Genomic DNA, 60,948 nt, shown 5'->3' with positions numbered 1-60,948 from the left:
ACTTTGTAGAAAAAAATGATAAGGGCTGGGGCTACAGCTGAATAGCAGTTCTGACCTAGACACAAAGGCCTTGTGTGTAGTTTCCAACACCACAAAATGATAACCAACTAATAATTACTGTTATTATGAACGCCACAGTGAGTTTGAGGTCAGAGGACATTCCTGTGAGCTAGTTCTTTCTTCCTGTGAGTCTCTCAGACAGAGCCCAGGCTGTCAGGCGTGTGCAGCAGATCCTTACCTGAGGCTCTTTCTTGTGGGCCCAACACACTGCTTCTGAGAAGAAATGCATTCTGTCCTACTTTCCTAGATTGTAAGTCATTTAAGGTGATCTGGGGTTAATTTCCTTTTCTATTTTTCTACTGAGGCAACCACACCTTTTAATGCTAAAAATACTACATGCATGCAGATACTTGCGGCATTTTATTAAGAGACTGTGCTTAGGGATGTTGTTATAGTGGTCATAAAACTTTTGTAATTAAAAAGTCACAGTTATGACTTACAAATATGAGATACTAGCAAGTTCTGAAATTAGTGGGAAGATTAGTGGCCTACTCTGGTGATCAGATGGCTGAATACCCTAACTGTCATCATAGAGCCCTCATCCAGTGACTGATGGAGGCAAATGCAGAGATACACAGCTGGGTGCCAGGCTGAGCTCCAGGAGTCCAACCGATGAGAGAGAGGAGGGATTCTATGAGCAAGGGACATCGAGATCATGACGGGAAAATATACAGAGACGACCAGCCAAACTAGTGGAAACGCATGAACTGTGGACCAATAGCTGAGGAGCCCCCATGGTACTGGACTAGGCCCTCTAGATAGGCGAGACAGTTGTTTAGCTTGAACCTAATGTTTAGGGGGCCCCCAGGCAGTAGGATCGGGACCATCCATGGTGTGTGAACTGGCGTTTTGGAGCCTAGTGTCTATGGTGGGACACTTTTTGCAGCCTTGGTGCAGGGAGGAGGGGCTTGGACCTGCCTCAACTGAATGTACCAGGCTCTGCTGACTCCCTATGGGAGACTTTGCCTTGGAGGAGGTGGGAATGGGGGATGGGTTGAGGGGAATGCTGAGGGGTAGGAGGAGGGAGGAGAGGGGAATCTGTGGTTGGTATGTAAAATGAATAGAAAATCTCTTAATAATTAAAAAAAAACTACAAAAAAGAGACTGTGCTTAGGGATGTTGTTATAGTGGTCATAAAACTTTCGTAATTAAAAAGTCACAGTTATGACTTACAAATACGAGATACTAGCAAGTTCTGAAACTAGTGGGAAGATTTTTTTTTTCCAGTTTTTCGAGACAAGGTTTCTCTGTGTAGCTTTGCGCCTTTCCTGGAACTCACTTGGTAGTCCAGGCTGGCCTCGAACTCACAGAGATCCGCCTGGCTCTGCCTCCCGAGTGCTGGGATTAAAGGCGTGCGCCGCCACCACCGCCCGGCGGGAAGATTTTTTTAAGAAGAAAAGATATTTACATATTAATGAATAAGGCAGAGGGTGATAGAAGAAGATACCCAATGTTCCTTTGGCTGCTAAATGTGCATGGATATGTATTCAAACTCCTCCCACACATAAAACATAGATACACAAGTTGAGGTACTTTTTAACAAAGGGCTATCAAAACTCAAACATAAATTCAGCATTTCATCCTTTTATCTGTCCTCAAGTGGATATAAAGGAACATGAGACTATGTATCAATAACCACAAAGGATGCCTAAGAAACAAGCAAGCAAACTGTAAGATGATCTGAAATAGATGGAACAGAACAGACAGAAATGGACCAGAGGTGTGATCCAAGGGAGATCTTTCCTATGGCATGGCTGACAGGTGGCAAGGTGTGTTAAACAGGGAGTGGGAGAAATGGTTGTGAGGCGACAAATGCTGGAAGCATCAAGGCACCTGAAACATCATTAGTATCATCGTGACCCTCACCTTTCTTGATTCTCCATTTGAGCAGTATTAGAACCAGGAGGTCCCTCTATATCAGGCCAACTCTGTTATACTCTCCCCATTTGCCAATCACTTGTGCCAAAAAAGCAATCTTAACTAGGGCCAGCTTTCCTAGCTAGAGGAACCCGAGGTCTCAGTAGAGTCCTCTTGGGAAAGAGCTGTACTTGCTCTCATACCTGTGCTCTCCTCAGCCTGATTGAAGACGCAGATGTGGCAGATGCTCTGGACCCACTTATTCATGTCGGCCTCTGTCTCAGCCACCAGGGAAAAAGTGCGCTCACTGGTCTTGATATCGAACACAAAACTGTCCTGCAGCTCTTTCTTGTTGAAGGTCAGGCCTGCATCCACCTGCTCACACAAGTTCAGGTTGATGATCCGCAGGGGTTTCTTGGAGTGCTCGTTCTTGTAATATTCCAGAACACCTGGGTCGCCACTCACCCGGCCGCTCCGCAGTATAAACCAGCGTTTCTTCCAGGCCTAAATCATCAGAGACACAGAAAGAAGGAGAAAATGCCATTAGTTATCTTAAAGCTTTTAGCAGGTCCTCACATACCATTGATTGAGGATGGGTATGACAGGGTAGGGCCTGGAGAGAAAGGCTCCGAGATCATCATGTGAGGGACTCATCAGATTGCTCAGTGGATAAAGGTACCTGCCACCACACCTAATGATCTGAGTTCAATCCCTAAAACCCACAAGGTATGAACGTTATCATTTGACCTCCACATATGCATCATAGTATTTGTGCTCCAGCAAATAAACATGTAATTAAATAATTAAGATTATCATATAAAAGAAGCCAGTTGACAAAGGAAGACTGGGAACCTCTGGCCATTGGCTACATGTAATAAAACAAGAGCATTTCCTAACAAGAAAAACAAAAAACAAAAACAAAAAAACAAATGCCTAAAACTCAAGCTCTCTAAATGAGGAAGAAGGAGAGCGTTATATGTTACCTATAAAGAATCCAGACTGTCAAGGCTAGAGGGCCTGGGACCTGTGCCAGCTCTCTAGCTCACTTCATTCTCAGTGTGCCTTTCTTTTCTTAATAAACTGTCTCTATTTCTATCACTATCCTTGTGTCGCTAGTCCAGTTCTTTATTCTGGGACACAAGAGCCTGGAAATCTCAGTTGGTGCCCCCTGGACTCATGCCTATTAACCTAGGGACTGCTGGACCCTTTAGGTACTCATGGCCTACATTTCCCTTTCAGATTCCTCAGCTCAATAATGGAAGATGGTTTTAGAACATGTTAGAACAGGAGTAGTGCAGCTACTCCTTTAGACTAGATACATACTTACAAAACATCAGGCTAGGGAGTACTTGCAAAGCCATAAAAATCTTAGCTTACAGATTAAGGCACTGTGAGTTAAGCAACAATGTTATACCAAGTGTAGCAGAGAAATAAATTTCCTAATTTCCTACAGTATGCCTCTTTAGTTGAAAAATCACTGCTGAGAAATCTTTGTGGGAATTCTCTGAGTATCTACCTTTAGGGCCTTCCCCTCGTCTTCAGTCCTATTTACTGACATAGTTTTCCTAAGACTCATGGTAGTTACTTGCTCATGTCAAGCATTCCATCTATATTACTGAATGAAAAAATGTCATATATTATCCCATATTATGGAATTTAAAACTTGACTACATATGTTCTTATGCTGTCTTCTACACTGTATCTCTTCAAAATGACTGAATAAACTCTGAGCAGAATTGATACACAGTGATAAAAAATAAACCCCTAAACAACCAAAAACTAAATACAGTTACAGAGCTTTGGGTTGAGTCTGAGCTCTACTACAGACTCATTGCATGATTTTTCAACTAAGTTACTTATTTCTTTGGATCTTTCCTTATTTACAGAATGAGAATCATAACCATCACTATCACCATCTACCCTATTTATGAGAGGGCTTTTTAATGCAAATGAACCAGAGTACTATAAATGTCAATAATTTATTATTATTATTATTATTATTATTATTATTATTATTATCATCATCATCACAATTCCTTCAACCTTCAGGGAGCTATATTAATTCTACCAATACTTCACACTCCCCTTTTATCCTTGTCCTCAATCTCTTCAGAAATCAACGCTCTTGATCCCTCCTTATAATTTCTTTGCTTCTTTTTCCATTTCTCTTGTTTACTTGGCAAAACCACAACCTCCAGCTAAGTCTAGTGTTCTGCCTACTCTACCTGTCCTCAAGTGATAATAGCTATGCAAGGTAGAGGGAAAGTAGAATAGCTAGCTGCAGATTGCCTTTCCTGGGCCTTCACACAGGCCACTCACAATGCCCAACCATCTTATTGACCTAGTCCAGGACTTTCTTGTGCTCTTTGTCAACTATCTCTGATCTTCTCTCTTTAAATCTCCAAAACTTCATGAGGAAATACAATCAAAAGAGATCCGGTGCCACATTTACCAATGCACTTGCCTCCACAGCGGCATTCTCTGGTACTGGAGAGTACAGGCAGATCTCTTAATAATTTATAGCAGCCTTCTTCCCTAGGCACACACCCTTTCACCCACCTGGAACATCGCTTCAAAAACCGTGCCCTCTCCAGAGTAGTGGCTTCATCCTTCCCTGCGAGAATCATTTCCACCATCTCAGGAAAAAGGTAGAAGGTGTCATGATTCCATCTTCATCTTTGACTAGGGCTCAGCTTTTCAATTCCTCTTCACTTAAGCTTCAGTTTCTATAGCACTGTGCTTATTGGTTTTGTCTTCTCCCATATGAAAGGTACTTTCATCGGGCTGCTCCTCACTACTTCTGGGATACTGTATCAAAGGCTGTGAAGACTCCAGTGCTGCTAACTAGTTCTTGGGCCTTACTGTGATCTCTCAGGAACATTTTACAGTGGTCTATTATTGGCACACCTTCACTGTGTCACCTTTATTGACACACTTTCTTGATAGGCTTTGGCATCCACTCTCAATTTCCCACTTGGTATTGCTTTTCCAGATGCCATTGCTGTTTTTTTTCCTATTCTCTAAGCCCTAGAATGTTCCAATGCTCAGTTCTCAGATGGACTGTTTCTACACTCACCGTTGGATCAAAGCCATCTACTTGCTGCAATTTCCAAATGTCAGCCCCAGCCTAACCCTATCTGAGGAACCTGAGTCCTATACCCAACTCTCCATTATTAAGCATTTCAAAACTAGTATGTTAAAAATGGAACTTCCACCAGGCATAGTGGCTCACATCTGTCATCTCAGCATTTGTCTAGGACAGGATTGTTGCCAGTTTGACACGGTGACGACCAGGCCAGCCTAGTATACAAGATGAGACTCTGTCTCAACTCTTATCTACCTCCAAAATTTGGCCTTCTAATATCCCTCAGACTAATTTTTTTCCCTATAATCTTTCCCATCTTAATTATGGCTATAACATCCTTCCTATGTCAAAGGCAACTATTCTCATATTCAATATTTAATCTATCAGCAAATTCTGTCAGTGAAAGAGTTCAAAATATCTGTTCCTTATCTTCCCTGGTGTTCTCTAATTTCATTGTGTGTTTATGTGTCTGTATGTATGAACTGTGTGCATGTTACAATGTGTGTGTGTGTGTGTGTGTGTGTGTGTGTGTGTGTGTGCGCGAGCGTGCGAGCGCGCACGTGTGTATGTATGTATATGTCTGAGAACAACTTCTTGCTGGGGTCAATTTTCCCCTTCTACTATGTGCCTATTAAGAATTGACCTCAGGTCACTGGGCTTGGCAGCAAATACACCATCTCACTATCCCATAATTGCATTGATTTTTATACCCTTCATGATTCCATTCAACAATCTATTCATGAAAGTGAGGTCAGAAAGCAGGATAGGATGTAAATCAAGGTAGGCTGTGCTTCTCTGCATGAAATCACTGTCCATCCACTCAGAGTAAAAACCAATTTCCTTTATGATGGCCCTTTAGCCTAAGTTACAATTTGGGTCTTGGATAATTCCAAAGTTTTGGTCTTAGGTTGTGATGCTATTTGGGAGGGTGTAGAATTCTTAAGAAATAAGGCCAAGAGAGAGAACTTAGGTCATTGGTGACGTGACTTTGAAGGGACTATAGGACTCTCTTCTCTGTTTGCTTCCTGGCCAAAGACAGCAGCTTGCTCTAACACGTGTCTCTGTCACAAGGTACTTTCTTACTATAGCTTAAAACAACAGGAGCAACTGAAACCTCTAAACTGTGATCCTACATAAGCCGCTTTTCCCCTCTTGTTTTTTCCCTCTTCATGGTGCTGAGGATTGGACTGAGGGCTGCTGTTCTCTTTTCCCTTCTTCACAAACATAGCCTGCTATGCCTGAACCTCTTGTCATTATCTCATGTCAATCTTGTCCATTTTGTTGTCACACTGGCCTTAAACACTACCAGGCACATACCTGCCTCAGGCTCTTAATTTTAGTTGTTCTTTCTGGACACATGTGCCTTCTCCCAGTGTTCCCATTCCTTATTCTTTATTCAGGTGTGTATCCACACTTCACATTGTTGAGAAGCTGCTCCCCACCCCCTCCCCTAGCAAGCACTCACATTCTTCTTTCTCCTCATCAGGTTTCACTGGTGTCATTGGTCTTATTAGCACTCACACCATTTCTGTGGACTGTCTGCACTCACTTCCCGGAATGGAACCGCCACGAGCACAGGGACCCTTTCATTCTCCTTTGTTTTCCCTTCTGCGGGGTTTTGAATGAGAAGTGTCCCCCATAGGCTCAGAAATGTTAATACTTGGTCCCTAGTTAGTGGTGCTGTCTGGGAGGTTTAGGAGGTGTACCTTTGCTGGGGGAAGTGTGTCACTGGGGGTGGGCTCTGAGAGATTACAGCTTTGCCCCATCCCCAGTCTGATCTCTCTCTTTGTGTCTGAAGAGATAAGCATTCAGCTGTCTGCTCCTGCTACCACACCTGTCACTTGCTGCCATGTTTCCCCCACGATGGACTTTTATCCCTCTTGAATCATAGGCCCAAACAAACTCTTCCATAACTGCCTTGGACAAAGGTGTTTTTATCAGCAATAGAAAAGTAACCAATGCACCTCCTTACTCCCATGCTATAGTCACAGTATTTAGAATACTGCTTAGCACCTAAATAGCAATCAATAAATATGTTCATTACTTGATTGCTTTCTAGCATAAAGTCCTTATGGCACTTAATTGGTCAAGGGGACTCTACATGAGGTCTGATAAGCCTTAGATTAAATTAAAATTGAGGTATTACCATATATAATAAAGTTGAGGAAAAATAAAAATAAAAGGCATTTAATTATAGTCACATAAATCTTGTCCTGGCCATTGTTTGTGAAACTCTGTATACTTGTATAGATGTACCCAGTAGGTGCTGTATACAGCTATATATAGAGTGAGTGTACGTGTGTGTGTGTGTGTGTGTGTGTGTGTGTGTGTGTGTGTGTGTGTACATATATGAATATATGAATACATCAGCATTTTGTAAGCAGCCGTTTATTGGCCTATACTACTCCTTGGAAGGACAACCTGGGAAGCTCTTAAAGTACCCATAGCAAACATCATTTTCTTCTTTTTGAGATGTCTCTGTGTATTTGTTCATACTTGCACCTGAACATCAATGATTTAGGGACAGCCCTTTCCAGAGAGACAGGCACTGGAGGGAATACTTAACTCAAGCAGCAGCTGACCTATTAAACCTCCTTTTCAATGTACCATAGTATTTGTACACTTTATATTATACACTGTATAATATATGCTGTACTATATATATCAGGTTCTCCTTCCAAGGAAGTAGTACAAGCCAATAAACAGCTGCTTACAAAATGCTGGTGTATTCATGACACAGCAGGTAAGGCCGTCTCTAGCTCACATCCCTCTTCTATCATAACTGCTCTCCTCTGTTTCTTGGTGTTCTTACAGACCAGGCAACATTCTAGAGCAGTGGTTCTCAACCTTCCTAAAGCTGCATCCCTTTAATACAGTTCCTCATGTTGTGGTAACCTCCAACCATAAAATTTTTATTATTCTTAAATGTAATTTTGCTACTGTTATGAATTGTAATGTAAATATCTGATATGCAGGATATCTGATATGTGACCCCTGTGAAAGGGTAATTCAAGCCTCAGGTTGAGAACCACTGTTCTTGATGCTAAAGATATAGCAAGAACTTCTGGTCCTAAGCTTTTTTTATGAAAAAGCTATTACTCTTTTTATTATTTTTTGTGTGTTCCTTTTTAAAATTTTTTTTATTCATTTTACATACCAACCACAGATCCCCTTCTCATCCCTTTCCCACTAACCCCCAACCCTCATTCCCTCCTCCAACAGGGTAAGTTCTCCCGTGGGGGGACAGCTAAGCCTGGTACATTCAGTTGAGGCAGGACCAAGCCTCTCCTTGTTTTATCAGGGGTGAACAAGTTGTCTGACCATAGGTAACAGGATCCAGAAAGCCAGCTCATGTACCGGGGATAGATCCTGATCACACTGCCAGGTGCCCCTCAAACAGACCCAGCTACACAACTGTCTCCCATATGCAGAGGGTCTAGTCCAGTCCCATGCAGGTTCCACAGCTGTTGGTCTAAAGTTCCTTTGAGCTTTGTTCAGTTGTCTCTGTAGATTTCCCCATCATGATCTTAACACACACCCTCACCCCACCCCACCCACACCCCTACCCCCCGCTCATGTAATCCCTCTTTCCTCTCTTTGACTGGATTCCCAGAGCTCGTCCTAGTACATGGTTGTGGATCTCTGCATCTGCTTCCATCAGTTACTGGATGAAGGCTCTATGGTGACAGTATTCACCAATCTGATTACTGGGGTAGGCCAGTTCAGGTACCCTCCCCACTGTTGCTAGTAGTCTAATCTGGGGTCATCCTTGTGGATTGCTGGGAACTTTCTTAGCACCAGATTTCTTCCTTACCCCATAGTGTCTCCCTCTATCAAGATATCTCGTTCATTGCTCTCCCACTCCATCCCTCCCCCAGCTCAACGATCCAGTCCCCTCATGTTCTCATCTCCCATCCCCTACCCTCTATTGCTCCCCCATCCCCAGTTTACTCATTGGGATCTCCTCTGTTGCCCCTTCCCAAGGTGATCAATACATCCCTCTTAGGGTCCTCCTTGTTTCCTAGCTTGAAAGACTTGCATACAAGAACTTTAAGTCCTTGAAGAAAGAAATTAAAGAAGATCAGAAAATGGAAAGATCTCCCATGCTCATGGATAGGTAGAACCAACATAATTAAAATGGTAATCTTACCAAAAGCAATCTACAGATTCAATGCAATCCCCATCAAAATCCCAACACAACTCTTCACAGACCTCGAAAGAATAATACTCAACTTCTTATGGAAAAACAGAAAACCAAGGATATCTAAACTTCTAATACCATGGACTTGGGAATTTCTTTCTCCAAATCTGCATTTCAATTGTTTGTACGCTCTTATTTACTTTAAGCTTTGAGTCTCTTGAGGCTACTACGTTCAGCGTGGCCACCAGGTACCTGGCACAGTGTAAACATATGGGAACTCAGCAAAAATGTATTGGCATTTTTTCATTCAATGAGTACATAATTTTTTCCTTTTACTAGGTGTAATTTAAAAATAACTTTTTATAATAGAAAATAAAAAAGGTATGCAAGAGGATCACAGAAAAGAGAATAAGATAAAAGTATGTGATGGAATCTCCATGATTTGAGTTCTTTAGCTCTGCCCTTTCATTCTGAGCAGTGCACATAATAAATATTTTTATGAAGGGGTTTGGGAGCTTTAGCTGAAAATGCCCATGACACAGATATGAAAAATTACTCTTGGATTACTAACACATAATGCAAAGACAATATGGAAACACAAGTCTTGAATATTCTGTAAAAAGAAAGTTTTCCAGGACTGTTATCATATATACAAAATCTTGAAAAAAAATTAAAGTGGATTACGGACTTAAATGCAATTCAGTAACCCAAAGAGCCAGGTAACTAAGTGGGGCTTAGTATGAGGAGGTAGAGCTGATTTGTACATGCAAGACATACTTGAAATTAACAAACATAACCCACCATATAGAAAGGCTAAAGCTGAAAACAATGTTGCATCAATGCAGAAAAGAATACGCATTCATTTAAAACCTCAGAAGACAAGAATATAGTGGAACTTGTTGAATGTGATAAATTGCATAAAAAGACCAGTATCTAATGTTATAGGTTACAGTGAATTCTGAAAGACTGACAAAATTGGAAGCAAGACAAAGACAATCACTTCTAACACCGTGCTGGAAGTTCTAGTCATGTGACAAAGGAGGAAACAGATATAAGAAACATACAGACCAGAAAAAGAGGATAAAGACAAAAGAAAAGAAAATCACTGTCTTATTTTCAGATGACATGATTATTTATGCTGAAAATCCACAAATAATTGCAAAATAATTCTGAGAACATTGTGGTCACAGGATACAAGATTAAGTAAAAAAAAAATCTATTTACTTTTAGACTACTTATTCTCTAGTCTAGCAATGAATGTTAGCATAGACAATAAAAAATATACATTGGAGCTGGGTGGATACCTCAATGGTAGAGTGCTTGTTTACCATGAATAAGACCCTGGGTCCAACCTTCAGCACCAAAAACAAGGAAAAAAGAAAAAAAAAACAACAACACAGGATCATTTATAATCAATTTTTTTTTAAAAAAAATGAAAAGTATAAATCTAACAAAACACTGTGCATGCAGAACATGTATGTTACAAACTATATAATGTTGAAAAAATTAGTCAAAGTAGTCCTAAATGTTTCAACAGACACACCACACATTAGAAGAATCAATACAGTACATCTTCCAAACACACACACACACACACACACACACACACACACACACACACGTTTACCGCAATAATTATAAAAATCCCAATGGAAAGTTTTGTTGATATAGACAAGCTTATTCTATAGTATATATGGAAAGAAAACAGGATGAAAATAGATAGGACAATTTTGGAAAAGAAGATTAAAATGGATAGAATCAGGACACTATATTTTAAAAAATTTATTTTATGAGTGTTTTTAGTCTGTGTACCATGTGTGTTTATGTGTGTGGTGCCCTTGGCTGGAGTTGTGGATGGTTTTGAACTACTATGTTGATGCTGGGAATTGAAACTGGGTCCTCTGAAAGAGCAGCCGGTGCTCTGACCACTAAGTCATCCCTCCAGCCCCAGTGCACGTATTTTAAATGTTCTATAGCTCTAGCAATCAAGACTATATGTACTGGAGGAGAGCTACAAACATACAGAACAAGGAAACAGGACAGAGAACCAAGAACTAGAACCACATGACATACCCACTTATTTTTATTTACTTCTATATTACATTTATTTGTTGGGGGGGGCATGTGTGCCACAGTGCAAGTGTAGAGGTCAGAGGACAACTTGTAGGAGTTGGTTTTCTCCTTCCATCATGTAGGGTCTGGAGATAAAATTTGGGTTGCCAGGTTTGTTAGTAAAAACATCTTTATCCACTGAAATATCTTACTGGCCCCACTGATTTTGATAAAGGTGTAAAAGAAATTCAATGGAAGACAGACAGCCTTTTCAACAAATGGTGCTGGAGAAACCGAGAATCCATGTAAAAAGGACCTGGGGAAGGAGTGGTAGTATATGCCCATAATACCAAATGCTCAGGAGGAGGCTGAAGTAGTAGGATTATGAGTTCTGGGCCAACTTGGCCCACACAGGGAGACCTCCCATGAAAAACAAATAGGCTAACAAAACAGTAACAAAAGATGAATCATGGATTTGAAAGTAAAATGTCAAAGCTATAAAATATTTAAAAAGTAAATAAAGAATGGGATGGCTCAGCAGTTAAGGGTGTTTGTCACTTTCCCAGAGGACAGGAGTTAGGTTCTCAGCACACACAAGGTGACACATAGTCCCCTGTAACTCCAGCTCCAGGGGATCTGACCCTGACCCCTGTGGGCACTTTTGTGCACATGTGCATGAACACATACACAGATCCCCCTCCAAATAAAAAAAATAAATCTTTAAAAAGAATGTAAATATGTGGAAATTTTTGTCTTATGACGAATCAACAAGGTTTTTTTGTCGTTTTTAAGTAGTCAGTGAAAACAAAGATGAACTGTGGTCTATGCTATGTGGGATAAAGAAGAGAGGCAAGACACAAACATTCCTTTTAAGTGACTTAAAATATTTATCAAGTTTCAGGAAGATAAGGCATTAATGTACAGCCCTAAAAGAAGAAGCAGTGTTTTAAAAGTATCACAAAAAGAGACACAATGTCCTAGCAGATCACTGGAACAGAAACTCAAACTTCTGGAGACAGTGGCAGACAGGGGGGAAGGGAGAGAAAAGGGGGAAAGGGAGGGACACAGAGGAGAGAGAAATGAATGACTATAAACGACCAGGAAGGCTGTAAAGAAAGGAGAAAGTCTTCTTTAAAAGATCACACAGTACGAACAACGCCTGGGCATGGGAAAAAAGATAAGACAGGTTTGGAAAATTCGGTGAGTCTCTTAACTGTAGAAGGGAGGAAAGGAAGGGCTTGGAGGCCCTGTAAGGCCTTCAGAACCACCCTAAGAAGCCCCATCTTCATCGGTATTGGGGGCCACTGCAAAGTGCACAGCAGCAAGAAATGTTAAGTAGTGCTCTGTACCTACTTGTTCAAATGTCAAATAGTGCTCATCTAGCAACAAGGAAGGTGAACCAGAGAAAGATAAATAAGTAAGAGAAAAAAAGAACAAAAACCAAAAAACCCAACAACAACAAAACCCAATCTATTTTGAAAGTTGAGAAAATGGTAATCTAAATGAGAATAATGTGACAGTAGGGTCATTAGCTTGGGCAATACAGTCAAGACCTTGCCTCAAAACAGTCAAGACCTTGCCTCAAAACAAACAAACAAGCAAACAAACAAACAAAACCAGAAAAACCAAACTCAAAAACCACCAAAATGAGTATATGAAATAAATAGAATAGTAATAATCAAGACAGAGAGGAAGAGATAATGCTTAAAGAAGTACATAAGATAGATATACTGTCAAAAAAATAAAGTTAGAATTTGTGTCTAGAATCAAGTAGGTATCACCACTTGTTCTGATGAAACAGAAGTGACTGTTTTCCTTTTGTGCCCAAATCTAGTCAGAAAACAAAGCATTTCACAATTTCCCAGACCACAGAGACACAAATGTGGGTATACATGACCTGGAAGTTGCATCACACTCCGGCCGTTGAGCAGAGTGCATGTCATGTGATCCTGTCTGTCCTTTGGGTTAGGTCTGTACATGTGCAGAACAAGGTTATGACTTCCTCCTATTGCTCTTTGGCAACTAGAAAATTAAAATAGGCCCCAGTTGAGCCTTAGGATGGCTAGATCACATTTTAAGTATTCTGTTGATGGTGAAGGATCTAAAAAAAATCCTAGTATATCAGCCTCCAATGAGATTCCCTGGAATCACCCATGAGTGTTCTGCTTTACACATGAAACAAGAACTTGATTGGTTTTTAGGTTATTTCACACATTAAAGTTGAACTAGGCATGTTCCTGCAGGGAAGTTGTCTTTTGTTTTAAGGAAGAACTTCCTAAAGGCCCTTTTAGCTTCAGCCCTGAAATTTTTTTTGTTTGTTTTGCTTTTTAAAATAAATTTATTTATTTATTCATTTTACATCCCAGCCGCAGTTTCCCCTCCCTCCCTCCTCTCCTCCCAGCCCTTTCCCCCCCACCTCCCCTCTGCACCCCTCCCCATCCATTCCTTCTCCATTTCTATTCAGAAAAGGGCAAGCTTCCCATGGATATCAACAAAACATGGCATAACAAGTTCCAGTGAGACTAAGAATCTCCCCTTGTATTAAGGCTTAACAAGGTGACCCAGTATGAGGAACAGAATTCCAAAAAGCCAGTAAAAGAATGGGAGACAGCCCCTGCTCCAACTGTTCAGAGTCCCACAACTGTCACATATATGCAGAGTGCCTGGGTCAGTCCCATGCAGGCTCCCTGGTTTATCGGTTCAGTCTCTGAGCCCCTATAGCCCAGGTTAGTTGATTCTGTGAGTTTTCTTGTGGTGTCCTTGAACCCTCTGGTTTCTATAATCCTTCCTCCTCATCTTCTGCAGGATTCCCAGAACTCTGCCTACTGTTTGGCTGTGGGTGTGCATCATTCATCAGTTGGTGGATGAAGCCTCTCTGATGACAATTAGGTTAGGCACCAATCTGGTCACAGGAGACGGCCAGTTCAGGCTACTTCTAAAACTCCAGATTCTTCTATTCTTCCTTAAGTATTATACCAAAGAAAACAGAACTCTTCTTGAAGTACTAAGGATTTTCTTAGACCCTCTCTGGAAATTAGAGAATGTTTAATACTGGAAATTCTGAAAAAGAGACAGCCTAGAGTAGTGATCAACAAAGTTTCCCATAAAGGGCAGACTATAGGGCATATAGTCTTTGGTACAGCTACTCAAATCTACAGTAGCATGAACACAGCAATTTACAAGCAAACAGATCTAGCTTGAGTATTCACAAAACTATTCCCAAAGAGTGGTGCAGGGCTGTTTGCTAAGCCCTGGATTAGGATAAAGTAGAAGGGATAGGAAGAGAGGTAGAAGGTGTTCTAGGAGGATGTGCTTAACAAATGGGTGAGAGACTGAAGTCTGTTCTATCCTGGACAGCCTCTTATGGTGTTCATTAAGACAATCTGATATCGCAATACCTTATTTAACCAGATTACTCAGATTCTTGGAAGCAAGAGCTGTGTTCTTCTGAATAGCCAAGCTAGGCAGAACCTTCACACATTACTTTCTTTCCTGGCAGTTGAAAATATTTCTTAAACTCCACAATCTTCTGCCTTGCCTTAGGTACTATACCCCAGATAACAGAACTCTTCTCTGATGACTACAATTTTCTCAGTGCCTCCAATCATCTTTCTCCAGATCCTGCGGCTAAACTTGTAGAAGGGCAAGGCATTCCTTGGAAGAGAGTTTTGCATAACTTCTAGAAATGGGTGTGTCCTTTTAACTTCCCTCTTTCTGATGAAGGTAAAACCAAAAACTGCCAATAAGCCAAGAGATGCCTGTCAAGTTAGGATTACAGTCCATCAAAACGTAACAGAGGCTACCACACCTCAATACATCAACTCTAATACATATAACTCAAAATACTTTATCTTTAAAAATCTCCTTGCTTTCCTAAAAAAAAAAAATCACCATAACTAACTCTAAATCTACCCCCACCCTCCAGACTTCCAAGTAACGACAGGGTTGGAATTCTACTTTAAGCAATCATAGACAGCAGATTTGATCAGACTTATGAATACAATTATATACTAATTTATTTTAGTGTAAAGTACATCAGGCTAGTCTTCTGTCTTATTATACCCAGTATAAGCATGGAGAGAATACATTCCTGGAGGAATTCTTCCCGAGAGCAGAACGGCTCTAGAGCTATGTTCTTCTAGGAATCTTTCAAGTGCTCTGGACTCCAGGGACTTCATACTTTGAGGGAATCAAAGAAAGCATTTCCTGAGCTCCTGCAACATACCATGTGCTTTCTGTCCCTTATGATATTTAATTATTAAACCAGTGAGGCATGGTAAACATACTTCCCTTTTCATAAATTGGAAAAAAAAAAGTTCAGATGCTATACAACTAACAAACATCACAGCCTCAGATCTTCTTATCCTAGAGGTCTAGTGAGAGCCCAGAAAAGAGCTTAAGGAGATAGAGACAAACTTCTGATAAACTTTGAGAAACACTGGCCAGAGAGTTTTGGAGAATATTCAAGTTTATAGTTAACTGATGATTACAGAAGACAATAGCAGGACTAGAATTCAGGTGTCAGCTCTCAGTACAAAGTTAACTGGCACATGAGAAGTGAACCCCCAGGAGAAGGCAGTATAGTTACTTAATCCTGACTTATTTGTTATAAAGGTTCTCTCAGGCTCCAGATGAACACAGAATTAGCTTTATCTAATCATGAGACTGTTACACTGAGGTCAGGACTCTTTTTATCTCAGCATTTAGCACAGTACTTAGAACTCATAGTATACTAGATAACAGTGATAGTCATAATTAAGGAGCAAAAGGAAAGAATATCTGTTTGCTTTTCTGTTGGTAAAAACAGGAAAAGTGAATAAAGCCAAAGCTCTCAGACAGTTAACCTGTTAATGTATTGTCATACCTACCCTGGATGAGGTAGTATTTCATAGACATCAGAAACACAATGGACATCCAGGAAAAGCTCATGTTCTATATTTGAAACAACAATAACGATAGGTTATAGTGGTAGACCATAAAGTATGGGAAGAACTTCCAATGAGCCACAGTGGTTAGCTTGGCAATCAGCACACAACCAAGTTAGTTCAGTGGTATTAAGATCCAACTCCAGCACCATTTTATATGTTAACACAAGCTCTCTCTATCAATGCACAGGGGGCTGTGGTGATTTGGGCTTGAAATTCAGGGACTGCTATTTGCAACCTAGGAACAGTTAACCCAGAGAGAGCAGAGTTCTATGGTGAATCCTGTGCCAGGTGTGGTAAAGAAGTAGGAAAGAGGATAATCAAAAGTTCGGTTAGTCTAAGCTACATAGGGATGGAGGTGGAGATAGGAGGGGGGCAGTAGGACAGAAATGACTCCTGATGAAATCTGAGTCTTAAATCAAACTCACTCTTGAGCCAAGTCTCTCCTTGGATCTGTTGGCTCAGGTAGCTAGATTCTCATTTAAACTTCTCTCACCTACAAAAATCTTCCTCTCCCTTTCTTCTAACAGTTCACCACATCTATCCAATCTACTAGTGTCAGGCTTTTTAAGATCTTAGGGACTTCAGAAAGGATAGGCAGGCGCAATCTGTAGTGTAACTCATTATATACAGGTTGGTGCTGGATCAGTGACATGAACAAAATTTGTGGGTTCTCAGAGCCTATTCTGCCTGGGAAGAGTCAGGGAAACTTTATTAGAGATGATATTTGGGTTGGACCTTAAAAGATGGAATGTTCTACCAGTTAAAGAAAAATGTTACAGGGAGAAATTTTCAAGCAAAGAGAATGAGTCAAATTGACTCTTGATACTCTAGGAAGTTATGGTTAGTAAAGTCAGTGCAATGAACTAGTGACTACTGAATCATTACTCTAGGGGAAATATAGGATTATGCTTCTGTGAGCCTGTACTTACACTTCTTGTTTGTTTGTTTTTGAGACAGGGTTTCACTATGAAGTCTTGGTTGTCCTGGGGATTCCTATGTAGACCAGGCTGGCCTGGCACTCAGACATTGGCCTGCCTCTGCCTCCCAAGTCCTAGGATTAAAGGCATGTACCAGCTCTTTACATTTAAAAAAAAATGATCCTTGTTCTCAGTGTTTCTGTTCATAGACACCTTATTTAATATATATTGTTGATTTATTAGCACAAAACTCGGGTCAACAGCATGAACAAAGCTTATTGAACATAATTCTTTTCTCAGTAAAACACATCCCAGTCTTCTGCTTAGACACACATAACATAACACCTCAGCATTGGAAGTATTTAATAGAATCACTAACAAAAAGCGTAAGAATCACTAACAACACACACACACACACACACACACACACACACACACACAACCATTGTACTAAATGGACCATGAAGAAACATTTATTTGAAGTGGAGAGTTAAATAACAAAGCAGGGTATTGTCTTGTTCCGTATCAGCAGGGAAAATGCATATCAGTTAGCTCTAATTTTCCACTGCTCTAGACATGTGCTTGTAGTCTAGGATTGACTGTGAAAGCAGTGTCTTACTCCACTTGCACTGATATAACATAATACCTGTGACTGTAGCACAAATTTATTGCTCACAGTTTTGCAGGCTTGGCAGTCCAAGATCAAGATATCAATAGTTTGGGTGTTGTGGGCCTGTTCATAATAGATTGTACTTTCAATGTAAAAGGGGCTCAGTAAGTTCTCTCAAGCCTTTTTACAATGGCATGGCTACCATTTGTGACTGCTTTGTCTTCTGACCCACTTAATCACTGTCCAAGGGCCCATCTCTTAACACTAACATACTGGGGATTAGATTTCCATAAATGAATTTTCAAGAGGCACAAATAATCAGGCACATGGTACAGATTGATTTGAAGGATTCAAAAATTTAGTGAGTAGTATAATTAGTGAACACAGAATCTAAAATATATGAATATGAGAATGAATGCATATTTAAAATCTGGTCTGCTCAAAGTATAAAGCCAGGTTTGGTGAAATTGATGGGGAAAGGAAATCATTGACATTAAGGCTAGAAAGGTAGTTGGGGGAATTTAAAAAAAGGGTCTTATATGCTGGCTCAGTTGTTCTCAGTGCCAAATATTACTATGCAGTAAAATATGAGATTTCTTCTACAGAACAATATACTTTTTAGTGTTTGCTAATAACTAAGAAAAGCTACTATGAGTCAATTAACCCAATTATTTTATTAATCAGCATAACCACATATTTTGTAGGGGAAGGGAGTTAAAAATTCATGGAAAACAGTCTATAAGATGCTTGGTATGATAGAGTATGTGTGTTGTGAAGGACCCAGGACATACTAGCCCACTACATGGGAATTAGTGTCATGTAGTGGGGAGCAGCCTAGGCAGAAGGGAACAGCATATGCAAAGGCACTGGAGAGAAAGCAAGCTTGGCCCAGGGAGAAGCCCACAGGGGTCACGGCAGGAGCACAATAAGCAAAGAGAGAGGCCGCAGGAGGAAAGGAAAGGAAGGTGCAGGCCTTGTACGCATTTCATGAAGTTTAGACTTTAACTTGACAGAACACAATCCCTCAATAGGGATTAGGAATTAATAAATCGGTATGTTATCAACCAAAGATGCAGGCTTGAGAACAATGCAGTACAGTTTTTGTTTATAATAAATACGCATATTTATATGCACATAAACACATATGTACGTGTATATAACACATACGCACAACTTACAAATACTTAAAAACGCACTCTAAACTAATTACTAATAGTTTCCATTGAGAGGAATATAAGACAAAAGATATAAGGGAATTTTCACATATTAATACATAATCTTAAAAATTCATACATTATGAGACCAGAATGATTTTCCATGTTTTTCTACCTACAACTGTGAAAGGTCACTCTGGCCTGAAGCAACTGAAGCAGCGACAGAATGTAAGTATGCTTAGCTAGACTACTACTGAGGAAATAATGGCAGTTTGGACCAGGACAGGGGCAAAATGTACAGAATCCAGGATAGACTTCAGAGACTGCAATGCCTAATCCTGGTAGTGAACTGAATAGGAGGGCTACAGAAGAATACAGAAAACTCCATGGTTTCCAGCTTGAATGACTCGGTGGGCTACATTACGACTTTCAGATGGGAAGAGAATCCTAGCTATCTTTCTGAGACAAGGCTATTATAACACCACATCAAAGACAAAGAGTCCAGGTGAATTGGACACATATGAAGGGGAGCAGATCATATCTGGGAAGCCAAAGAGCCTTCTGTCAGTAACTACATTGCATCCTAGGAGATTGATTTTTGAAAGACCAGGTCAACCTTCCTGCACAGGACTCAAAACCCATTAATGGAATTACCTCTCCCATTAACAAAGCAACACATAAGCTGTTGCCAGTCATTTGAGTTTTGGAGGAAACAAAGGTCATTCCATTGAGGAACACCACTGTCGTGTCCTTGAATGGTCTGATTTAAGTCATATTTTAAAAACTGAATTAAGCAAAGGTTACCAGGAAAAACTGGGCAAAGTTAAGTGAAAAGCAGACAAATAATGTCCATAAATACAGCTAAATAGTTCCCTTGGGAACAGAGACTTCTTGAATCAAACCCCACCCTCACATCAGACTCTGTATTTTAAGTATATCTGATTGTGTTCTAGCCTTGTCATAATCCTCTCACTAGTGCACTGTCTGCAATAGTGGTATTTAAAATTTGGTGTGAATCAGGATCAGAGACCTACCCAAAATGCAAGTAGGTACACTGAATTCTCAGTCCTGGTAGTTCTGGAGTCCATGAATACAAAACTCAAAGAATCCAGTACAGAATATCCGAGGACTGTTGTCAGTGATGACTGCTGGGATGTGGTTCTGAGAATGTGGTCAGGAGGTTGGAGGTTTGGGTTACACTCTAGCTTTGTCCCTAGAATATGAACCTGGGAAGGAAAACAGTTTCCTGCTCTGGCCTTTGTTTTCTCATCTATGTCAAACCCATGTTTGGCCTGTTTAACTTCTGACACTGTAAGACTACAAGTAAAGACAAGGGTTGAATTACGTAAGGGAGAGCTTCTGGATAGTCTCTTAAGGTGTCTAGACTGCATATACATGAACATATCACATAATCCAATGTTTTCTGGACACCTTTGTATTGCCCACCTGAATACAATACACAATGGAATGTACTGGTCATGAGCAGGTATTAAAAAGTGCCTCCAAGGTACAAATGAACTGGGCATGGAGCTCTTCGGGCGTCTGCTTTTCTTTGCTGGTCACATTGGTGAAAATGGAGGTAGTCATTCAAAAGATGGAAGGAGGGATTGAACCTAATTCCAGGTGATTAAGTCAGGTAATCAAGTAAATGACCTGACTCTGTGCAACCCCAATTTACTGTACTCTGACTGTTGGAGTGTATACATAGTTAAAAAATATTCCCATCCAGGCTATTCTACAGCCCTTCTGAGAGCCATTGAAGATTTTCGTTTAGTGTATAAGGGGAGGCCTATACACAGAATTAGAACAGCCCCAGGCTCATCCTTCCTTTCCTGGTTTTATTTTTTTAATAGAGGTATAATTTGTGTTCAATAAAATTCAGCCATCTTAAGAGTTCAGATTCCTTTCTATGTTATGTCATATTACTCAATTATACAAGATTTCTAGGGGCTAGAGAGATTGATCAGTGGTTAAGAGACTAGACAGTCTTACAGAAGGCCTGGGTTTGATTCTCAGTATCCACATGGTGACTCATAATCATTTGTAACTACCATGGGACCCAACATCCTCCTCTGACTTCTGTAGGTACCAGCATGCCCATGATGCACATGCATACACACAGGCAAAACATACATGCAGGCAAAACACTCCTTCACATAAAATCAGCCTTTAAAAGTTTGTTTTTACATGTTTTGTATAGAGCCCATCCTTAGAATTAACAAAAACTGCACAGGGTGTGTGTGTGTGTGTGTGTGTGTATGTGTGTGTGTGTGTGTGTGTGTGTGTGTGTGTGTGTGTGTGTTTAAAGGGGACTAATGTTTTATTTCAACCTTGGCTTGCCTTTTGGTCTTCTAATTAGTTTTTTTAAATTTTTAATCAACAATAAATGCCTATATTCATTTTGCCATTGATATCCTTTAAAGAAAAATGTCTTTGACTTCGATGAAGCACCCTTTCTTTCCTTTCCTCTTCTCCTGGCTCCTTTTCCCCACTACCCCATCTCTCAGACAGGATCTCATTCTATAGTCAAGGCTGGTTTAAAACTCACTATAATTTTCCTTGCCTCAGTCTCCTGAATGCTGGGTGAAGACTAATTTAACATTTTAAAAAAAGACTTCAAGGTTTTATCTGTCTTATTTGCCTTATCTAAGAACCTTTTCCGACCTCAAAGTCAAAGCCTTCCTGCCTTATTTTCTTATATATCTTACAATTTTACCTTTTATATTTATCTGATGCACATTTGTAGATAATGTAAAGGATCATGTTCTTTGCCCCCCACCCCATATCCAGCTGTTCCAGAACCATTTGTTGGAAAGAAATTATCTTCTTTATCAAATTACCTTTGCATTTTGTTGAAAATTCATTGATGAAATGTATGTACATCTATTTCTAGACTCTACTGTTCAATTGATCTTTCTCTCTATTTATACCTGTACCACAAGTATATACTTATACCAGTACCACAATATCTTACTGAAATTTTATAGCAAGCCTTAAAATGGATAGTGTTGGGTCTTCCAGCTTTCCTCTTTTTAAAAAGTTGCTTGGTTATTCTAGATCCTTTGCATTTATTTCCATTATTTTGGGAATGATTTCTTTCTCAGGTGCTGGCTAGAATTCAGAGAAGCTATACATGCCTGGAGTTTTCTTAATGGAAGTTTTAAAATTGGCATTAAATGATTTTAAACAGTGCTATTTAGATTTTTAAATAAGGCTATTCAGAGTTTTATTCTCTTTTGGTATTTTTTTATTATTTTTTAACATTTAAAAAATATGTGTATTATGTGTTTATGTGCCCATGATTGCATGGGGGTGGGGTGGGGTGGGTAAATTGGGATGCATGTGTGCCACAGTGCTGTGGGATGGTCTGTATGTCAAGTGTATTGCTGATTGGTCAATAAATAAATCACTGATTGGCCAGTGGCCAGGCAGGAAGTATAGGCGGGACAAGGAGGAGAATAAAGCTGGGAAGTGGAAGGCTGAGTCAGAGAGACACTGCCAGCCGCCACGATGACAAACAGCATGTGAAGATGCCGGTAAGCCACGAGCCATGTGTCAAGGTATAAATTTATAGAAATGGACTAATTTAAGCTGTAAGAACAGTTAGCAAGAAGCCTGCCATGGCCATACAGTTTGTAACCAATATAAGTCTCTGTGTTTACTTGGTCGAGTCTGAGCGGCTATGGGATTGGCAGGTGAGAGAGATTTGCCCTGACCGTGGGCCAGGCAGGAAAACTCTAGCTACACCACAGTGCATATGCAGAAGTCTCAGGACAACATACAAGAGTCAATTCTCTCCTTCTACCATGAGGGTCTCAGGGATAGAACTGTTTGCCAGTCTTGGTGGCAGGTGCTTTTATCCGGTGAGTCACCGTTTGTTTTTTGAGATAGTTTCTCCCTATATATTCCAAACTGGCCTTAAACTTCAGTCCTCCTAATTAGAGACATATCACCATATGGTATCAGTTTATTTAATATGTCCTCTACAGAACTTATTAATCTCATACATTACCAAACTTACTTAGGTAAAGTTATACATACCATTTTCCTATTATTTACAAAATGACATAAAACTCATATACCATAAAATTTACTCCATGTACCATAAAATTAAAGCATATAATTCAATTTTGTTGAATATTCACAATGTTACATAAATATCTCTATTATTTAATTCCAGAACATTTTATCATGCCCCCCCAAAAAAAAACCCGTGAATGACCAATCACTCCCAACCCCCCTTCTCCTAGTCACTAGAAACTACTCATCCATTGCCCTTTTAGTGTCCACATGATATGCAGTGATGAGCTGACCCATTCTGCAACAACTCCCAGTGCAAAATCCAAAGAGCTCGAGTCTATCACACATACTCCGAGGCTCTGGAGAGAAGAAAGGAGAAAACTTTTCCATAAAGTTTGTTAACCTTGTTGCTGCACAGAACTGTTCACTGACAATGTGCCGAGCTATTAAATGCTTTTTATTCCTTTAGTGCTGTAGGGTCAGTCCCTTCTAGCTACCTGGTACCTGCAGCTGACAATAAAATATTATTTTCCTGATGCAATATGATGCAAAGTCTGGGAGGCACTAACCTACAGCACCAAGCCTCAGCTGCTCAGAACAGCACTCCAGGGCCTCCTTTCATTTGGCTGCAAAATGCTTCCTGGGGTGGTTTCCTGTCTTTTCTCACTGTTTTTAAACAGCTAAGATCTTGTTTTTAAAAAGTGAACAAAGTCACTCACAAAAGAGACAGTGAATATCAAAAACATGAAGTAGAGAAAAGGAATCAGGAGTGAAAAAATGTGGTTTATTTTAAACATAGTTCAAAATCAAAATGAACAGTATTGCTCAAAAGTTTACACTTATGGTAAAACTATAAACAAACAAACAAACAAATAAATAAATAAATAAAACCAAGCAAGTGACCATAAAAATTATGATAAATGAACGGAAGAAGAATGGGGGTAGTAAGAATTAACTGAGAAGGGACATACAGAGTTTCCTGGCTGCTGGTGACAGTTATGGGTCTTTCCTTTATGGCATAGTATATTTTATACAATCATTGTATGCATATTATATTTCACAATAAAAAGTTGAGGACATAATTGAAAATATCATGGGGGCTGGAAGAAACTGGGAATAGTGAGAAATTAAGAGAGGTCATAACAGTGTTGGGCAAGGGAACGGCACTTCAGTAAAGTTAGTGGCAGGGCAGAGAGGGGAAAGGGAGGATTTGAGAATTACTTAGGAATTAGGTCTCAGTGATATATTAGAAATGGAATCTGAGAGAAAGAGGAACTGCAAGTGACTGAGAACTCTTTTAAGTTCTAAGCCTGGAAAACTGAAATAAGTGGAAAAATATTGAAAGTAGCAGACTTTTAAAATTTAGAAGAGATTAGTATCTGATCCACATGCCATAAAATGTATAAACGTGGAGCAGTGAAATGGCTCAGAAGGTAAGAACACTTGCCGCCAAGACTGAATTCAATCTCCAGAAACCACACAGTAGAAGGAACAAACCAACTCCAAGTTGTCTTCTGACCATGTGCACGACCCCTACACATACCTACACACACATGATAAGTTAATGATAAATCACATAAAACAGTGTATGTATCTGTGGCTTTTAGCAGCATACTTTCAAGGATGTGTAACCATTACCACCATCAATTCCACACTATCTTCCACTATTCCCAAAGAAACCCTATTCTCATTTACAGTCACCCCCTCTCACACCCTGCCTCCACTCTTAGCCCTCGTGCAATTTGAGGAGAATAAAACCTTGTGATTAAAACCTGTCTTGACAGAGTGATAGAGATTTTCAGTTGGTGTCACTAGCCCAATTCTCAAGGAGATATGATGTCAGTGCCTTAATTGCTTCTTGGCTTTACAAAGGTAGGAGCTGTGCTGTACCTGAAAAGCATCTTTTCTCAAGACTTATCTAGTTCCAACATGAAGAGTCAAGCTATCAGGATACAGTGGCTTTCAACCAGCAGGAGTATTATCCAGGGTGGGTGGAAACATGTACTGTGTGTGATGGTACCCTCTGGAGCACTATAAGCATCAGTGGTCATGGGACAGGTATACGAACAAAACCTGTATGGAATAAATAGTCTTTCATAACAAAGAATTGTCACTTGGCTCCCTCAAACATCAGGTGGAGCCCATTTCTCCTTAGAGAAATGAAAAAGGCTGAGATCCTATTATTCCTGCAAGTGCAAAAACCAAAATGGAAGTTATGATCTCTTAACCAGAACCAGGCCCGTGCCCAAGAATGTGTGGTTAAAAATAGCCTAGAGAACAGCAGATTTAAATGAGCTCACATTGAAAAGGGAGTATTAATAGAAACTTGAGATATTTATAGCAATGAATCTCAGTCAGCTAGGGAGGTTGGTGGCCTGAAGCCTGCAGTGTTCTGCTTCTTTGCCTTGGAGTCTATGCTGTATGCAGGAGTTGCAGCTTCAAAGATGTAGGAAGGGCAAAGGTTGTACTCAATGGTACAAACCTGGGCCTCACATAAGCCAGCAGAAAGAGGACCCACAGGGCTATGTCCTACAGTCCAGCTTAAGAACAAGTGTTAGGGAGCTCTCTACATTAGACTTGTGTACAATCTAAATCTTTTTCTCGCTCTCCAATTACTTTGTATGGAATTCTACCATTGATCATTTCTTCAGTTCTAGCATGGAATACTAAAATTGATAATTTACTTTCAGTATTTATTGTAAGTGATACTCTATGACACATGTACAATAGTAGGAGACTGTTCTCAGATAAAAAGGGCTTCATTCTTGTTGGGGGAAATAAAAACCTGAACATAACTAAATCTGTATAATACATTAACCCAGGAAAAAATTTAACAGCCAAAAGTAATTAGGAGCTAATTTGGTGCTTAAGAATTGTCTAAACTTGGGCTTTTTTATGTACCTAAGCCTGTTTCTCCAATTTTAACATGAAGATGACAATCTTAATAGGACAATTGTGAGAGTTGGGTAATGGAAATGAAAGGTTGTTTTTATTTCTTTGTCTATATGAAGACTATAACATAAACTTTCCTATTCTGTCCTGCTATCGAAGAAAAAAATTGTATTTGATATAAGAACAGTTTAACAAAGTAGGCAGCTTCAAATTCATGCTTACAATAGTAAATCTATTATATCTAAAATGATAATTTATTCAACAAAATCTCATTGAGCTACTGCATTGTGCCAGGCCCTGGGCCAGGCATGGGTATTATCAGTATTGCTCAATGGACTGCTTTCACATCACCTTCATATGTTTGTTGATTCTTTCCATAAATACCCAAGGTACAATACATTTACCAGAGGAGCTAGACACTTAAGCCTGTGCCCACGGGCCTCATGGAGGGCAGTCACTTAGGAGGCAGTAGCCCCCTTAATAGAAGTCAACTAGCAGCTCAATAAGGTTGGGTCAAACAGAGGCTAGAGCTCTGCAATGGATGGTACATAGCAGAAAGGAGGCATGGGAGAGTTCTCTTGACAATTCTACCAAAAGAATAATGCTGTCCAATATTGGATTTATTGATAGAAAATCCAAGTTCATGCTTTGCTACAATGACTGAGAATACTGATTTCCCTATCAGCTTTAGACCTAGAAACAATTTGGGGAGGGGAGGAATTATATCAAAGCACAACATCACACAAGATGCCCTGAGTTGAGGCAAAAGCAAGATGGATGCCTGCTGGTGTTTACAGAAAACTCTATCTAAGTCAGCCTGACCTGAGAGAAAACAACATCATCACCATCAACAGCAAAACCCAAAAGGTTATACTGCTTCCCTATAGTTCTTCAATAGGAAAGCACTGACCGGGAAGCAGGAGGGAGATTTTTGAGATTCCTAAGCTGTGGGGTCTTTACCTTGTCAGTATCAATGGATACACAGGAACTATAGTAATCACTCCATAATATTTGCTCATTTCATCTTTACAGTTATACTGAGTAGTCACTATTATCCCATTTGAACAGTAGATATACAAAGTTATAAGATGTCAGAGTAGTGACTTCTTTCTCCTTACAAGTTCTTTGCTAACTAAGATACATCTCTGACCAACAGAAACCTGCCTCAGACAAATCACACATCTCTCAAAGATTATTGCAACTTTCTAGGTCTTAAATCCCTAGCCCCGAAAAGAACAGAAGAAGGAGCTAGAAATAATAAACGGTTACATTGATAAATAGTTTTATGTTAAATTTTGTGATTCAAGCACCGCTTTTGAGTTTAATCTATAACCTATGGTTTATTGGATGATCCCCCACCCCTTGTAAATTCTTTGACATAATGTTCTGTTTATTTTAAAGGTTGTCCTAACAATCAGATACACACACACACACACACACACACACACACACACACACATACACCTTGGTATACAGGCTTTAGAATTTCTGTGAAATTTTATTTCACTCTTCCCCCTTTTAAATTCTTCAAATGGTTTGGATAAATGCAGATGTGAGATAGACAGTGTTACCTACACAAATAAAGCACACGATTCACTGAATCAGAATCCTGGGCTGTTGTAAATATTAATGGCCAGGTCTGCTTTACATTTTTGTCTCATGTCAAGTGCCTCATATGATGCTGGCCAGATTCAGATGCTGGTGAATGGTCCCTTTACTTCTCCTGCTGGCTTGGTGCTTTTGTGAATGACTGAAATAGACAGGATTTGATACTCCTGTCGGGAGACAAAAGAATAATCGCTAGAGACAGAATACAGAATTCTCTGGTATTCCCTTATCTGAGGTTCGCTGGGGATCATGTGACCTACAACCTTCTAGTGATTCAGTTTCCCCAAACCCCAAATAGGCTGATTCATTTTATTCAGTGTATACCATGGAGCCCTGCCAAATGCAAATGAGAAACATGTGCCAAGCTTTTCTGGGAGCCAGATCATTCCTGCCATAGTCATTAAAACAAATAACAACAAAAGCCTCTAGGTGCAAATTATCACACATAATACACTTAATTTAAGAAACACTGAAGAGATCTTTAGTTGCATTTTAATTTACACAGTACCATTTATCACGCAAGTACCCTGGGGCCACTACAAAGTGAAAACAAGACATCAGTATAGAAGAGTTTTTGCATGTTTCACTGATCCCACCAATCTAAATCTACCTACCCGCTGCCCCCACCCTCAAGTGACTAAAAACACAGGGAAGATTGTAAAGAACCATGGTCCAACATACTGTGAAGTTCTAAATTCTGTTTCTAGCTGGATCAGTGGTTATGGCTTAGATCTGAAATATCCCTCAAACGTTCACGTGTTGAAGGCTGGTCCAATGTAGCAGTGTTTAAAAAAAATAGTACCCTTTGGGAGGTGACTAAATCATTAGGTTTCCCAGCTTAATGAGCTGTTGAAAGGTAGTAGGCACTTCAGGAGGTGGGACCTAATTGGAGGAGGTAGGTCACTCAGGATGTGTACCTGAAGGGTGTTATTTTGTCTCCACCCTTTCTACTCTCTGCTTAACTTTCTGGCCACCAGGATGTGAACAACCCTGCTCTACCAGACACTTCATGCTGTAATGTTGTCTCACCACAAGGCCCAGAGTCAACAGTGATCATGGTCTAAAATCTCTGAAACTGTGAGCCAGAATAAGTCTTTTACCCTTTGATTTTTATCTCAGGCATTTTCTTTTTTTTTTTATTTTTTTATTTTTTTCCACTGAGGAAGGTTTATTTTCATTTTCATTCACTTACTCTGTATCAGTCTTTCCTATACACTAGAAGGCCAAAAATCTACATTTCTTATCTCCTAATTTCAGGCATCAGGGAGACTTGGTACATCTGAAACTTTCGTATTGCAACACAAAGTACTAAATTTTAGTTTATTATCAAGCTTTCGCAATCAAATGCTAAGAAATGTTTTGTTTGGAGAACATCAGCCGACTGAGGGTCTTACAGTTTCCATTATAAGGAAAAGGAAAGGCAAGAGACATATTTTTAGAAAATGTAGCAGATTAATTAAAGCCAAGCAATTCACTGATTACGCTTAGATTTATTTTCTTCTTTCTCCTAAATTTAACCAATAAACTCCTACAATAATTAGTGTTTCCCTTTGGATTTTGAGATTTTTACCAAATTGGAAGGAAAAAATATCTTCTGAAATTGACTAGAAACGATAAGAATCTGTTAGAGAAAGAAAAGTTGGAAGATAAAGCAAATAATCCCAGAAAACCCAAAGACTAAGGTAAAATGACTGAGAAAATATTGGAACTTACAAACCCTCCAGAGATACTCAGTTTTATATTGTACATGATATTTAAGATAATCCATAAAACTTTCTGTTATTTTAGACAGGCAAAATTGCTTACCAGACAAAACTTCTATTAATAAATTAAAACATGGCTATTTCTCAAGATGGGCTTCTTACATAAGAGAACAAATATTTGTAGCCACAGAGACACTAACAAACAACAGTGTGGACCAGGATAATTCATTAAAATGAAGTATGTTTTTAATCAAAGGTTATAACATGATCTTAGACAAACAAAAACATACATAAATGAGTATTGAAAATAAAATTATTGTATGATTGATATTCACTTAAAAGAATCAATTGTCAACTTACACCACCATTTTTCTTTTGGAACATTTCCTACAAATTTTGATCCAAAATGCTGGATATATTACATAACTTAGGCAATTGTAAAGTTGGAAAACACTTGATATCATGAATCTGATCTTTAGGATATCTGCATATACAAACTTTGCCACAGGATTGTTTGTTCAGTGAAGTGTTATCAGTTTTTGTCTCTCTCATTTTCAAGTCTTTGAATGTCTTTATATCACCTTAATATTTTAATTACATATTTTTACTGGATCTAAGATTCTTTTTTTTTTTGGGGGGGTGATGGTAAATTTTTTTTTTATTTTTATTTTGCAATACAATTCAGTTCTACATATCAGCCACAGATTCCCTTGTTCTCCCCCCTCCCGCCCCCCTCACCTTCCCCCCCAGCCCACCCCCGATTCCAATCTCCTCCAGGGCAAAGCCTTCCCCACAGACTGAGATCAACCTGGTGGACTCAGTCCAGGTAGGTCCAGTCCCCTCCTCCCAGGCTGAGCCAAGGGACCCTGCATAGGCCCCAGGTTTCAAACAGCCGACTCATGCAATGAGCACAGGACCCGGTGCCACTGCCTGGATGCCTCCCAAACAGATCAGGCCAATCAACTGTCTCACTATCTCAGGCATTTTCTGACTCGTTCAGCTTCAAGATTTAAGTTCACCTACAAAAGGACCGAGCTTGGAGGGGGGCTGTTAAAAAGGACCGTTCGGAATCAGGCTGGTATCACATGAGGCACTTGACACAGGGCTTGCAAGTAAAGCACGCTTAGTCACTAATATCACAACAACCCAGGGCAGAAACACAGCGACGGTACTTGCTAGACTTTCTCCCCTAATACCTAGAAAGTGTGTGACAGCAGTGACAAAACCATGACACGTGAGGATAACGACCAGCATCTGAGAACCTCATTGACATGTCAGTACCATACTACATTCTCCAGTACTGGTTTTTAACGCTCATGGCCCTTTATTTTACGGATGAACTAATTTGGTTGATAAAGTAGTTAAACATCTTGCCTAAAGTGAGTCAGATAGGTATAAATGCCACTTTGATCTCAGGTTAGCTACATGGCCTCTGGCAAATCCCTCAATTTTTCTGGGCTATAGACTCCTAATCCTAAAACGAAGATAAACAAAGTTTCTCTCTTCACTCATCAAATGTTGTCAGGGATTACATGATATACAGAAAATTAAAATATAAAGTGCTTATAAAAATATTATGTCTTGTTTCAACTTCACTGCAGTTGCTAGTAAGCAGAGACCATACAAATTTTTTTTAATTCCTAAAATTAAGACTATCTTGTGTATGCTGATAAAAAAATTATTTAGCCATTTTTTTTACCCATTTCTGTACCAAATGGCATGTGTGAACTTGTATGCCAACCATGAAGTCTTAGAGGGAAGTAATTCATGAGAGGGATGGTGGTTAAATGAATTAAGAGGCTCGTGGTCACAAGAGTGGGAACTAACCCAGCAGCAGGAGGGGAGTGAGAGCAGATAAGCCCAAAACAACAGACTTGGGACAGACAGCAGAATGGTAAGATGAATAGTAGGAAGGCCATGTTGGCAGGAGTGCAGACAAGGATAAATTAAAGGATGCAGGCATCTGTTGCCATAGCTCAGAAACAACAGAAAGAAGACCAAATGAAGGTAGTGGCAGCAGGGAAATCGGAGAGAAAGAAAGCTCTTTGTCTTCAGTGGCTCACACAGACAAAGGCAGGAATAGAGTGCAAACTCCAGAAGGTTGGCTCCTACACACTGTGGACCTCAAGCCACGTTCTTATTTCTGAAGAGTTTTTGACTAACTCTGAATGCCTCACATCCAGGGCTTTTACTCAAAGGGAGGAAACTGGCATAGCAGTTAATCTGTCTCAGCTGCTGTGCTATCTCCCACCCCTTCTCCAGAAATAATGGGAGGCAGCACTGGAAAAAGGAGCATCTGGCTGCAGTGAAGATCCATTCCTCTCTGGGCTGGAGCTGTTGGCTCATTCTTGGAAATCATAACAATCAAGAATGGAGAATCGTTCTTTTCATCCCTTCTCACAGCATTATCCCAGCGACCCCATCCCCTATACGCCTTCCCTCCATCCCTCCCCTCTCTACTCTACACAAGGGAGATGCTATGCCCCAGGGGCCACAGAAGTTGTGATCCCTTATAGCTTCTGACAGTCTACAAGAGTCAGGACGCTCCTTCAGAAGGAGCTGTAGGCACATAAGATGGGAAAAGATCTAGTATTAACTAATAGGGATGGAAAGGACTATTTTTTTTCAACCAGCAAAAGATTTTAATGACTTCCAGGGCAGAAAGTGAGATTTAAAAAGATATCCTTGTATGTTGCTCAAGGCTATTTGTTGGCACAACATGCTTGAAAAACAGTCTGGAGTTATTTCAAGAGCCTTAAAGATGTTCATTTCTCCTTTTAGTCAATAATTCTTATTTCCAACAACTGATTTTAAGGAGGTAATTCAAACGAAAGAAAAAAGACATATACATAAAAATCCTCATTATAACACACTTAGGAAGAGAATGTGGCAGTTTCTGTTCTTTGTGTTTTCTCCCTCCTGGGTACCCCCCTCTAACTTACCCTCATCAGGCTTTAGAATGTTTAGGGGCTGAGGAGTTGGCTCAGACAGTAAAGTGCTTGTCCTATAAGCATGAAAATCTGAGTTCAGATTTCTGGCACCCATATAAAAGCTGGGTGTGGTGGCACAGGTCTGTAACCCACAGCAAGAAGATCCCCTGAGGTCACTGGCCAACCAGACTAGCTGAACTGATGTTCCCCAGGTTCAGTAAGAGACTTTGTCTCAAAAAAAAAAAACAAAAAACAAAAAACAAAACTGCTGGAGCGTGATCAGAGAAGATATCTAATATTGACTTCTGGCTTCCACATACACCCAAACAAACACATACAAACACTACACTACACACACACACACACACACACACACACAGACACAGACAGACGGAGAGACAGAGACAGAGAGACAGACACAGAGAGAGAGATACAGAGACAGACAGACAGACAGACAGACAGAGAACATAATATTGATCGCTATGGCTCTTGACAGAACCTGATATGACAAAAATTACAAACTTTTCCCCAATCTAAAGAAGATGTACTATAAATATAATTTACTTATATGTTTAACTGCGCTTAGGAAAGACCTATGTTAGAGATTTTATACTAATTTGTCTAGAAGTATTATTAAGATGCATTTTAAATGAACTCACATAGTCAGTATTCTACTGAATTCTAGGCACTGTGCTGAGGATAAAACAGCAACCAATACAGACAAGGTCTGAATTCTCTCTAGCAGAGATATCAAGTAGAAACAAATAATCATGATAAAGCTTGGCCTTTATTGTAATAAAGAGGAAAATGGTATGCTGTGTAGGAGTTAGAAAAGGATAACGTAAGAGAAGAATGCTGAGGCTGGATTTGTGTTCTGGTTAGATCATTCTGTTGTAAGAAAAGCTCAAGAGCAAGACCAGGATTCATTAAATCAACTGGGAGACAACTATGATCTTAGGGAAAACCCATGTGGCTTAGATTGCAGTGGATGTCAAGAGGAGAGAGAAGATAATGAAGAGATAACGGCCACAGCCAATTTCTCAGAGGTTACTGGGCTATGGAGGATGACACAAGCAAAGAATAATCCGGGGGCTTTTTAGCTGAACTAAGCTGTGGTTCGCACAGAGGAGGGAAGATACAATCAGCATGTAGGGAGGTAGCGCTGAAAACGAGAGTGAATCTTCCACCTCTGTACGAGGATTTACTAATCTTGGCAGAGTACTAAGTGTAACGAGAGAGGGAGGAAGGGAAACAGAGTTTTCCCTTATCACTGTGCACAGGATGCTTTCCCATAAACTTCCTATTCCTAGCTGATGGAAACAGCTCTCATCTATGATCCATTAAGCCTTCTGCCTTCCTGTTTCTGTTTGCTGTTATCACCCTATATTATACTGCTGATTAACTTAAACCTCTTGCCTCTCAGATTGTAAATTTCTTACAGGTAGGAACCATGTCCTGCATCTTACTACTGCTAACCCACAGCAGTGTATAGAGCTCGGCTGTGTGTTTACTAAGTATCTGGAGAGTAGATGCCTGTATTAAGGAGGTGCAACACAGATTATATAACCTTTAAAAGTAGTTCTCGTTTTGCAAATATTATTCTGGAAGAGGAGATTATATGTATGTTTTAACCAAAATCCAGACTTCGGACAACTTTTGAGAATTACTTCACTTGCATAAGAAAAAAAAAGGTTTAATTTGAAAAATATTTTATTTATTATTTGTATGTGTGCATGTGTGTATGTGCAAGTATGTATGTATGTATGTTACATACAAGCATGCTATGGAATGTATGGAAGTTAAAGGACAACTTTTGGGGGACAGTTCTCTCATCACGGATTCTGGGCACTAAACTCAGGTTACCAGGCTTGTGTGGCAAGCGCCCTTATAGCTAAGCCATCTTGCCAGCCTAAAAGCTGTATTCTTAAAAATGTAACATTATTTCTGCGTGTTGCCAGGTCTTTTGTCATGAGCATGTACTAGCAGATGTGATATTCTCAGCAGCCTGCTCTGCTCACATAGGAGATTCTCCCTTTGGTGAGAGCCTTCACGTAAGTTTTATTCCAAGAGTGAGGACTAACTAGTGTTTCCTCATGGGGATAGTTCAACAGATAGGTCTGATAACTTCAGACAGCACTAAGCTAGGACTGGATCAATAATAAATTTAAATATCAGAAAATCATAAAATTAAATATTTATATTTCGCTCAGAGAGAAGATTAAGTACATCAGAGGAGAGAAGCAAATGAAAAGGGAATGTCAGAGAAGTGTAACAGGAAAACAAAGGGATTGGAGAGGAAGCAATGGCTAGTCTTTCATGAGTATGGGAAAGGTAAAAGACACAGCCTAACCAGACAGTCTTCCACTCTGTGAACAGAAAAGGAATAGTGTAAAGGCAAAATGACATACTGGGTCCTGGGATAAATGCTAACATAGTTTTTGTCTTAGTTAGGTTTCTATTGCTGTGAAGAGACGCCATGACCACAGCAAACCTTATAAAGGGAAACATTTAATTGGGGTGGTGTGCTTGCAGTTCAGACTATTATCATCATTGTGGGAAGTAAGGCAGCATGCAGGCAGACATGAGAAGGAGCTGAGTGTAGTGGGTAGCCATTCCAGCTTTGATCTGGAAGTTCCAACCCCCATTGAGGCTTTGGTAACTGTCATGCCTACAAGGTGGGGCCAAGGGAGGACCCTGAAGACCCGAGATCCAGATGCGCTGCTCTCTCTGTTCCTGGACCCTGGACGGTGGAGGTTGACCGAGCAGAGCTCCAGAGAACACCGCTGGACTGTGATACACCTTCCCCAGACCCTGCAACCTACCTATCCCTTCATTTGTAAGTTACGCCACTAATAAACTTTCCTTTTAACTACGTGGAGTGGCCTTAATAATTTCACCAATAGCTGAGAGTTCTTACATCTTGACCCACAGGTAACAGGAAGTAGTCTGAGACACTGGGCATGGCTTGAGCATATATGAGACTTCAAAGCCCACCCCCACAGTGACTCCAACAAGGCCTTACCTACTCCAACAAAGCCACACTTCCTAATATGCCACTCCCTATGAGCTTATGGGGGCCAATTACATTTAAACTACCACAGTCATTCATTATTTACTACAATTTTAGGCAAATTTTCTTATTCCCATTTCCCAGGCAGTATAACCAAGGTCCATGGAAGTAGCATCATTTCACCAAGGTCTCATAACAAACATGTATTTCCATAGTTGAAAGATTATACAGGATCAAAATTACACTCCTGGATATAATTACTAGAAAAAAATGGTCTTTTTCATTTTAACCTCTGGATGTGACTCGTTTAATTCAAACTTATCAATTTGATGATGATGAGCCAGATTGTCTTCTCTTGCCTTAATGAAAACTGCTTGATAAATTTTCAAGATTTTTGCAACCCAGAGGACTTCATAATGATAGTGTGCAATCAGTCACAGTGGGAATATTGACACCATGAAAGTTAGTAAATGCTGCAAATTAGACCTGCTGCTGCTATTTCCCCTGATAACCTATTGCTAAATAAATACCAGCGCACTACTGTTTGAGAGCCTTAGAGATGCAAAGGAATGACTCCCGTTTTACTGGTCAAGTTCTACCTGTTGGTTCTAGCTGTGATGAAGACTGTTGAGAAGGTTTCTGAGACATCATTTGTGGTTATCTTTCATAAGGAACACACCAAAAGGTTATTTATGACATACACACATAATTAAATACTTAGAAGCTAAGATGGAGGAGTCAAGAGTTCAAGGCCAGCATAGGTAACTAAGTGAGACTCTGTTTCAAAACAACAAAACGAAAAACAAAATCATCCAAAACCAAGAATTGATGAAAGGAAAGTGTCTTCACTTATGCCATGTACTTATATTCCCTAACATTGCCTAATTTGAGAGATGAAGAAAAAGCCCCACAGAGGGAAAGTAACTTCGCTGAAGCCACAGAGTTAATTAGTTGTAGGACTGAGGTTGAAGTAGTTTGACTCCTAGTCCAGTGGTCTTGAGAGCTGGGGGAGCACAGAGACCATGGGGTTGAACTCTCCTTGATGTGGCTCACATCCCTATTAACCACATTTAACAGCATCAAGAAGTCCTAACGTGCTAATGACCACTACGTAGGAGTGCTGCTGCAAAGGGAATGTAAATACAGTGCAGAGCAAATGGGATGTGCTTTTGGCTCTCAGCCCACAGTGTTCCTGTCTACTCTCTGACATGTCTTCCTCCTGACTACAGAAACAACTAGCAACCTAAAGTGTGGAGTTTCTAAGAATCTTACACAACTTAGCAACTATTGCATTGTACATGATTAAATCACAAGATACAGAGATTATACTGGAAGGGTGATTTCATCAGAAAACATGATGTTAACAAAACCATGAACAACAACTCAAACACAATGAAAATTTGAGAACATTTATTAGAAATATACCACCTCCAAATCATATTTTGTTCACTTAAAAACATTTCTTTCTTTAAAATTTTTTATTAAATTAAAAAAAGTCAGGGTGTGTGAGATGTGCACACATGTCACTGCATGGAGGTCAAAAGACCATTTATAGGAGTTAATTTTCTCCTACTCCATGTGACTCCATGAATCAAACCCAGGTTGTCAAGTTCGGTGGCAAGTGCATTCACCCCTTTACCCAGCTTGCCATCCTGATTTCTTTTTCTTTTTAAAATTTGTTATTTTTATTTAAACACATGTGGGGGGGGGGCACACGTTAGTATGTGCAGGTATGCCTGCAGAAAGCCAGAAGAGGGTGCTGGACTTAGAGCTACAGATGGCTGTCAGCTACCCACTGTGTGTGCTGGGAATTGAACCAGGTTCCCCTAGAAGAAGAAAAGCTATTTTTATATAAAGGTCTCACTATGTGGTCCAAGTTGGCCTCAAACTGCTGGAAAGTAGCACTTTCTGCCTCAGCCTCCTGAATAACAGAGACTACTAGAGTGGGCTACCATATCTAGCTTAAATACAGGTTTTTAGAAAGCCACAGTCTCATACAGCAGAGGCTAACTCTGAATTTCTGATCTTCCTGCCTTTACCTCTGGAGTGCTGAGATTATAGGTATATGCCACGATATCTAATTTATGTGGCACTGGGGATCTAAACTTGTAGATGAGGCAAAGTACCATTAACTGAGCCACATCCCCACTCCTAAACATTGTTTTATGAGGAAAAATGTTTAAAAATCAACAGTGGAGGGTGGTAGCGGAGAGATGGCCTAGCAGTTAAAAGTGCATACTGTCCTTGCAAAGAACCTGAGTTCAGGTTCTAGCACGCATGTCAGGCAGCTCACAGCTGCCTGTAATTTCCACTCTAGAGGAGCCAATACTTAGTGTGAGCATACATACACACACACACACACACACACACACTTAAAAAAATAAAAAAGAAATCTTTTTTAAAATGAATCAATAGAAATAAAGAACAGGATGTGGGAGATCTGTAATCCCAGAACTAAGGAAGATGGGACAAGAGAATTTTGGATTCAAGGCCATCGTAGGTTATATAGTGAGACCTTGTCTCAAAAAAAAAAAAACCCCACCAAAAAGAAAAAAAGAGATGTATATAGAATGGCAAACATTAACAAGTTTCCCTCACCTTAACCCTAGCATTCTGTTCTGTTTTGTAGAGATAATCATTGCCATCAGTTTCCTGTGTTTCATTTTGAGATATCTGATGGGTATAACAGTAAATATAGATCATGTTTCCCATTGTATATCACATGCATCTTGATTTTTTTCCATTTAAATAATGTCTTGGGGGTTATTCAATATCAGTATCCAAAGAACGTCTTTGTTACTTTTCATGGAAGATAGAGCAGCGTTAAAGTCTCATTGTCACATAAATGTCTCATTTAAAGTTGTATCACACCTTGATACCAGAAGTAATCATCATTCAAACAAGAAGCTAAAGTAAGTTCACACTGACAAACTTGGCATGTAGTTCAGGATGATCTTGAACTTCTTATCTTCCTGCCTCTTGTGTTCAAGAACGGGGATTATAGAAGTGAGCCAACACCGCTAGTTTAAGAGGACTTATTTTAATATTTTGGATTTCCTTAAAGAAGGAAACAATATTTTAGAGATCATGTCAGTAAGAGAAATAAGCAAGTATATCAAAGATGTGCTAATAGAAGAGCAAATAATTCACACACTTGTCATGAAAGCATTTTGAAGGGCTTTCTTGTAGGAATAACCAACTTCAAATTATTTCTAGCCTATGATGTGGTTTTGTGTATGTCTGTGTGTGTGCATGTGTGTGAGCATAAAGGCCAGAGGTCAATGTTAGGTGTCTTCTTCAACAGCTCCCCAGTCCCCACTCCCTGTTTTTAAAGACAGGTTTACCACTGAACCTGGAGCTTGTTGATTTTGCTAGAGTGGTTGCCCAGCAAGCCCCAGGAATCCTCCTTCTCTGCCTCCCAAAAGCTGGAATTACAAGCATGTACTGCTGTGCCCAGTTTTACTTGGGTGCTAGGGATTAAACTCAGATCCTTGTACAAACTTTACTGACAGAGCCAGCTCCCCAGCTCACCCCTCCCCCTCTCCTTGCCACTCCCACTCACTTTGGATTTTGAGTCAGTCTCCTGGTATAACTCAGCCCGGCTTTGGATTTGTGATCCATGTCCTCAATGTCATGGGGCACCATCACTGGTAGCTTCTAGTCCCAAGAACACAGCTATGAAATTGGCAGGATGTTGACCTGATCATTCCAGTGGTATTCTGAGAAGTCCTTCATGGGATTTTAGACTAGAGAACACAGGTTTAGCTCTTTGACCATTCAGTAAGCATTGAATTTCTAGTGTTAAACCCTTGCCTATTTAAAGTATCTGCAGTGAATTCCATTTCCTGCACTTATCCTGGAATATAAAAAAAAACCGAAGAAGTAAGTTTGGGTGATGGAAAAAGAAGGGTACACAAAGGGTTACATTTTGGGACTTTTTAACTCCCAACCCCTAGTATGTACCAAGTAAGTGCTGAATCCTCCTACTTTGTACTAAGTGCTGGGATAAGGGCTGACTTTGCTTTGAGATAGGATAGGTAGCCATGTTCGCAAATGGAGGAGAGGTCAGAATGAGAAAGTAGCTGAAAGGGCAGCTTTGAAGAGAAGAACAGGGCCTGTCTTTAGGTCTTAAACCGAACAGTCACTGGCAAGTGTGCTTTCCATTTTCTGCACAACATATTCATTTATGCCATCTCATTTCACACTCCTTTTCCTTCCCTCCCTTTCTGGGTAACATGTGGGCGCTTTCCATACGGCAGGCACTTTGCATGTATTTTCTTTTTAAATTTTGGAACATCTTATAAAGTAAGAACTATAGTTAGGCCCATACCTTGCCTGATATCTGAGGTCTCACGGTTGTTAAATAGTAGTACTCAAACACTTATTTCTCATCTAAACCGTTCATTCTTAAGGGATGATAAAGTCAGAATTTCAGTTCAAGAGACAGTGCATACTTTTATAAATGAGCTTTTGTACATGTGTATACTGTGTGTTAATCGTATTTACCCTCAGACCTCTGTCTTCCCTTCTTTCACTCCCTCTTCCCACTAGTCCTCTTTGTTCACCTTAATATTTTACTTTCATGTCTATTAATATACATAATTTTATGTATCTACAGAAAAATCTAGAAGCTACATTAGAGAAAACATATATATTTGTCTAAGATGGATTTAATTCACTTAATATGATTATCTTCAGCTGCATCCATTTTCCTGAAAATGACATGAATTCATGAATTCATTCTTCTCTATGGCTGAAAAAGTTTATATATATATACTTCCTGCCTGGCTACTGGACAATCAGCATTTTATTTATCAATCAGTCAGAGCAACACATTCACAGCATCCCCAGCATCCATCCATTTTCTTGCAAATGTCATTTGCATTCCATTGGCCTTGAGCTTACTATGCAGCCAAGGATGGTCTTGAACTCTTCTTGATCCTCATGCCTCTACCTTCCAAGTGCTGGGATTACAGGTATGAACAATCACACCCCCAAGAAAAAAAAGAAATCTTCCCTAATTCTCTTAATTATTATTATTATTATTATTGTGTATGTGAGGGGGAGTATGGGAGTATATGTACACATCACAGCATCAACATTGAAGTCAGAACTCTATCTTTATATGCTTTCCAAAGGATCAAATTTAAGTCACCATGTCACTTGAAGGACAAGCACTTTTACCCACTGAGCCATCTTGGTGGTGTTCACTTGTGTGTGTGTTGTGTGTGTGTGTGTGTGTGTGTGTGTGTTGTTTGTTGGGTTGGGGGGGCTGCGTTATGTGTATTCGAAAGAGAGACAGGAATTCACATAGCTTAAGCTGACCTAGAATGCTGGAACTATGCTGGTTTTGAACCTGTGATCCTTGTGCCTGTCTCCCAAATGCAAGTGCTGAAATTACAGGCCTGGGTTACAGCAACAAGCAAAAACATAACAAAACTCCCTCTTAGTAATTAAAATATTTTATCCACATCAAATCCCCAATATGAGCTTTAAAGCTTAAACACCTCTGTTATATTACTATATGTCAAATCTTTGTTCGTGCTCAAAAGCTATGCACTAAATCCTGAGATTTCCCCCCACCCCCGCACAAATGACCTAAGTCAGAGCCTGATTTCATTGACACACTTGCACTCCCCAACAACAACACTTCCTTTAAAAAACAGAATGTCACTTCCTCAGTCCAGAGGCCAGAAGTTCCTTGATTCTGATCTGGGGAGCAGAGACAGGAAACTCTGGTAAGCTTCTGTTCCCCATGGCCAGCCACTAGTGCAGCTGACAGAGGGCCAGGTCTGTTGGGAGCTCCCTTGATGCACTGCAGCTGGAAGCAACCGCTCACTTCCAGGCTGTGGGAGTGATTTCTCAGAGGCCAGCACTCCCAGGCAGCGAACAAGGACGTTTCTTGGCAAGTGAAGAGGGAGCCGATGGGAGAACCTGCACTCCTTTAACGGACTTTCCGTTTCTAAACTCCTCGGACTACCCGTTTCTAAACTCCTCGGACTACCCCAACCTCAGATCCTAGCACCACTTTGTTCTTTGACCTCGCTAGGCAAAGAGGAGGGGGGTGCTCCCCCCCCAATTGTCAGTTTCTCACCTAGAGGGGACAGCTTGTCCCGGCAATTTCAGTAAACACCATCATCTAGCACCACCTAGCAAGTCAGAACCATGATCTCTCCAGACCCCAGACACCAAGGGCCGCTCAACACAAAACTCCCGGCCAGTTATAGCGGACCGAATTGCAGTGTCACCCCGTGGTGCGGACGACCACGCGGGGAGTTGGAGGGGGGGGATGGGGGGGGGCTGTGAGAGACATACGGAATAATGGGAAAGAACGGGGGGGGGGGACAAATGAGTCACTTAATACAAGCGCTGCACATGCCGCTGACGCTGCTGGTGATGCAGCGGCCGCGGACTGGAAGGAAGCCGCCAGCCACCGGGGAGGGGCGGCCGGAGAAAGGGACCCGGAGAGGGGCGCGGCGCCTCGCCCTTTGTGGGCCCCGGGGCCGCGCGGCTCCTCAGCCTACCCTTCGGCTCGGGGTGACTCGTCTCCCCCTCAGCCCCGGGTGGTCAACTGTCCGGGTCGCCCGGAACAACCGCTACAAACTTCGGCACAGCGCGGAGTTCCCGGCGAGGCCGGCGCCGAGCAGCGGCAGCCGCGGAGCCGCAGCCCCGGACCTGCGGGGGCCCCGCCCCTCGGCGGCGCACCTGTGACCAGTGTGCAGCGCCCCGCTCGCACCCCGCCGCTCGCCCCCTCCGAGGCCGCGGGGGGCCCCGACCCGCCGCGCCCGGCCTCTCTCAGCGCCCCCACCTCGGAGGCCGCGCAGGACGCCCCTCGTCCTCCCGCCCGCCCGCCCGCCGGGCCGCGCCCGCTCGCCTCACTCACAGAGCGACTCAACTTCTTCTCGGGGGGCGACTTCCTCAGCCAGCCGGTGCACACCACGTCGTCGCCGCCGCCGCCGCTCATGTCGCCGGCTGACTGGAGCCCGCCGCCGGCTCGCGCGGACAAGGGCGCGGGCGCGGGCTGCTGGGTCAGCGGGCTGCCGGTGCGCTGATCGCGTGGGAGGGGAGGGGCCGGGCAGCCCCGGGCGAGGACGAGGCGGCGCGGCGCGCGGGCCCGGCTGCCTGCGCGCGCTCGATACCGCCCGCCCACCACCGCGCGCGCGCACACACACGCACACGCGCGCACACACACGCACACGCGCACACACACGCACGCGCGCGCACACACACACACACACACACACACACACACACACACACACAAGGCCAACCCTAGCAGGGCGCCTCAGCAGGCGGGCGCTCGCCACGCCCACAGCCCCGCGTGGTCCCCGAGGGCAGCCCTCGCAGAGGCCAAGGATCCAGGCTTCAGACCCTACAGGCATGAAGGCCGGGAGGACGTGAGAGCTGTCTGTCGCCAGCCGGTGCGCCCTCAGGATCTTGGCTGTTTGTTTTTTTGTTTTTTGTTTTTGGTTCCCTCCCACCCCCCAAGCCTTGAGCTGCAGGCGGGGTCGTGAAGACCTGCTGCTGGCTGGTGCTGGTGTTGGTGCTAGGGCGAGTGAAGGATAGAGACTGTCCACCCTAGATGGAACACTGATCCTATCCCCCCTCAACCCCTGACACACACACACTCCCACCTCCTAGGGTTGTGTGGGAAGAGATCCAAGGGCTGCTCCAGTTTCCTGTCCATTCCCACAGTTTCAGGTTTCAGTAAGTCCGATTCTGGCTGAAAGGAGCTTCCTGCTTCCCTGCATGTTAACTCTCACAGCTCTAGGCCAGAGAAGGAAACAGACCTACTGTGTGCTGGGAGCTTTTGCATTCATTGTTCACAGTGATCGTGTTCACTCACCTACAAATCGATTAGGCATTAATTTTGCCCATTTTACAGATAGCCTGAAGTTTAACAGCTGACTCAATGCAGCCGTTTCTAATCCAGGTGTGTTGGAAGGCCAGGAGGGCGATCATCTCACCTGTTTTTTCAGGGTGATAGGTTTGCTATAATGCCTGCAGATCAAACATGGGGAGGGTGTGTGTGTGTGTGTGTGTGTGCTTATTGCTAGGAAACAAAGTCCAGGTGGCTCTCTCCCATATTGCCTCTGGAAAAACCGAATCCAGTAAAAGGAAATTCTAAGAGTTGCAGAATGGAGGAAGCAAAAATTAGTCAATGTATTTCATAGTGAGTTGAAAAGCAAGGCGGTGTAGAAGAATAAGAAACTGTGATTAAAAAAAACAAACTTTCAGAGTTCCTACTCATTTGCTTAGGCAGTGAGATCTCTCATCTATAAATATGAACATAACGATCTCTTTTTCACCGCCTTGTGTTGAGATAAAGTACAAGGAAGCACACACGGTAACACCAGTGCTCCAGGGGGAGGCGTAGGAAAAAGAACTCTTTGAGTTCTTTTTTGAACTCACAAAGCACCCTTACAAACAGCATTAAGAGGAAGCTCTACTCTAGTTTCTCTGGGAAGTTGCTTAGTAACCCACTTTATCAGTGGGGAGTTGTGCAGCTGAGGGAGGAGCTGGAGAAGCAGAATCTTGCGATGCCTTCACAGAACCTTAGTTTCTGGATATTTTATTCATTTCTCTGTTTTGGTGCAGCCAAGCTAGTTGTTTTAGATAGCTGAACATCCTTTAGTCCAGGAGATTTTGATTGGATTGAAGAATTCTTCAACCATTTCAATCAGTTTTTGAAAACTAGTCCCTACCACGTGCTTAGCTTTGCTAGGCACCCTGGGAGGTGAAGAGACCACTCCCCTTGCCCTCATCTTTTTCACTGACCTTCAAATAGCCAGTGTGCTGCTGGATGGAATATGAAGCCGGAATGCTTAGGCTATATCTGGGACCATATCGTCCTTGACTTTTTAATTTAGGGATTAAGCCACCAGTAGAATTATGGCCATTTTAAACTTCTGGCTCCCAGGACCTTAAACTCTTTGTGAGACATAAATATCAAAATACTTAGTCTGCCAAATCAATCAGGAGGCAGTGTCTCCCAGTCAAAATAGAGCAACCCTGACTCCATTCATGTCTGAGTCATGGTGCCAAGTCTCCAGGATTGCAGCCTGAGAAATCTGCAAGGATTGGCTGCCTCGAGGGTTTGTGATAAAAGTCAAGCAGACCTATGCCCGATCCTTTCCTAGGAGTGTAGGAATACTTATCTGAGAATTATAGGATTCAAGACACAGGCTGGGAGACTCTTCGGTTGTTAGTTTGGGTTGCTTTTGTTTAACAAAGACCTGTGTTGTTATTTGTGAGTCCTCATGGAAACAAACAGAAGTCTGGTGTTTTGTGATCAAAGGCAGGAAGGGTCTTGAAACACAACACTTACAGAGCATGGGTTTTGGGAAGTCTTCTGAACACCCTGATCCTTCCGCAAAGCTTAGAGAAAGGGGCCGTGCGTAGTGCTCCAGCTCTCCTGCCCTGACTTTCACCCTCCCTTTCTTATCACTGGCTGCACAGAATGAGCTGCACACAGCAAGCAGGACTGCTGTGGGGGGGTATCTGGCTCTGTCTTCAGAGTCTCAGAAGTGTGCTAGGTGTGGAAACAGCCCTTGGACAGAACGCTCCTGTCTGGACCTTTACTAAGTCCTTTCCACTCTCTCTGGTGTCCCCTGCCCCCCATCTCCGTGGGGGGAAAAAAGGAAGACAAATTATATGAATGATTTATTTACATGAAAGTGGGCGCCATCTATCGGAAATAGCTGGTATAACAGCTGCCCCCTAAGCCCTGTAAGGACATGCTTCACTAGCTTGTAATTTAGGCACTTTTGATTAAAGACCACTGGTATTTCCTAAGAGGAATTAATAGCCAGCCCCAAGAGTTCTTTGGGACATTAATCCTATATTCTCATTACGTTCCCAGGAAATGACCATTTTAGGGGAGATTACCCTGCAGAGATTAAAGACATACACATCTTGGGGGTGGGGGTGGGGTGGGATCATAGGGGTGACACTACCTATGCCTTGTTTCCTTTCTCCTCATCAAAGCCTGGACTCTACTAAAGGGTGCAGTGTGGCTTTAAATGCTATCAATGGCAGCCTGCATGCGTGCCTGTCTCAAAGTTGAGGGTTTGTGGCCAGCAGCAGGTGCATGGCTGGTGGAAAGATCCCAGGAATGGGTTGGGAGAGCTGGACAGAGCTGTCCTCAACTGCACACCAGGCTGGAATGATTAATACCATTCTCTTCGGGCTTGACGTCAGTGACTGGCCCGCTAGTCGGGTTGGATGACTGTGTCCTAGACCTTCTGCCTTTTCTCCCCTTCAATTTAGATGACAGGTTAATTTCAGAGCTGAGTGCTGCTGTGAAAAAGTCAGTGTGAGCAGATGAGCCATCTCAGCTGCTGAATTTCAGGACACGCACCTTTGGGGGACAGTATGTGCTCCTGGTTGCTTTGAGCCAACTTTCTTACCCACATTAAATTACTCTCTTAGTTACCTGAGGCTAAGGATGGAGGGCTTAGGCTGTGACTAAGACCTAATTGTACTTCCTCTCTGTCGATGTTTGATAAACTTCTTTGAAAAGTTTAAGCTAGTCCAGTTTTCCAATTTCACCTTTATTAATAACCGGAACCAACCAGACATGGTGGTACATGCCTTTAATATCAGCACTCTGGGAGGCAGAGGCAGGCGGATCTCTGTGAGTTCAAAGCCAGCCTGGTCTATAGAGTGCGTTCCAGGATAGCCAGAGCTACATAGTGAGCCCCCATCTCAAAAACCAACCAAACAAACAAACCACAAACAACAGACCAGTGCTATATGTTCTGTGACAGTTAGCCTCGTAGGACATGGCATCAATAGTGGTGGGCGTGACAATGTTACTAGAGTCATAAGCTGAAGATCTAGTCCCTGGCAACCTCAGCAAGCTACGGTCACCTGTCCTTATATACCAATAAGGAGACACTTAATAGTGAAAAGCTGAGAAAGAAAATTTATCCAATGTGGCCATATTGAGAAATAAAAAGTGTCAGTGACCCATGCCCCTGACCCCAGTTCATCCTTGTGTGTGGGGAGCGCTGACTTAAGGCTTAGGTTTAAATAGAGGGCAAGAGACATACATAACTAAGCAGTTCTGGTCAAGGTGTGGTCCTGTCTATCACTGACCCATCATTGTCCTAGCTCCAGTCTGTCCTGGAAGTTGGTCCCCTGAATTGTCAGAACTGTATGGAATCTGTTCCTAGGAAGCAAGTCCTTTCTCTGACTAGCACAGGGCTTCAGCCTTTTCTTTCCTCCAGCATGAAAGAAAACTCTGGAGAAAGTGTGTGTGCACGCGTGCGTGCGTGCGTGCGTGCGTGCGTACGTGCGTGCGTCCATGATTGCGTGGTTCTTCATTTTTTAGTAGTCTGATAGCTGGAGGAAGGGATACACATCTGTGTTTCTTTAGATATCCTTTCTCTTGCCATGGTGGTCAAAGCAACATCTCTCTGTTCCACAGATCCTGCTGAAAATCCAGTTGTCGCCATCTCCTAGAAAATACTGAGTACTATGAACAAAGAGCAGCTCCTTACCTGCTCCACAGAGAAGTAGCTCAAATTAGACCTTGAATACATGTCAAGACCCATTTCCCTAGAGCTTACCACACTTTCTTTACTGCAAATACTTAGCCAGAGTTGCGAGTTCCTTGAGGGCAGGAGTCTATCTTAATTTTTGAGGTCAGATACACAATATATGGGCATTCTATATTTGTTGTGAGATCAAAAGAATCCATCCTTAAAAGGATGACAAGTAGAACTGTGGACTACTGGAACACCCAGAATACCAGAGAAGGGTCATCCCACCACAGCCACCGGCCAGGCCAAAAAGGCTGAGCAGATTCAGGGAATCCTGAAGTTGTCCCCCTGAAGATGGCTATAGAGCTGGGAGTGTAGCTTACTTAGGGCTGGAGAGCTTGCCTAGTTAACAGCTGTAACTCTTGGGGAATTTCAAAATCTTCAGTTCCTTTGACCTTTTGATTTCTACCCTGAGGCTCCAGGGAGCTGACTCTGTTCACCTTTGGTTTCCACATCCAGCCAGTCTGGTCGACGCCTGATTTCTTCCTCTCTGGGACTAAGCACTGAATCTTTCTGGTTATCTTGACTCTGGCTTGACTGACAACTCTCCAGTTCTAGCACTAAACTTCTCCCCCCATACAACACTAGAAAAGTAGGAGAAATCACATCCTGATTTTAAGTGGTTCCATCGACTATGAGCAGAAATCCTTCCGCTAGGCATGAAGGTTGACAATTCTTGTAATCCCAGCACTCAAGAAGCAAAGGGAAGAAGACTGCTGTGGTTGGAGGCCTAACTTAGGCAGAAATTCCAGGCTGACCTGGACTATGGAGTCCTCTGCCCACCTCTACAAAGGAAACAACCACTTGCCCCGCAACACAAGCTGCATTGCGTACGATGTGGGTCTGCGCGTTATAGATCTGCTCTTTGGTTTTGTAGGAGAGTCAAAGGCCTCAGGTATTTCTTCCCAGGTCCCCAGGATGACTGGTCCAAACCTTGTGAGGAGCTGTGGAATGTTTTAGAAACTGGCTCTCCAGTAGGGAGGAAATGGCTTTGTAGTATCTGTCAGTAAACATTCATCCACCACCCACCCATGGACCATTTCAGCTATCAATTTAATGTCAAGAGATGCACACTAATACACCATTATTTAGTATTTCCAGCCTAAAGATATGTAACATAAGTAGCACTAACATAATAGTGTAACGAAAAGTCAAGAGCAAATGATGGCTTGGGGAGTATGTATGCACCCGCTGCCTCTTTATTAAAATACCTGGTGTCATGTATCCAAGGCCTTGAACTCTAGTTGAGGATAACCTTGGTCTCCAGTACCTCCTTCCTTCACTGCTAGAATTACAGATGTGTGTACCACCCTGTCCAGAATATTCCATTTGTTATTAAGATTATTTAACTGCAGACATATATGACTCAGTGTTTTGAGACTCCATTTCTTAAAGAAACAAGTTTTCTTTTTGAGATAGGGTCTCACTATGTAGCCCTGGCCCTGTAGCTCTATTGTCTTAAACACAAGGATATTTGTCTGCTTCTGCTACCCAAGTGTTGGAATTAAAAGCATTTGTCACCATGCCTGACCACTTTGTATGTGTCCAAGGCACATTCACTGTTGTAACACTTTTCAGAAATTCATTTTTTTTTTAACAGATGAACTATATTCCACTAAGTGGATATACCAAATTTTACTTACTTGTTCATCAGCTCATAAATATTTTAGTTATTTGTATTTTAGGCTATTATGAAAGCTGTGATGAACACATATTTTCAAGCTTTAAAAAATGTTTTTAAAGATTTTTTTTTCTGTTTTACCTGCATGTATATGTGTGAACCACATGTGTCTGGTGCCCATAGAGGAGAGGGCATTGGATCTCCTGGAGCTGGAGTAATGAATGGTTTTGAGCCACCATGAGGGGTCTAGGTAGGGACTAAGTTCTGGTCCTCTGAAAAAGTAGTAAGTACTCTTAGCTTCTGAGCAATCTTTCCAGCCTCCCCCACTCCACCACCACTTTTTTTTAAAGACAGGGTCTCCTTTTCATGATGGTGGCAGCCATCAGGTGAGCCAAGATGGGTGCATACAAATACATCTAGGAGCTATGGAAGTAAAGCAGTTCGACATGATGCGCTTCCTCCTGAGGGTCTGCCCAGGCAACACCTCTCACGCTCTGTTCCTCACAGGGCTAGCAGCCCCACCTGTCCAGATAAAGTGCATAGGCTGGGATATAAGGCCAAACAAGGTCATGTCATATACAGGATTTGTGTCCAAGTGGTGGCTGCAAATGCCCAGTTCTAAGGGCGCGACTTATGGCAAGCCTCTCCATCACAGTGTTACCCAGCTTAGGTTTGCTGGAAGCTATCAGTCTGTTGCGGAAGAGAGAGCTGAAGCTGGACACTTTGAGAGTCCTGAAGTTGGGTTTATGAAAATTCCATCTATAAATTCTTGTAGGTAATCCTCATTGATTCATTCCATAAAAGTAATAGAAGGAACCCTGCCACCCTGTCCACAAGCACGGAGAGATGCGTGGGCTGACCTTTGTGGACTGCAAGAGCCGTGGCCTTAGAAAAGTGCTGCAAGTCCCACTACACTATTGGTGGCTGCCTTGCATCCTGGAGAAGGCGAAATACTCCCCAGCTCCACCATTACGGCTAATGCACACAATGTTTGTAAAATTCATATCCAATAAACAATTTAGGACAGAAAAAAAAGGGAAAGAAAGGCAGTGTCTCACTATGTAGCCCTGACAGACTTGGTGCTATGCATTCTAGTCTCAAATTCCTGAGAGATCTGCCTGCCAACTGCAGAGGTTGAAGGTATGCACCACCATACCTGGCATGCATTGCAAGCTGATGGCAGTGAGAGTATGTGGCAGAAACTCTTCACAGCACAGAACCAGGAAGGGAGAGTGGAACTGGAATGGGGTGGGGGTGGGGGCAGGTATAGTCTTCAAAATCCTGGCCCTAGGGACCTACTTTTGTCAGCTAGGCCCCACCCCTTAAAGGTTCCACAGCCTTCCAAATACCATCACCAGCTGGGAAATAAGCATTCAGAACCCGAGCCTGTAAGGGACATTTCAAATCCAAACCATAATAGTAGCCCCAGCGGATCTGGTCTTTTCAACTTTTAAAAAGTATTTATTTTCATATTTTATATGTCTGACTGTTTTCTTGAATGAGTATATGTGCACAGGAGCCTAGAGAGCCCAGAGATGGTGTCAGACGCCTGGAACCGAAGTTACAACTTTGTGAGCCACCATGTGGGTGCTGGGAAACAGACCCCAATGCTCTGCAAGAGAAGCATGCGCTCTGATCTGCTGAGCTTTCTCTCCAGTGCCCTGTCCAACTATTTAAGCACTGCCGGATTATTTTCCATAGTAGCTATATCTACCTGCAATGTATGAGCAGGGTTCCAACCTGTCCACATCTTCTCCGATACTTACTTTTCATTTTTTACGACAATTTAAATATTATTTAACAACCAGCTTTAAGATAGTTTACGACTGAACAATCCATTCTCATCACCTGGCACGAGCCAGCTCTAGCACACCACCGCTTGCAACCTAAGGAAAACCCCACCTTTTCTCTAGCCAGGTTTTTGTTCACAATAGCGTGTTCAATGGGTTTGACTTTCCTTCTTACGCTGTTTTTCCCCTTACAGAAAATTAGACAAAAGGTCTTGGGTCGGGGCTGGAGAGATGGCTCAGTGGTTGAGAGCACTGGCTGCTCTTCCAGAGGTCCTGAGTTCAATTCCCACATGGTGGCTCCCAACCATCCATAGTGGGATCTGATGCCCTCTTCCACCATAAAGGTGCACATGCAGATAGAGCACTCATATACAGAAAATAAATAAATAAAATCTTAAAAAAAAAGGTCTTGGGTCCCTTCTCTTTGGGAATGGAGATGATTTTTAACTGCTGGACAAGCCACAAAGTTTTCAGCTCCCGCCAAGCATTGGAGAGAGAACAGAGTGTTTTCTCTCGCACATTTGTATTGTGGAGCAAAAATAAACCCCAAACATATCTTCCTGACACCCAGATGCATCTTCTGGATGAGCCCTCAAGCAGTTGCTGCAACAGGGCAAACATCTGTGGTCTGTTTCGACATAATTTGATGTAATCAGGGTTAATTTTGATGATATAGTAACCCTGAAGACTTTTTTTTTTAAACTGGATTACTGTTGGGTCAACAATCATGCGGCATTACATTTAGTGGCTGAAACAAAAGCCAAAATTAAAACAGCTTCCGGCTCAGCCCCCTTCTAACCGACAGCTCCACGGGGATTAGACATATAAAGCATATTAAACACAATTGACTAAAAAAGGAAAGCAGTTGAAGTCCAATGACATGCAAGCATATCTAGGGTCTAGTATATCTCAGAAGAACTGGAAATTCGTTTGTTGTTTTCTTTTCCTAGAGTGGTTAGAAATATGTTGGCAGCAATTGTAATGTAATATTTTCATAATGTTCTAGGGGGAAAAAAAACCTCAAGATTTTCCTCTGAAATTTCTCTGATCCAATCAATGAACTTAGCAGTTAACAATTCCTGTTTTCAATAAATGTTTTTAAAAATGTTTGAGATGGCACGCTCTGGCATACACCAGGGTTGAAAGAGTGTGGTGGCCAGGTGTGATGGCACATGTCTTTAACCCTAGCACTCAGTAGGCAGAGGCAGGTGGATTTCTGTGAGTTCCAGGCCAAGACAACATGTCAAGACCTTGTCTGATGATGATAAATGTGTGTACAAAGCCCAAAACATATAGTTCCTGAAGGTAGAATATTTAAAGATAGATGCTGTGGAAAACTATACAACATGCTGGTTCTTAAAAACCTCTTTCATCCAATGGATAGTTCCAGAATACCTGATCCCTGTCCAACCTCCTCTGTAAGTAAGCCTCATGTACTTGTTCTGTTTTTGTTGTTGTTCTATTTCTTGTGACTTAGGATATTAAGAATCCTAAAAAGCGAAGAAGACACTTACCTCTTACAGCATCTTATTTATCAGGAATTCCTCATCTAGACAATCTCCTGATTAACATAAATTCTGGTGTAACATGTGAGTATCAACAACAACAACAACAACAAAACACCTAAATAGAAAAGAGAATCCTCGCCGGGTGGTGGTGGCGCACACCTTTAATCCCAGCACTCAGGAGGCAGAGGCAGGTGGATCTCTGTGAGTTCGAGGCCAGCCTGGTCTCCAAAGCGAGTTCCAGGAAAGGCCCAAAGCTACACAGAGAAACCCTGTCTCGAAAAAACAAAAGAAAGAAAAGAGAATCCTCTAAGTCACGCAGTCTAGTGACCCAGAGCCTCATGCATGCTGGGCAAACACTCCCCAACATTACATTCCCAGCTAACCTGTCTTCCTTTAACAGTAAAAGCAGATACCCATCTTAAATTTACTTACGCTCAAATGGGCGAATTTATTGATAAGAAATTGAATTATAATAAAAATACTTTTAAAAAAAAATAAGAAGGGTTGGAGAGATGGCTCAACAGTTGAGTACTTTCTGCACTTTCATTGGACCTAATATCCACATTGAGCAGCTCACAACTCCAGCTCCAGAGAATCTGATGTCCTCTCTTGGCCTCCACATATACCCACACACGTGTGGCCTACACTCAGATACACACATAAATAAAAACAATAATAAATCTTTAAAAAAACAAGAGCCTCCCCTCTAAGTACTAACCAGGGAGAAAGCTGGAGAACTGGCCTCGCCCCTTGCTCATCTGTGCAGAGGGTGAACTAGCCAGGGCGATCCTGGAGAGCCCACCCTGGTGGTGAAGATGAGGAGAGCTGCTAGGCTGACCAACCCTGAGAGTACCCAGGCCCAACCCAGGGTTATGTGTTGCCCCCCCCAATATCTACCCCATCTGTGACCTGCTAGAGCACGGTGTTTGTGTGTGTGTGTGTGTGTGTGTGTGTGTGTGTGTGTGTGTGTGTGTGTGTGTTGTGAGCACTGTCATTTCTTTCTCTGACCCTTGAGACACTTAAATGAGACAGGTCCATTCTGGGTAGGTGTGTCTATCTGTTCAGCAAAGGCTTCAACAATGTTTGCTAGGAACCCATTGGCTAACTGGAGAGGGTGAGATGGGGCAAAGGAAGTGTGTTTTGTTTGGCTTTGTGTTTAGAGACATAGTCTTGATGTTCCTCTCTTGCTGGGTTGTTACTATGTTGCCCAGGCTAGCCTTGAAATCATGGCAATCCTGTGCTTTACCATCCTTAGTGCTGAGATTACAAGGTGTCCAATACCACGGCCAATTTACAATGTTTTCTTTTTATTTCTTTTGCAATGCTGGAGATTCAACCCAGAACCTTGAACATGCTAGGAGCTCTATTACAGAGCTACAATCCAGGCTGGAAGGACAGATTGTTACTCAGTAGATATTCTAAAGGAAAAAACAAACAAACAAACAAAAACAAAACTCCACTTTTTTTTTAGGGTTTCTTTAAAGACAGAGTCTCTTGTAACCAAGGATGATGGTAAACTTCTGGTCTTCCTGTCTCTACCTCCTGAGGGCTTCTGGATTATAGACATGTGCCACCATGTCTGGTTTTATGAGGTCCTGGGAACTGAAACAAGAACAAATGCTCTACAACTGAGCCACACCCCCAGTCCTGCTCTTTCTTCCCCTGCACCCTTCAGAGTCTTGCTATATAGGTTCTCCTCAAATTTGTGGCTAATATTCCTGGCTCAGGGTTCTGAATATTGGGATTATAAGAATGTACCACCTCAGGCCTGAAAAATGTAATAGGTGTAAAAAAGCAACTCAGTTTTTTTTTCAGTGTCTAGTTATCTATCATTTAAACCTCAAAAAAAAACCCACTTAGAAAAGCATGCACTTCTTTCAAATACAAAATATTATGCTTATATCCAAATATACATTACATAGGAATGGTTATTTATGTGAATGGCATCCAATTCTCAGTAAGGATTTGCCGAGAAACTACCACCTCAAGTGCAGCAGAAGAACACCAAGATGAACAAAGACTAGTTTCTTGGAACTTCCAGATCCTTCTGAGGAAAGAGGTGGGCAGATCTCTGCAGCAGTATCGGAGCACTGCTCAACAAGAGGTGTGTTCAGATGAAATCAGAAGTTATTCACCACCTCCATGGGGACGGAAGACATATCAACTCACATTTCAACTCGCTTTTGAGTCATCAACATGGACAGGCAGAGCAGCCAATGGACATGTGTTGAATTAGATGATTTAAGTAGTAACCGCTTTAAACAGGAGGCAAGAAACTTGTCTAGAATTAGAGTAAGCTTGGAGAAAATCATAAGCTGAAAAGTGTAGCTGGAGAGCTTTTCTCTCTGGGTCCCACCAAGTCCCGCCAGTCCCGGAGCCGACTTATAAAATAAACACACAGACGCTTACATTATTCAAACTGCTTGACCATTAGCTCAGGCCTATCATTGTCTAGCTCTTACTCTTATATTTAGCCCATTTCTATTAATATATACTTTGCCACGTGGCTCGTGGCTTATTGGTACATCTTGCTTGTCCTGGCGGTGGCTCCAGGCAGTCTCCCTCTCTGCCTTCCTGTTCCCTCAACTCTGCTCCTGTTAGTCCCACCTATATTTCCTGTTTGGCTACTGGCCAATCAGTGTTTATTTATACAGAGCGATATCCACAGCATAAAAGCCTCAGCAATTTCATCCCAATCCCTCTGAGTTTGCCTCTGAATTTCTTTCTGCTGGATGATATTAACCAAATACCATATGCATGGCACATTGTTAGGCCCTGGAGATATAATGGTGAAGCAGTACAGATCCATTCTTGAGAAGTCACCTGCCAAGTCATTGTATTCAAGAAGCAATGCTAGGAGAGATATCACAGAAATCACCTTTAGAAACACAGATCATAAAGACAGACTATTAGTTGAACCTCCAGATTTTTGTCTGTTTTGAGAGCATCTCACTATGAAACCTCAAACTAGCTATTCTCTTGCCTCAGCCTCCCGAGTGCTGGGATTTCAGGCATATACCACCAGGTTTGGCCCATTACTTTTTAAAAACGTATTTTTTTTTTAAATAAGAGAGCCTCATGTAGTTCAGGCTGGACTTGAACTCATTATGTAGCTGAGGATGACCTGGAACTTCTCATTCCTCTGCATCCACCTCTTAAATGATGTGATTATAGAAATGTACTACTATACCTGGTTTATGCAGTGTTGGAGATTGAACCCAGAGATTCAAGTATGCTAGGCAGGTACTCTACCAACTGAGCCACACTCCCAGACTCCAATATTACTTTCAATTTCTGTTTTGATCCTATGTTTTTTTGTTTTGTTTTGTTTTGGTGTGTGTGTGGTCATTAATCAACCAACAGCCCATTATGGCTTTTTAAAATACTAACTGGTACTCGCTAGTACCTAGAAAAATGATAGAAGTTGTTTTGAATAAAGTTGACATGTCTAGGGGTGCTGGCATGGAAAAAAGAAGGGGAAGCACCTGGACACTGATGCACTGCTAGTCTAAGAGGAACCAGAGTGTGAGAAAAACACATACACAGAGAGGAGGAAATATGGGACAAGTGTTGGAGGAAGAGCAATGTGGGGTGAGAGCTATTGCAAGCTGTGATGCCAGGGTCCCCAGGGGTATCATTCTGCAGGCTCGCTTTCCCATATTTCACATAGGTACATAAAAATCAGCTTAAAAGTCCAGGGAACAAATAGGCAAGGTTGCATATACCTTTAATTCCAGAAAGTGGGAGGCTGAGGCAGGTTGCCCCGAGTTTTGAAGCAGGCCTGGTCTATATGTCCTGGCTGGCATGGGAAGAACAAGTCTCAAACAACACCAACAACAGAGAATACAGAGGATAAATCCACTATTATGTTCTTTGAGTAGGACATTTGTATAGTTCAGTATCCTTTATTATACACACACAGACTCAAAACCCCTCTGAACTTTTCTCAGTGCAGAGTTAAACTCTTGCTCACTAGTTACTTGAGATGACTGTTTCAGAAAATTACAATTATGGGCTGTTCTACCCCAGACATACTCAATCAGTTTAAACAATAACCTCTGAGAAAGACTGTATGAACTGGGAGTCCCCAAGATGAGCAGGTGTGGTGATATTTTGCTTGTGCTCTAACAAAGCTTGCCTGGAGATCAGAGTGTGGAGCTAGCCACTAGTTAACCATAGAGGCCAGGAAGTGGTGGCACATACCTTCAATCCTAGCACTTGGGAGGAAGAAGTAGGAAGACCAGGAGTTCAAGGCCACCCTGGGCTACATGAGATTGATCTAGTCTAAAAGAGAAACAGAGCCAGGCGGTGGAGGCTCATGCCTTTAATCCCAGCACTAGGGAGGCAGAGACAGGAAGTGATATGGCTGGGCAGAGAGAGGAATACAAGGCTGGAGGAGACAGGAGCTTACCCCCTTTCAGGCTGAGGAGTTGGTGGAGCTGTGGCTTGCTCCTTTGTCTCTCTGATATTTCAGCATTTACCCCTATATCTGACTCTGGGTTTTTATTATTAAGACCAATTAGAATTCATGCTACAAGTGCGTATTCATAGTTATCTCTATCCAGAGAGTGCATTACTGGGTGTGGCCCAATGAGTGGTCAATAAAAGCTTATTGACCTGAACTGAGTACTCAGAAAGACTTTAAAGGAAAAGCCACAGAGAGCCACTGCCCTGAAATAACTGATTCTCCCTTTCATGTATACAGCATTTACCCATGAATCAAAACCTAACGTTCAAAATTTTCAATGTATTTCCTCATAACCTTACTAGGTATAAAACTTCATTTGACATGAATATATAATATGTAATACACACACACACACACACACACACACACACACACATTAGTTAATATAGGTATGCTTTTATTTTTAATTTTGAAAGAGTTTCCATTAAGGGACCTTACATTTGGGTGGTGCTTTCAACTTATGAAAGCCTGCCATATAATCTCACTGTTCTCCCAACACTATAGGAGTTGTACTCTTACTTTGTAGGTAGCTTGTAGACTTCAGATTAAATAACAAGCTGAGGGTAACACAGCCAGAAAAAAAATGGACTTAAACTAGGGTCTTCTACAACTAGGACCATTTCCTTGGCACCAAATACTCAGAAAATGTTCTGGCGGGAAATTTAACCCATCCGTTACCCAGTACAAGATCCTGTAATTCAGAATACAGCAGGTAGTAATTACATTTACAGAGATCACTGACCAGACATATGCTAACTGTATGGAAACCAGGTCTTGCCTTTTATTTTTTGAGACAGGTTTTTTTTCTGTGTAACAGTCCTGGCTGTCCTGGAACTCATGTTTTAGACCAGGCTGGCCTTGAACTCACAGAGATCCACCTGCCTCTGCCTCCTGAGTGCTGGAATTAAAGGCATGTGCCACCACCACCTGACTCAGGTCTTATCTTTTAAGGTACTACAAAGAAAATGCTATGTATTAGTGGTAATCTTCAGTGGAATAATGTGGTGTGTTTCAACTCTGTCTCATGCTGTGGGTAAATGACCTATGGCTGGCTATATTTGTCATCCAAAAGTGAAGGAGACTGGAATTGCTTCGGCTTCCTCTCAAAGTGTAGTCAAGAGTCTTTAGTAGTATTTACAGGAGACATAGCACCCACCACAGGCTATAGGTAGACAGTGATGCACAGGTGACCTCAAAGTTCTCATACCAAGAATGTCATCATTAAGCCAGGCTTAATCCCAGCACTCGGGAGGCAGAGCCAGGTGGATCTCTGTGAGTTCGAGGCCAGCCTGGTCTACAGAGCAAGATCCAGGACAGGCACCAAAACTACACAGAGAAACCCTGTCTCGAAAAACCAAAAAAAAAATGTCATCACAGGACACACACTTACACACTTTGGGAGCCCCTGAGTGAACAGTGGAGGGAAGCTTTTAGTTTCCAAAGAGCCACATTTGAAGGACACTTATGAGGAGTGACCTGAAGGGGGACACCACCTTGTCCATCTGAGCTCTGTATTGGAGAAGAGAAGGCTTGAGAGAAGCAAGAGTGTCACTGCATTTCCCATAGTAATGAACTACACACAAGTTTAGTTTCTAATAATTCTGAGGATAGAAAAAGTTCTCTTAAGGTGGTGAGTTCAGGCTAGTGTAGCAAGTGGGTGAATGTCTGGTGAGCATGTGTGAGGTCCTGGGTTCAATTGCCAATACTGCAATCAACCAAAACAGGAAGCAACCCATCCAATCTCCTTTCTAGGAGAGTAGAATCAAGGTAGTGGGTTGCTATTAACTGAACTACTTACAAGGGTAGTTGGCAAATTACCAAGAATTTAGGGAATACAGAGAAGATAGTTTATATATGTTGGCTGGGAAATAGGATATGATATATTTTTGTTTTGTTTTGTTTTGAAATTAGTATCCTAACAAAAACAGAAAACCAGCATTTCTTGTTGGGCCAGCATATGGACAGGTTGAGTCAGCCATAGTTGTAATAGCCCAAGTACTGCCAAATACAAATGCACTAAGTGCTGTGTACTTATAGTTAAAAAAAAAAGCCAAGCCAAACCAACAAACTGCTGTTTCTATTATCAGAGGAGTATTTTTCAAATAACAAATGTCCAACACTTTGGGAGAGTATCAGTAATTCTCAACCAAGTTCTATGTACATTTTAAGGTAATCCAAAGAAGGAAACAGGGAAAATATGATTATAAACTCATTTAAGAATTGAGGCTGGCTAGAGATGGACCTCAGTTGGTTGAGTGCTTGTCTAACATGAAAGGAAGCCTGGATTTGACTCCCAGGACTACAAAAGCCTGGCATGGTAGTGCAAACCTGTAATCCTAGCACTTGGGCGGGAGGTAGGAGGATTAGGAGCTCAAGGCCATCTTTAGGTACATATGAGTACCAGGCCAGCCTGGGCTACATAAGGCCCTATCAGGAAGGAAGGAAATAAAGGTGAAGCAAAGCCTAGTGGTACATGCCTGTAATCCCAGCACTTGGGAGGCTGAAGGAAGAGGACCATAGCTTTGAAGCTAGCCTAGGCTACACATTGTGACCTGTATCCATCATCCATCCACCCTGAGGTTAATTGAAGTATAGTAAGCTAAAGAAAACTGCTTGGCCTAGTGTCCTTTGCCCCATTTCCAGTTTCTTTTTATTAGAATGTATTTAAACTCAATTGTGTTTCTTTTCAATTTTAATTCCCTTCTCCCTCTGTAGAACAGGGAAATTAAGAGGTCAAAGTTGTGTTTTACAACATGCTGGGGTTTAAGATGCAACATTCTTTGGTTACTAGGAAGTTCTGGTTTTAGTTTCTTTGAAGGCTGAGAGCTTTATTTGTAGATTCTCTCTCTTAACTAAGCTATCTTTTATTTAACCAAATAAATTTCAAGACCACTCTGATACGAGAGCACAGTTTATAATATACTGTTTTATGAATTAAGAAAATAAGACACATGAAAACATTTTAGAAACTGTAAACCAGTGTCCAAATGATAGTCATAAAACTAACAACAACTACACAGACTTAAGGCTTTAGGAAAAAGTTACTGAAGAGTTTGCCTGAACGTCAGTTTAGGAAGCACCTGGCAGCCTTTCTATAAAGGCTTCCAGAATCTACTCCACATGCTAATAAAAGCTGTAAATTCACTAGACTCCAAATAGAACTCTAAATAAGAGTTCTTTGGAACCATAACTGATAAGGGATTCCAGGGTTCCTGGCTACCAGAGAATGTCCAGCTTCCAGGAGGCAGTGTGGACCATGACCTGAGAAAATGTTACTCATGGAAGTTTTACTAACTCATGTTAACACAGGGTAATCGAGGATGCTTTTTGCTCATTTCTTAGTGCTTTTCCTAATTCTTAATTTGCCATGTAAAAGGGGAAGAAGTTACAACTGGATATTAATCTCACCTGTTTTCTTTGTAATTATACATAGCTTAGATTGCAGACTGAATACAAATATTGATACAATACAAGCCAAAATACCCCCACACATTTACCAATTAAATCAGTCTTTCAACTGTGTTTTTATGTTACTTCATCCACTTATTAAAACAAATATATGAATAAATAGCAATGTAATCCAAATGAACATCTTTCATCTACAATTATCTGAAGCAAGAAGTTTAAAGATGGGTAGAGTTACTCCATGAATCTTCGACGCCTGTTCAGTCATGCTTGAATGTCTAGATTCAGTTTATACAGAAGATGAATGGAAAACACTGGAATCGTAAAGGGAAGCTTCTGTCAGAGACTGGACACAGTCAACTAGCTCCTTGCTGACTTGTGACAGTTATGCAGTCTCTGGGATAGGTCAGACGGTGAGAGTAGAGATCTAAAATGGATTCCTCACACAATTACGTTCTCCTCAGATCAAAACCCTGACAACTGCTGCCAGCCCAGAAGATAGTAACAGGGAAATTCCAAACTTTGAAACGACAATGGGAACTACTGATAAAGAAAATATAAGCTAGGCGGTGGTGCTCACACCTTTAATCCTATCCCAGCACTCAGGAGGCAGAGGCAGGTGGATCTCTGTGAGTTTGAGGCCAGCCAGGTCTACAGAGTGTGTTTCAGGACAGCCAGGGCTACACAAGGAAACTCTGTCATGAAAAACAAACAAGAACAACAACCAAACAAACAAGCAAACAACAAACCCCAAACCCCCAAAGAATATACTCTTGAATTGCTGGGGTTATCATTTAGAGGCAATACTTAAAAATGCTGGAGAAATAGAATCTCATTTCTTTCTCATTGGAAATTAGTCTTTCAAGAAAAATCTAACAACTTAAATCAACCTTTTAATACATAAAACATTGTAAGAATACTTCTATGGGGCTAGAGAGATGTCTCAGCAGTTAGGAGTATTTGCCCAATCATGAGTACCAGAGGTTCCCCACCACCCTCCTCCCCACACACACAACACACACAACACACACACACACACACACACACACACACACACACACACACACACACACAAAAATCTCTGTAAGTGCAGCTCTGAGAATCCAAAACTACCCTCCTTCATCAGAAAGATGGGGAGATATTATGTAGTGTAATTCTATGCTATTAAACTATACTTTTTTCATTAAAAATTACTGGTATAGTGCTAGGTGTTGCTTTATGTGCATGCCTGTAAATCCCAGCACTCAGAAGTGCCAAGGGCCATGGGAGTATACAGCAGGTGACAACTAGTATTTAACAGGTCAACCCACCAGATGAATAACTCTGTTGGGGAGCCCCATTAGGCAAAGTCTGTGGGGTCACTGGCTGTGGAAACTGGTTGTTCTCTGTCTGTAACTTTCTCATGTGCCACCTCTTACCTCCCTAAAAAGAACAGCTGTGGAGTTCCTTCCACAGCCCATTGGTAGTGTGTTTTACATCTTTGAGCACACTTATGGCTGTGGATGGTCAGGAAGATGATTTCTGCTTAAGCTGTATAATTCTGATACTAGAATATTTTTTCATAACTGACACTGGAAAGCAACAGTATTCTCAGAGACAGCTAATTTTAGACTTCAGAACTAATTCAAAACAGACTAGCTGCC

General features: G+C 41.7%; 1 protein-coding gene and 1 pseudogene across 1 annotated transcript; one reads left to right on the top strand and one right to left on the bottom strand.

Moving 5' to 3' along the window:
* Positions 1-1,465: 1,465 nt before the first annotated feature.
* On the bottom strand, positions 1,466-42,037 carry LOC131901301 (GRB2-associated-binding protein 2-like). Its single transcript, XM_059252504.1, has 2 exons — positions 41,851-42,037; positions 1,466-2,421 (listed from the first exon to the last, which is right to left on the bottom strand). Exons 1-2 carry the CDS (start codon positions 41,929-41,931, stop codon positions 2,056-2,058), a joined length of 447 nt encoding a protein of 148 aa, XP_059108487.1. The 5' UTR covers positions 41,932-42,037; the 3' UTR covers positions 1,466-2,055.
* A 6,493-nt stretch (positions 42,038-48,530) lies between these two features.
* Positions 48,531-49,113, top strand: LOC131901305 (large ribosomal subunit protein eL15-like; annotated as a pseudogene).
* The last annotated feature ends 11,835 nt before the right edge of the window (positions 49,114-60,948 follow it).

The sequence above is a fragment of the Peromyscus eremicus genome, unplaced genomic scaffold (assembly GCF_949786415.1).
Source record: "Peromyscus eremicus unplaced genomic scaffold, PerEre_H2_v1 PerEre#2#unplaced_71, whole genome shotgun sequence".
Lineage (NCBI taxonomy): Eukaryota > Metazoa > Chordata > Mammalia > Rodentia > Cricetidae > Peromyscus > Peromyscus eremicus.
This window is presented reverse-complemented; position numbering and strand designations above follow the sequence as displayed.

Coding starts and splice junctions, on each gene's coding strand:
- LOC131901301 (XM_059252504.1), bottom strand. CDS start 41,931: ATGAGCGGCGGCGGCGGCGACGACGTGGTGTGCACCGGCTGGCTGAGG. Junction 2,422..41,850: donor AGAAGAAGTTGAGTCGCTCT/GTGAGTGAGGCG, acceptor CTGATGATTTAG/GCCTGGAAGAAACGCTGGTT.